The following is a 72,089-nucleotide window of genomic DNA, read 5'->3' as shown; positions in this document are numbered from 1 at the left end:
ACAAGATGGAGATTTCAAAAAGGGGTCAAATGAAACTGAATTTCTTCAAATAATCATAATATTAAAGATATTGCATTTGAAAAAACTTTATTAATAAAAATCTATTTCAGAAGAATTAATAGTACATGTATATATGTCCAGTCATTTTAAAATTTTGTTTTCAGTTAATTTGAATCCTCAAATTTTTGGAAGAATAATATTCAATATGACCCCAGAGAAAGAAAAAATAATATAGAAATGTTTGAACTCCAAACATCACTACTAGCTTTTGTATTCCTTGAAAATCAGCTTATATGTGGATTACTAACAAGAACAAATGCTTCTGAAACTGATCATCCTTAATAGACTTTCATTAATTTAATAGAGATAGAATTATCTCTCTGAGCCTTCAGGAAAAGTAAATGAGAGGGAAAACATAAGCAGATGTACCTGAGATAAAAGTGGAATGCAAGACTACAGCAAAGGAATAGTGAATAGTGTGAATTTAAAAGGAACAGCAACAACAACTATTCCCTGAGTCTTACATTTTTTGCATTTTAGCACTGTAGCACTGGCCTCCTGTTGTTCATCGATTTTCTTTGCTCGAGAGGGCCCAGTAATGTCTCCATTGTGAGACTTGTTGATACTGTGTTTGGCATATCAAACAAATCACGTCATGGGTAGCTTATATCAAATACATCACATTATTTACTAAATTTAAATCATAAATAAAAATAAGTGTGCCATCTTAAAACTTTCTTCAGGCTTTATTTTATTCTACCTGCCAATACTAAAACTTTTTTGCTTATTCCTTATATAATTTTAAAAAATGAAATAAAATCCTTAATTCTTATTGACATGACTAAAAAATATATATGAATATAATCCATTTTTTCTTAATAATTAATATAACAATGAATTTCTAAGTAAGCAATATCTTATTAACCACCCTATGATTTTAATGTAGGTTTTCTAAAAATAACTTTGGTAAAGGTAAAGGTAAAGGCCCTCCCGTTGATCGTCGATTTGCTTGAGCGGGCCCAGTAACGTCTCCATTGGAGACTTTGTTGTTACTGTGTCTGGCATATCAAATACTCTCGGTAGCTTGCTGGGCTCTCCGAGAGGGGCGGAGGAATCGAACTCGGGTCGGCCATGTTGACCGCTTGTAAGGCGAACGCCCTACCCACTGTGCTATCGCTCCAGCCCAGAGGTAGGGCGTTTGCCTTGCATGCAGTCGACCTGGCCGACGCAAGTTCAATTCCTTTGCCCCTCTCAGAGAGCCCGGCAAACTACTGAGAGTATCTTGCCCACACAGCAAAGCCTGGCAAGCTACCCGTGACATATTTGATATGCCAAACACAGTAACAACAAATTGGAGGAGACATTACTGGGCCTGTTCAAGCAAATCAATTAACAACAGGAGGACAGTGCTACAGTGATATTTGAAAATACTCTCCATGGAAGCTTAGTAGTGTACCCTGATTTATTTGCTTATTAATTTGCTCATTTGCTTTGTTTATATAATTTTATAAATATCTATAATTTGCTCATAAATTGAAAAAATCATTACTGCTTCAAATTTTGAATAGTTATACACATTCACATGCAGGTTATAATGCAGACATCTTTTCAAATTAGTTGAGTTTATATATGCAATTGCTTGCTCATAAAATTATAGCAAGTTTAGTTTTGTGAGAAACTGTCAAATTGGTTCTGGAGCAATAGTACATCAAAAAGAATATTTGCCTTCCATGTGGCTGACCTGGATTCAATCCCCAGCACTCCATATGTTACCCTAAGCCTACCAGGAGCAATCCATGTGTGCAGAGTCAGGGATAAGCCCTGAGCACAGTCAGTGTGACCAAACAATAGAAAAATAAAGAAAGGAATGGAAGGGAGGAAGGGAAGGAGGGAGGGAGGGAGGGAGGGAGGGAGGACAGGAAGGAGCAAGGGAGGGAGAAAGGAACTGTCAAATATTCTATCATTGTGGCAATATTATTTTGTGGTCCCTATCTTGTTTTTGCTTCTTAGTATCTTTTGTATTATATGATTATTCATTTTTATTATCTATATTTGTTTATTTTGTAGGGTTGGAGCCATAGCACAGTGGGTAGGGCATTTGCCTTGCACATGGCCAACCTGGCCAACCCAGGTTTGATTCCTCCGCCTCTCTCGGAGAGCCCGGCAAGCTACCGAGAGTATCTCGCCCGCATGGCAAAGCCTGGCAAGCTACCCATAATGTATTTGATATGCCAAACACAGTAACAAATGTCACAATGGAGATGTTACTGGGCCCTTTAGAGCAAATTGATGAAAAACGGGAGGACAGTGACAGTGACAGTTTATTTTGTAGACATTGTTGAGATGTATAATATTGTATCATTATTTAGAGTGTGAGATTGGAGCAACACTGAGTATAGCTGAGTGTTGCTCCAATCTCACACTCTAACTAACTAGGTATTTTCTGGCTCAGGGGTCATTGTTGGTGGGGCTCAAAGAACTACATGTGGTGCTGAGGATCAAATTCCAGGTTGGCCTCAGATAAGACTAATGTCCTACTCACTGTACTACTATACTACAGTACTACTATTCCAGTCTCAGTATTTCATTAATATTCATCTTTCCTTCTGTATATGTTAGTAGTGATAACCCCTCTTTTTTTACTGGTAATATAAGTTTTCATCTTTTATTTTTATTTGTTAGCCTAGCCCTATATTTGTTGCACACACACATCTATATAATATATATATAATCAAATCCTTGTTCAGCTTTTCTCTACTTTTTGTTTTCAATTTTTTGTTATTGCTATGTTTTTATAATTTTTTTGTGATTAAATTGATCTTAATTACAATTTATTAATTGATACTATAAATGATTGATTTATGAACTCTAATTTTGCAGGAATTTCATTTCATACTATAAATTTCCCTTTTAACATTGCTTTTCCTGAATACACAAATCTTGTTTTATTTTCTTTTTTATTGAACTTAGCATATACCATACTGTCTCTTAAGACTTCCTTTTTGATCCATGTGTTACTTACAAGTATGTTATTTCCCATACTTGAAAAACTTTATTTTTCTAATGTATTTCTAGTTTATGTTCACTGTGGTTGAGGTATACTTGATATGCTCTTACCTTTCTTATTAATATATTAAGGCACTATTTATACAATCTATAATGTGGTCTATATTCATAAATATTCCATACAAGTTTGAGAAGAATGTTTTCTCCTTTTTTTTCATTGTCTATTTTGTAAATGTCAATTGGATTAAGTTGATTTATAGTGCTGTCCAGGGAATTTATATTCTCATTCATTTTCTGCCTGCTTGATCTATCAATTACTGAAAGATGAGTACTGCATTCATCAACTATAATTATGGATTTGTGTATTTCTCCATGAAATTCTATCAATTTTCCTCACATATTTTAACATGGTATTTTAGGCATATATGTTATACCTTCTTGGGGAAACTGACCCTTTTGTAATTATGCAATAGCTTTCTTTATGCCTGATAATGTTTTTCCCTGAAAGTTGTTTTGTTAAAAACCAATATAGCTATTTCAGATTTTTAAATTTGCTTTCTATACTTTTCCCATTCTATGATCTTATTAACCGTCTAGTTAATCTGTTTTTATATTTAAAATTGAGTTATTATATAAAACAGTTACTTTATTTATTTTTTCCTCTGGGGTTATTCCTAACTCTGTGATTAGGAATTATTCTCAGTAGTGCTCAGGGAACCATATCAGATGATGGTGATCAAACCTGGGTGGGCCGTATGCAAGGAAAACACCCTCTTTTCTGTACTACTGTACCACAAAAGTAGTTTTTGTTTTCCTATATGATATACATTTATCCTTAATTTTGTATTTAATCCATTCTCATTTATACTGATCATACATAAGATTTAATTAATATTTACTTTGTAGTATTTTTACTTACTGCCTTTTTTGTTTCATTTCCCCTATTTTCTATCCTTCTGGTTTCAACTGAATTTTTTGTGACTATATTGTATAAACTTAAGTCTATTTTTTAGTTATTTTTAAAAATAGTGACTGTATAGAATTAAAAAGGCACATTTTACTCTAACTCCACTTTCAAACAGTGTGATACTTTTCTGTGTGTATTATATATAACATGTATTCTCAGTGCCTTATATCTGCCACGTCTTTAATATAGACATATTTTATGATAATTCAATACATTGATGTTTTCATTGTAGTGATTTTTCTTTATCTTAAAAATTTGTGTTTGGGGGGGCCATACCCAGTGATGTTGAGGAATTACCCTTGACTGTGCACTCAGAAATTTGTTCTGACTGTGCCCAGAGGACCATATAGAATACCAGGAGACCAGGCAGACCATGTACAAGGAAAGTGCCCTACCCAGTTTACTATAGTTACAGTTCCTAGTGATTTTATTTTAATATAATTATCTTAAGAACAAATGAAAACTATGACTTTGGACCACGATAACATAGGAGACGATTAAATTTCTCTTGTCAAACAAACTAAACACGTGAATATACAATTGCAGAGAGAATAATTCTCTTACATAAAAAGAGAATCTAGATAAGTAACTTTCACATACTGAGCAATTTAGAAAATAAAGTGAATAGGAAAGACTAGGGACCACACTTGCTGAAAAGCTCTGGCCCAAAAACAGATAAAAGCAGACTCCTTGCTCTTATTTTCTTACTGAGTAGCAAAAGGTTGGAGATTGAACACCTAGCAACCCAAATCTTAATTATGCCACCTGAAGGACATCCCCTCAAACAAATATGTGAATGAATAAGATTTGAAGTCACAAGTGCCACAGGAAAGTACCTACGGAAGCAGGGTTTTTTTTTGTTTTTGTTTTTGTTTTTTGTAAAGCTAGCTGAGTCATTGCTATGCTTTCCTATTGATTTGGTAAAAAACTATAGTCCAGTCTTCTACTGACAGAGGTTGACTACATATTTTATTTTATTTATTTTTGCTTTTTGGGTCACTCCTGGTGTTACAGCACAGGGGTTACTCCTGGCTCATGCACTCAGGAATTACTCCTGGTGGTGCTCGGGGAACCACATGGGAAGCTGGGAATCGAACCGGGGTTGGCCACATGCAAGGCAAATGCCCTACCCGCTGTGCTATCATTCCAGCCCTATGACTACATATTTTAGAAACCATTGTCTCACAGTCCAGATGAAGACTATCAGCACATCATGCTTTAAGAGATTCATGAAGTCAGTTACCTTTTTAAGGCACTTGACTGCATCTAGGCACAACTGCTCTCTTTCTGTGAACAACTACTCATAACAAGGCCAAAAAAGAGATCTCTTTGCTTTGCAGTAAGTACTTGTAGTGTCAAGTCTCCATTACTGATGCTCCCAAATACTCATTTCTTAGTAGCTACTGCAGGAAGTGCAGACAATGTCTGCACTGAACTGAAACACTCGTGAGCATCTGTGGTGTCAAGGTGACCTCCTGCAAATTTCTCAGATGATTACTACAGTGGAAAAAGAGAGTACTTCATTTATCTTTTAGCAAATTCTGCCATAACAGCAAACATCCTTTTTAACAATGTGCTTTTTTTTCTTTCCCTTCCTTATGTTTATTTTTCAAGCTGTGTATTTGTTGGTGTGTGTGTGTATATGTGTCTGTCGGTCTATGTGTGTGTGTGTGTATTTGTGTGTGTGTGTTGGCAGTGGGTTGTGGAGGTGGGAGAGGGGGTAGCACAGGGGGCTCTAAAGTGATGTTCAAAAGACAGGGGTCAATAGCAATTGGTCTTAGGTTCATTACAAGGGTCAGGGGATGAACTGTGGTTCATCTAGTTCTCTGAATACTTCAGCCAACCATGCAGCACTCTAGGCCGTCTAGATGAGCCCTAACTGCTGTACTACCTTCCCAGGTTTCAGCTTTTTCTTTCTCTTGAAATTCAAGCACAGTAGAAGGTTTTTTGGGTATTTTATTTGTTTGTTTTTGTGTTTTTAAAAGATTATTACCACATATCTGGTTTCTAATTGCTGGCCTCCTCATTTCTTTAAAGAGCTGCTCCTGATAGCTGCAGTGATAGAATCAGGTCTCAAACTCTCCTTTGGAGGAGCAAATGCCCAGGTCTTGTGCCTCAGTTTTCAATGACTTCAGATCTTTTAGTGCGCCTAAAGTGACATATCTAAATTAGAACGAATACCATTATTCAGATGTCATTGTGTGACCTAAAGGAGTTAAGGAAATATCATTGATTTAATGGTATATGATAAATTCAATGGCACTTGTCCATGCTTGTAAGAAATAGGATATGGATAATTCATAAAGATAGTCAAAAAACTCAAAATTAAAAAAATGGGTTGCATATTGGCACTTGTAATTTATTAAATATGGCCAAGTCTTTGAAAGAACAAAATATTAATCAGGCAGTACATGAAGTTTCTATATATGGACATAATTATGATTCATTAAATGAAAAGCAAAACTAGCATTATGTATTAGTAACATGTACCGGTGTTAGCATAATTTTGTCAATAAGAAAGCTTAATATGATAATTTGAAAATGAACATAAATGTTGATTGGTTTATTGGTTTATTGTTAATTAAAGGGAAAGTCAAGTTTGTTCAAGAATGAGTGTCTCATTACAAAGGATTTCTTTTGATGAAATGTTTGTGGTAAAGAATGAATAGCATAGAACAGTGATTCTATAATTTGACGATCACTTTGGTTATATACAGTAAAGTGTGTGCAGGGAAGACATAGCAGCCTAAAAGAGTTAAATAGGATTATCAGAGAGGTTGAAATCTGGCTTAGCAAGAGAACATAAATTTAAACAATCACTTGACATCCTTTTAATTGTCGATTTGCTCGAGTGGGCGCCAGTAACGTCTCCATTTGTCCCTATCGCGTGCTAGTGTAGCCCAGTGGCGTCTGTTCATTCTAGGAACACGAAGAGCCTCAAACCAATCATTCATGGTCTTGATGAAGAAGTCTGACCATCTGGTAGGTGGGCAGCCACGCGGTCTTTTGACATCCCGTGAAATCCAGTCGGTAGTGGCTCTAGTCCAGCGGTTGTCTCTAAATCTCATTAAGTGACCAGCCCATCAGATTTTTGACACCTTGGCAAATGAGACAGTGTCCTTGATTCTTGATCGTCGAAGAAGGTCGGAACTCCGGATTCGTTCTCTCATTTGAGTGAAACGTGATATTCCAAGCATAGCTCTTTCAATTCCTCTTTGGGAGACATGAATAGCGTTCTCTCCTGTTTGCGTAGGGCCTAGGACTCTGAGGAGTATGGTAATGCAGGAAGAACAGTGGAATCAAAGAGATGTGCCCAGAGCCAGAGGTTCTTCGTCCTTTGAGCTATTTCTTCGATGCTCTTGAAGGCGTTCCAGACCACTCTTTTCCTCCTGCGCAGCTTGGGTGCCAGGTCATTCATCATGTTGACTTCTCGACTTAGGTACACATAACTGTCGCGTTCAAGATGGTCGTTCCATTGAGAGCGAATGGAGCATAAGGAACGAGGCTGTTTCTCAGAAACATTGTCTTTGTGAGATTCAGCTGTAGTCCGGCCTTTCCACACTCACGGTCGAAGTCGGCCAGCATTTGTGCCGCTTGGCTAATGTTTGGTGTTATTAAAACAATGTCATCAGCAAAGCAGAGGTAGTGTAGCTGCCGACCATCTATCTTCACTCCCATTCCTTCCCATTCCAATCGTCACATGATGTTCTCGAGGGTGGCACTGAAGAATTTTGGTGAAATGGTATTACCCTGCCGAACCACTCTCTCGATATCAATGATTACTTCTTTGTAAAATGGTGAGATCCTGGTGGTGAATCCGTAATACAGCTCACGGAGAATATCCTGATGTATTGAGTTTGAATGCCCTGATTGGCTAGAGCTTCAGTGAACGCTTCTGTCTCAACAGAATCAAAGGCCTTCTTTAAATCAATGAACATTAGACAGAGTGGCATCTTGAACTCCTGAGAAACCTTGATGACCTTGGTTATCGTGTGGGTATGGTTGATGGTGCTGAATCCTCTGTGGAACCCGGCTTGCTCACATGATTGTCCTTCATCTAGTGTTCTGCTAATCCTATCCAGGATGACTCGAGTGACCAACTTGTAGATGACAGACAATAGGCAGATTGGAAGATAGTTGCCAATGTCGTGGATGTCTCTCTTCTTGTACAGTATTACAGTCCTGCTGGTTTTCCATTGGGACAGAACCTTGCATTCAGACAGGTAGCGTATGAAGATCCAAGCCAGCATACTGATGAGTACTGATGGCAGGTTCTTCAGGTATTCAGGTCTGACCTTGTCTGGGCCGGGTGATGTTCGTTTCTTTAGTGACGATATAGTGTGTTGAATTTCGGAAGGGAGAACATTGGGAAGACATATCCAGCCTGAGGAATTTGGTATGTGGGCAGGTGGACATGGCTATTGAAGAGATTTGAGTAGAAGTAATGGATAATCTTCTCCATTACCGTTCTGGACGATGTGGTAGATCCATCAGGACGTCACATGGCAGTCATCTTGGTCTTGTAATTGGGGAAGGACAGGCGGGCGTTACGAATACTTTTCTCGGCTTCTGCCACATCTACCAGCACTTCTGCTCTTCTCTCTTTAAGGTTTTCCTTGATCGCATCTCTGCACTGCTGTGTGAGCTCGGATGTTCTCTTGTGGTTGCCTGAGGCATGCACCAAACCATGTTGGAGAATAAGCTCAAGAGTTTTCGAAGACAGGCTTTTTTTGTGGCTATCTCTCTCTTGGCGTTCCTCGTACAATCATGGAGGTGCTGAACCAGTTGATCTTATTCCTCCTCAATGTTGTCAACAATGGCATCTTGCCATGTTGCCACAATAGTGCCAAAGAGCTCCTAGTTGGTGGTCATTCAGGGAGTTCTCTTCTTAAACTTTGCAGCCCTTTCTCCTCGCTCTGTGAAGTAGAATTTTGCATGAAAGAGATGGTGGTCCAATCCTGTTTGGAATTTTGGGACAACAGCGACATCGGTCAGGCAAAACCGTTGATTGAATATGATGTGGTCTATTTCTTGTGGAACCGTCCACCAGGAGACTCCCATGTCCAACATGTAGATTCGGCCGTCTGGAACCTTGAGTTACCATGGATGGTCTTGGTCGACATGATGAATTCAGAGAGTCTCTCACCCTGTTCGTTCCATTCTAGGCCATGGGTCCCGATGTGAAGTTCTTTGGCTGATCTTATTGGTCCTATCTTGGCATTAAAATCACCCACAGTGATCTTGTAGAAGGTGTGGTCTTCTTTATAGAACTTCTCCAGCTCCATGTAGAACTTCTCAATTTCTCCTTCGTCATAATTGGATGTTGTTGCATAGAAAACGAAGATAGAAACTTCAGGCAGTGAGCCACATCTATTCAAATGTAAATGTCAGATTTGGGTTGTTAGGCATTCGAATGAATCAAAGCTCATGGCCAAGTTTGTGTTGACAAGGACACCCATGCCTCTGACACCTCTTTTAGCGCATGTTCTGAGGAACAATTCTTCTCCAGTGTCAAAAACAGCGTGATGAGATTGGTGCCTTAGTTGAAAGGAAATAAAACTACCCTATAAGTTGTAGTTGCTAAAATAAAGAGTATGCCTATAGGATAACAGTTTTGTCCTTCCTGCATAGCCTCAGGTAGTTTAGGTTTATTGGGTTGCTCCCATTCCTCTGTGTTTATTTGTAAACTTTGTGTTCTGTTGACTTGTAAATATTGTTTTTCTCTTCTCCCTAAGTCCTTTGCATAGTTTATTCAGAGCAATGTCCTTTTTGTATGGACACAAGAAGACAGTATATGGTATGCTTTTATAAAATGACTCTCAGTGTTATTTTCCTCTTGGGCATCTGTTCTCTCGAGCTGAGCCTCAGATGCCCTTACTTCCTAGCACCCCCAAAGGCAGAGTCCTGAAGAGGGACTGGATGGAACCAGGGCAAGTGGCGAGCTATGTGTTACCCTGACATCGAGATGGGCCTGGCCAAAGTGCCTAATGCTTAACTCTAAATTAAGAGCTTAATCATGGACAAATGCTGTCATGATCCAAAAAGTAATAACTAGACTTGAACCCTGCTAGGTTTAGGAATGATTAATCTGGCATGGGGCTGGAGTGATAGCACAGCGGGTAAGGCATTTGCCTTGCACGTACCCAACATGACCTACCTGAGTTCAATTCCTCCGCCCCTCTCCGAGAGCCTGGCAAGCTACAGAGAGTATCTCGCCTGCATGGCAGAGCCTGGAAAGCTACCCATGAGGTATTAGTATGCCAAACACAGTAACAACAAGTCTCACAATGGAGACGTTACTGGGCCCGCTTGAGCAAATCGATGAACAACAGGAGGACCGTCACCGTGACCAATCTGGCCTGAGTGCTGTAGTCTGAGCCTCTCTCATGATGTTCCTAAGAGAGCTGTCCTAGGAACCTCAATATATCTCTTACTGTGTCCATACAAAAATAATTAGTATTAAGATGTCGATGGAGTTATTGAACTGAGGAAAGGAGAAAAACACCTTGAGACTGCCCTTGGGCAGTCAGGAAGGGCTTTGGAATACCTCTAGGTGATGTTTCCTCCCTTGAGCCTAGCAGTCAGGAAGGGCTTTCTTATGTTGATTTGGCTACCTGATTGGGTGCAGTGTCAAGCCCAGAGTGCTGAGGAGTTGAAGAGCTGGAGAGAGTTGAAGATCTGAGAGAGAATGCAGGGCAGCTAGAGAGAATGACTAGCAAACAGGACAGAGAGAGAATGATGTAGGAGAAGAATACATAAGCAGGCAAGAGGAAAGAGAGAGCCTAGGCTGTGATATGGAGGACAGAGAAATTAGTGGGAGAGACAGAAGGAGACAGGAAAGAGTTGCAGTGTGAGACTAGAATGGGAGGCTCAGAGAGACTGGGGCAGGCGCATGGGGAGAATGGAATAAACGGCATCTGATCGATCAACTGGATTGGCTCTAGTTTCCTTCATTGTCTGCCTCATGACCTGGGCCTCCCCAACTGGGCCAAAGACCCGGGGCCCAACCGGAAAGCAGGCGGCAAGGGGGAGAGCTGCCCGGGGCCTCTCCCTGACTTCCTCCAGAGAATTATATATATGTCTACTTTCAAGTTTAAGAAATCATGTACATTCTATTTCTCGAATATGAGCCTATAATCTGAAAGCTGAAAATATGTTCCATCACGGGGCTATACACATAGTAAAGAGGTTAAGGCACTTGCCCTGCATGCAGCAAACACTATCCCTGGCATCATATGTTTCGTGAGGATCACCAGTAGTGATGTGTAAGTACAGAGCCAGGCATAAGTCCCAAATATCACTAGGTATAGTCCCAAAACAAGCAAACAAATCATAATGCTTTAAGAACAACAACAAAAATGAAAAATAAAGCTAATGGGATTTAACATTTTAGAAGCAATGGTACTTAATAATTACTGAAAGCACTGAAGGAAAAGAGGTATGCAAATTACTTAGCACAGCTTATAGATAAATAAAAGTACTTTTATCATTCCCTGGAAAGCCTGAGATTATTAGACACTTGGGTTGAAAAAGAGGCTGTTTTGCCACAATGAGATATCATTTCACACCACAGAGACTGGCCCGTATCCACAAGAACAAAAGCAACTGGTGCTGGAGCGGATGTGGTGAGAAAGGGACACTCCTTCACTGTTGGTGGGAATGCCGACTGATTCAGCCCTTTTGGAAAACAGAATGGACAATTCTCAAAAAATTAGAAATTGAGCTCCCATTTGATCCAGCAATACCACTCATGGGAATATATCCCAGAGAGGCAAAAAAGTATAGTCGAAGTGACATCTGCAATTGTCTGTTTATTGCAGCACTCTTTACAATAGCCAGAATCTGGAAAAAAACTGAGTGCCCGAGCACAAATGACTGGTTAAAGAAATTTTGGTACATTTACACAATGGAGTACTATGTAGCTGTTAGAAAAGATGAAGTCACGAAATTTACATACAAGTGGTACTACATGGAAAGTATCATGTTAAGCGAAATGACTCAGAAAGAAAGGGATAGACATAGAAAGATTGTGTTCATCTGGGGAACATAAAGTAACAAAATAGGAGACTAACAGCCAAGAATGGCCCAGATTAGTACCAGGAATTTTACCCCATGACTTGGAGGCCAACCACACATACTAGGGGAAAAGGGAGCTCAGATAAAGAAGGGAACACCAAATAAAGGTGTTGGGAGGATCCTCCCAGGATGGGAGAAGAATGCGGAAAGTAGACTATAGACTAAACATGATTGTCACCCATTGCCTCTTTTGCAAACCACAACGCCGAATAAGAGAGAGAGAACAAAAGGGAATGACCTGCCATAGAGGCAGGGTGGGATGGGGGGTATGGGGGGTGAGAGGGATACTGGGATCTGTGGTGGTGGGAAATGGGCACCAGTGGAGGGATGGGTATTTGATCATTGTATAATTGAAACCCAAGCACAAAAATGTGTAAGTCTGCAACTGTACCTCATGATGTCTCACTATTAAAAAAATTTTTATAAAAAAATAATAAAATAAAATGAAATAAGGCTGTTTTGGATTGGGACTCCAGAAAAATGACTATAAAACTCTGAGTTTGCATGCAGGAATGTTATTGAACAGTATTTTAGTATCAGCTCCTTTATAAAGGTAACTGGACTGACTAATGCACTAACTATAACTGTATATAGTTGCAAAATTCCATGGAAAGTTCTAAAACTACAATGTCATTTCTGGTAGATATCAAAGCAATTTATCTTTGCTCAATATCTGTGCCCCTACATTGAGAAATCACCAGACACTCAAGCAATGAATGTGAAATATTAGTGAAGTACCTGAGGGCTCAAAAGTGACTTTGCTTTGAGTCTTCCCAGAAACATGTCAAGGATCTAGGAACTGAATGCATCTCCACACTAAAGGGAAGGTTCAACAAACTAAACACACTATCAAAAGTCTGAACATATTATATTGCTAAGGAAACAATGGAGATGAAAAGAAGTGGTAATTAATTTTCCTAAGCTTATTAGGTAAGAAAAAGGTTTATATAGGGGGCATTTTTTGAGTTAATTGAGAGCAGAGGTACTGGAAAACAAAATTGTAAATGTATTTTTTAAAGGAGGCTTAATTCTCAAAGATGTCCAAGTGTTGACACACTGTCACCAGTTTCCCATCAAAGGCTTCAAAACTATTTAAGTCAGAATAATTTGTCTCATTTTACTAGACATATATATATATACATATATATATCAAGAATAGATTTGAGGTTGTATCTATCTATATACATTTATACATACCTAGGTATGTTAAGAACTATTTCTACTTTAGCTTGGAATGTTTCTTATTAGAAAACAGTTGGTAAATACTTAAATATTATAATGGATCATATGTGAATAAATCAGATGATAATATACCTAAAGCATTAGAATGTCATCAGATCACGAAAATATTGCAGTCTTGGGATAATATGTTTAAATTTAACTTGGAACTTTATCTCTAAAATGCAACACATTAATTCAGATTAAACTATATTTGCAAATGTTATCTTTAAATTTCCATGATTAGCATAAAAGATATAATATTACTGAAGGAAAACATTTTGAAAATGATCTGACTTATTTGAGTCCTACAACATACCATTTAATTTAAATAGCTGCTGTGTAAACATTATGTTGTTCAAGATATCTTTAGCCATTTCAGTACTTTTCCCATCAATCTTTAATTCATTTTATTAATTTATTTCACCCATATTAGGACCTTACATTTCTCAACAAACCTCTTTCAGAAAGGTTTTCGTTTGAGAAACTTAATTATCTTTACATGCTAGAGTTTTGCAGGGGAAGGAAAATGGAATGTTAGACATTAGACCCAATGAAATGAGCCACAAGAAAAGTGTCTCACTTAAACTATAAGGAAATTACTCTTTTACCTGTTTGTAATCATTCATTTTACCTTCTACATAAGCCAGCTTAGTATTCACTATGTTCAAAGGACCACGACATTGGTTATATCATAGATTTGAAGAGAACAGTTATAATATTAAAAGTGATATTCTCTAGTGGCATCATAATTTACCCTATAAGTTGGGAGTTCCTCTGGTCCATTTACTACCAGCAATTCCCTTCCTTCAACCTTCTCATTGTTATGTATGTAACATAAGCTGCTATATTCATTATAACTACTTAATATTTTTCCCAAGTTATCTTTTCTTCTTATTCTTCTTTGCAGCATTTTATTCTAGAAATCTGACCTTAGGTCAGGAATGAAAACTTATAAGCTGACGAAACAGTACAGCAGTCAGGACAGTTGCCTTACATGCAGCCGACCTGGGTTCATACCCATAGCACCCCATATGGTCCCTCAAGTCCTCCAAGTGTGATTCCTGAGTGCAGAGCCAGTAGTAAGCTCTGAAACTGCCAAATGTGCCTCAAAATCAAAACACACATTAAATGGGAATAGATGAACAAGAGCAAGAATAAGTTCTCATAAATGCAAACACAATGAAATCAATAGAAGACAGTAAATGATTATTATAATTATATGATATTATCTTGGATTATGGGCTGGAGCAATAGCACAGCAGGTAGGATGTTTGCCTTGCAAGCGGCCAACATAGCCGGCCAGAGTTCAATTCCTCTGCCCCTCTCGAAGAGCCTGGCAAGCTACTGAGAGTATCTTGCCCACATGGCAAAGCCTGGCAAGCTACCTGCGATGTATTCGATATGCCAAACAGTAACAATTGTCACAATGGAGATGTTACTGGGCCCGCTCGAACAAATTGATGAACAACAGAAGAACAGTGACAGTGATCTTGGATTATATCTAGGCATAAACAAGTTATAGCCAAAAGAAATTGAAGTTATTTTGAACTAAAAACTGGATTTTCTAAGATCACAAAAATAACGTTGAAATTAACAGCAGAATGGACTTTGAATAATAAAACATTGCAAATCAACACAATTTGAAGTCTGTATAATATAAACAAAAATAACTGTGAGAAAATTTTAAGTCTTGGAAAGATGTAGTAAATGATTCCCCACATTAAAAAGAAATCAGATATCTGGAAAGTATCTAATAGCCAAAACTTTCCCATCTGATATGAAAATTATGGCACCATATAGTCACATAACTTCACTTAATCACTTAACTTCCCGTTAGTCGTCGATTTGCTCGAGCGGGCGCCAGTAACGTCTCCATTTGTCCCTGTCGCGTGCTAGTGTAGCCCAATGGCATCTGTTCGCTCCGGGAACATGAAGGGCCTCAAACCGATCATTCATGATCTTGATGAAGAAGTCTGACCATCTGGTAGGTGGGCGGCCACGCGGTCTCTTGACATCCCGTGGAATCCAATCAGTAACAGCTCTAGTCCAACGGTCGTCTTTAAATCTCATTACGTGACCAGCCCATCTGATTTTCGACACCTTGGCAAATGAGACAGCGTCCCTGATCCTTGATCCTCGATGGATGTCAGAACTCCGGATTCGTTTTCTCATTTGAGTGAAACGTGATATTCCAAGCATAGCTCTTTCTATTCTTCTTTGGGAGACCTGAATGGCGTTCTCATCTTGTTTGCGTAGGGCCCAGGTCTCTGAGGCATATGTTAATGCAGGAAGAGCAGTGGAATCAAAGAGATGTGCCCGGAGCCGGAGGTTCTTCGTCACCTGAAGAACCTGCCATCAGTACTCATCAATACACTGGCTCGGCTCTTCACTCGCTACCTGTCTGAATGCAAGGTTCCGTCCCAATGGAAAACCAGCAGGACCGTACTACTGTTCAAGAAGGGAGACATCCATGACATTGGCAACTATCGCCCGATCTGCCTATTGTCTGTCATCTACAAGTTGTTCACTCGAGTCATCCTGAATAAGATTGGCAGAACATTAGATGAAGGACAACCATGCGAGCAAGCAGGGTTCCACAAAGGATTCAGCACCATCGACCATATCCACACGATAACCAAGCTCATTGAGGTTTCTCGGGAGTTCAAGATGCCGCTCTGCTTAATGTTCATTGATTTAAAGAAGGCCTTTGATTCTGTTGAGACGGAAGCGGTCATTGAAGCCCTAGCCAATCAGGGCATTCAAGCCCAATACATCAGGATCCTCCGTGAGCTCTATTGCGGATTCACTACCAGGATCTCACCATTCTACAAAGAAGTGATCATTGATGTCAAGAGAGGGGTGCGGCAGGGTGATACCATTTCACTGAAACTCTTCAGTGCCACCCTCGAGAACATCATGCGACGACTGGAATGGGAAAGAATGGGAGTGAAGATAGATGGTCGGCAATTACACCACCTCCGCTTTGCTGATGACATTGTTTTAATAACACCAAACATCAGCCAAGTAGCACAAATGCTGGCCGACTTTGACCGTGAGTGTGGAAAGGTAGGACTACAGCTGAATCTTACGAAGACAATGTTTATGAGAAACAGCCTTGTTCCTGACGCCCCATTCGCTCTCAATGGAACGACCATCTCCGAATGCAACAGCTATGTCTACCTAGGTCGAGAGGTCAACATGACAAATGACCTGGCACCCGAGCTGCGCAGGAGGAAGAGAGCGGCTTGGAACGCCTTCAAGAACGTCGAAGAAATAGCTAAGAGGACGATATAGTCACATACTCAAGATAATACAATCATAAAAAATAACAAAATTAAGCAAAAATATATTTAAAAAATCAAATAATTAAAATAGCTTGGATAAAGAACCAGAAAGGAACATGTGGACACAGAATTCATAACTGAGTTCGAAAATCGTACAACATTATAAAGTTCACGGGTAAAAAAACATAAAGCCTCAACAAACCAATCACAAATATAGAAAAATTTAACAGTAACAAAAAGTATTCTCTATCAATAAAATCCCAGTATCACCTGGTTTCACAAGTTGTCAAAGACTTTCAAAGTTCTAATACCATTTTTTTTTGCAAAATACTCTTAAACACATTCTATCAGGTGAGTATTTATCTGATCTCCTCTCCTCCTTTGGTACAGACAGTACCAAAAAATCTACAGACTGATATCTATGATAAACAGAGACACAAAAAATCGCAAGTATTCAAATCCAATAATACAAATAATCTTTCGTTATGTTCAGAAGAGATCCATCATGAGGCTGCAAGGATGATATAACACATACCAATCAAAGTATGTATTATACCACATCAACAAATAAATACAAAATCACTGTCACTGTCACTGTCCTTCCGTTGTTAATCGATTTGCTCGAGCAGGCCCAGTAACTGTCTCCATTGTGAGACTTTGTTGTTATTACTGTGTTTGGCATATCAAACACATCACGGGTAGCTTGCCAGGCTTTGCCCTGCTGGCAAGATACTCTCGGTAGCTTGCTGGGCCCTCCAAGAGGGGCAGAGGAACCGAATTCCGGTCGGCCATGTTGGCTGCATGCAAGGCAAACTCCCTACCCGCTGTGCTATCACTCCAGCCCAAATACAAAATCATATGGTCATCTATCAACATGCTGAGAATGGTGTTTTCCTGGAATGAGGCTTTTACTGAAAGCCCAAGTCATTTTATTCATATATATTCCCATCCTTTTATCATTGTTGAATCTAATCTTTCATAAAGAGAAAAACCTACTACAGGTGGGGGAAGGACATAAGAGGAAATCTATTTTCCATCAAATAAACTGAATGTTGTAACTTGAAGCTATTATTAAAGCTATTTTCTAAAGTAATTTAACCTAGAGTCCTTGGATGAACTTTATATTTGATTCATGAACTTAAAAGCTTTTGTAGATATCTATGAATACTTACAAAAGTTTTTATGTTATATGTCCTCCCCTGGAGTGTCAAAACATAATATTTCTAATGAACTTTATCAAAGATTTTACTTTATAATCCAAAAATTTGCTTTTTTTTCTTTTAATAAATGTAAGGAAATGAAATAGTCTATGGCTCACCTGACACATAAGATGTCTTCTTCATTTTCTTCTAACAAAATATACTTTCTCTTTATTTTCTAATTCATGTTTTGTTTTATTCTTTTGAAGACCTAATTACACATTCCCACAAATTTCATTTTTCCTGGTTCCCTCACAGCAATATTATGATTTCACATGGTATCCTTTGGCAGAATCAATCACACATGTTTGTTTCCAACCCCGATGGTTCTCAAAAGTTTCACTTTTTATATTTTCATCTCTCTAAACATACACTTTCCTAAAAAAATTACATCTAAACTATTAAAAACTTTAAATAGTTCTTCTAGCAGCTACTTATTTCTATGGCATTACATTTTAATGTCAAGCTACCAAGAGTATCTCGCCTGCACAGCAAAACCAGGCAAGCTTCCCATGACGTATTCGATACGCCAAACACAGTAACAGCAAGTCTCACAATGGAGATGTTACTGGACCCACTCGAGCAAATCGATGAACAACAGGAGGAAAGTGCTAGTGCTACATAGTGCTACCTTCTAATAGTATGATTGATTGGAAACTCTTTATAGTTTTATGATTCACAATACTGATGATTACAAAATTGATAATGCAGGATATCATGCAGATAAAAATTACAAAACTACTCCCTCAACCTATGTCATCTTCCCCCACCATGTACCATAGTCCAACTCCCTATTGTCCCCTCATCCTCCCTATAGTGATAAGCTTCTTACTAAAGATGAGTTCTCAGTTTCGGTTTTCTTTGAGTACTTATTTTTTAAATTTATTTTTATTAAAACCCTTTGGTTTACAAACTTGTTCATAATCCAGTTGTTTCAGGTGTTAGATATTCGAACACCAATCTCACCATCAGTGTGTCTTTCCTTCCACCAATTTCCCAGTTTCCCATTCACTGACTGCCCCAGGCTGCCACTTGCAGGCATAATCAAACTTGCTTCGTACTGTTGGTTACAACATAAAGGAAAAATGAACTATCAATTAGTAGATCTTCTTAGATCAAAGAGTCCATTTGTGTTAACTTTTGTATCTTTCAATGATACTGCAAAAGTCATTGAGGATCTACTGTGCTGGTTAGTACTAGTTGTATCATCTATATTATCGTTTGGGCTCATTGAACTTGATCTTTTCTGGAACTTTCCAATCAGTATGCTGTAATCCTGCTAGACTGATGGTGCTTTGAAAATTTGAACTTTTCAAGAGCTATAGATCTAGAATAATTCAAGGGCTTGACAGTGAGATGAGATTCAATTGTAGAGATGGGCCATTTCTATGTCAGAGGGTGTTGGCAATAGCTGTGGGCTTCTGGACCTTTAGGCAGAAAGAGCAATCTGCTCACCTTAAATCTGAGAAGATCCCAGAGCTGTCAGCCTGGACTAGTCTACCCAGGAAGTATCAGCAGTTCTCATGTTCTCTTGGAGCTGTCTGAGTACATGTTTTTCTTAACTATGTTACTTTATAAACCACGTTTGAGATAAGGTTGTTTTGTATCTGACTAATTTTACTCAGCTTGATACTCTCCAGATCCATCCATGTAGTTGAAAATTGCATGATTTCATCTCTTATCATAACTGAGTAGTATTCCATTGCATACATGTACCACTATTTCTTTATCTAGTACTGGGAAAAATCAGCCTCAAATCTGAATTCTTTTCATTTACCTCTCAGTCCTATCATTTTTCAGAATTTCTCCTGAACTATCCTTTGACTGGTAGCATTTCAGACTCTAGTTTTTCACTATTCTCTTTTCAAATTATTCTATACAAAAGCAAAGTTGGTTTACAAAATGTTTGTATGTTTATGTTCATTTCCCAACTCCTATATTTTGTTAAGCCATTGCTTAGTCAGAAATATCCTCACTCCCTACACAAAGATGTTTGATATTCTCTGAATAACTACATGTCTTTATTTCTCCTCTAAGTGCCACATATTTCTCAATTTAACTACTCTGCATATGGCTTCAACTTTTCAGCCCTATAGCTTTGCTTAGAAACAGTTTAATGACATTTATTCTATAAACAATTCTGTAATTTCCCTATTAGGTGAACCCCCAAAATTTCCTTTTTTTCTATTCTTGCCAACTCCCAGGAAACTTTCCCCTAACTCACTTTGCTCAAAGATAAAATTTGAAGGTAGATGCCTCTTAATTTGATTCCTCTATTAGTTTCATACATAGTTAGGTCAATGAATTTCTAATGAAATGTTTCTTTTATTTACACTGATTGGTTAAAGGATTTGAATCACCCTTAAAAATGCTCTTCTCAGAGATATAGTGGGTAAGGGGCATGCCTGTACAGAGCTAACCTGGGTTAGGATCCAACACCATATATTGGTCACCTGAGCACTGCCATGAGTCATTTTTAAGCAAGCCAGGAGTTAGCTCTGAACACTAAAGGTGTCCTTTCTCAAAGAAATGCTCTTCTCTTGTGATAAAATTAACTATAAAATATATTTCAACTTATATTAGCAACTTTCAGAGTCATATATAAATACCAGTACCAAAAGTACTGCCTGCTCTGTGCAGAGATTAGTGAGAAGCACATATCCACTAATTCTTTGAAAGCTATGTAAATGGAGAATTGTCATTAGCCTAGTAATTTGGTTAAATGAGGACTGTGCCAAATGATTTCAAATTTATAAGGTAACAGCTTAAGCAGTTTTATGGAAAATTGCTTCCAAAATTACACCCTTAGAAATAGCAGGTTTTAATCACATTCTGTAAGGATGCACATATTTTGCAAGAGCCAATTCCTTTTGTAATTGGGTACAATGGATAATGTAACATTTTAACACATAAAAATGTTTCATTTATAAAATATATTAATATTCTAATAAATAATCTATTATAGTGTATATTTTTTAAAGTAAAATGATTGCAGTTTCTACCAATTTATAAACAGATGTAAAATTTTAAAATTCTGACTACTTTTCAATACAGATTAAGAGAAAATTAGCCCATGGAAACAATACTAGGATCTTTAGTCATATTTATCAAATGTCTCATCTTTCATGGGAAAAAAATCAAGTTAATAACTTTCATTTGTTAAGCTCAAAACGAAAAAAAAAATCAGAGATTTTACTTTACAAAATAACTCAAAACAATGGCATGAAACAGGATGAAATATTACTTTTGCTTTGTTTTTTAATTTTTATTTCTCTGTCACTTTTTGAGATAATACTAATAGAGGTACTATAGTTGACAATAATATTAAAGTTACTATTTTGTAGTTGCATAACGCAACACCAATCTCTCCACCAGCGTTTTCAGATCTGCCCACCATTATCCCATGGTCCCATACTTTTACCCCCAAGTCTTTTATTCTGACTTCTGTTAATTATATCTCAGAATTTGTTTCCACTGAGGATTTTCAAATCTTTTTGTTCCTTTCTACTTCACACATGAGCAAGATCAGATTTATTTTTTTTACTTTCTGCTATTCTTCACTTAATGTATATTGTTTTCTATTATTTATTTTCTTTTATTTTTTTCCTGGTTGGCGGCTACACCTGGCTGTGCTCATAAACTTTAGATTTATTTTCTTCTGTCATGTATACTGTTTTTTTCTATATTAAAGTCTTAAAGTGAAAATAAAGCACCAAGTTTCAGTATATCCCATATTAATTCACAATATGAAGAAATATAAACTATTGTAAGACTTAAATGCACAAATAAGTGTCATTATTTAGCTAAGTACTTTGCATGTAATATGTGCTCAGTAAATTCTAGAACTGAATTCAAATCTGGATGATTATACCCACAAGGGCTGGAGCGATAGCACAGCAGTAGGGTGTTTGTCTTGCGCACAGCCAGCCCTGCCAAGCCAGGTTTGATTCCTCCGCCCCTCTCGGAGAGCCCAGCAAGCTACCGAGAGTATCTCGCCTGCGTGGCAAAGCCTGCCAAGCTACTCATGATGTATTGAATATGCCAAACACAGTAACAGCAAGTCTCAAAATGGAGATTTACTGGGCATGCTCGAACAATGTGGGGGACAGTGTTTTTATACCCACAAATATTTTTTCCTTGGGAAAAAAAAACTAATGAAACAACACCTGCTTCCTATCTTTCTCAGTTAGCATTTAGTATAGTGGATGTTTAATAAGATACTAATAAATTGGTTTTATAAACTCTTTTCAGCAAAGTAATTTGTGGATTTTAAGGTAATCTTTTAGGCAAAATATTACAGAGACTCTCATTTTGTTTTGTTTTGTTTTCTTTTGGAGCCATATCCAGCAATGCTCATGAGTAACTCCTGGGTCTGCCAAAGAAATCACTACTTGGTGGTGCTCCAGGGACCATATGGGATCCCCAGGATGAAACTTGGGTTGGCATATGCAAGAGAAGTGCCTTAACCACTGCACTGGTCTCTTAGGTCCCTACATTGTAACAGCATAGTCTTATGTTGTAAAGTCATATTTAGTCTATTAATATTTTCTTTTTTATAAATTCTTTTTTTGTAACTGTTACTGTTTTTAGTCCTTCTTCATTTTGGTAGCCTGGTTTGGCCCTGAGATTTTAGCAGCCTCTCCTTGCTCATCCTACTCAACACTGCTATTGGGGGCTTTTTCAGGGTCAGGGGAATGAGGCTCATTTTGGAAGATCCCCTGATATGACAATATTGAAAAAGAAAAGAAAGGAGAGGCTGCTAAAATATCAGGGCCAAACTCGGCTGCCAAAATGTAGAAGGACTAAAATAACTGCACTTTTAGCACACGTACACTGGCATGGGAAGCATTCATTGAGGACCTGATGGTGCAAGTGCAGAAGATCAATTACGACGTCATTAGATTGACCGAGGCAAGAGGCATTGATCACATCACACCATTTTTGACACTGAAGAAGAACTGTTTCACAGAACATGTGACAGTAGATGTGTCAGTGGTGTTGATATCCTTGTCAATATGAACTTGGCCATGAGCATTGATTCATTTGAATGCCTAACAACGTGAATCAGACACGTATGTTTGAATAGATGTGGCTCATTGCCTGCAGCTTCTGTCTTCGTACCCTCTGCACCAACATCCAACTATGATGAAGAAGAAATTGAGCAGTTCTACATGGAGCTAGAGAAGTTCTATAAAGAAGACCACACCTTCCACAAGGTCATTGTCAGTGATTTTAAGACCAAGATAGGACCAAAAAGATCACCCGAAGAACTCCACATCGGTACCCATGGCCTAGGATGGAACGAAGAGGGTGAGAAACTGTCTGAGTTAATCCTGTTGACCAAGATTATCCATGATAATTTACAGTTCCAGAAGACTGAATCTAAGTGTTGGACATTGGAGTCTCCCAGTGGACAGTTCCACGATGAAAGTGACACATCATATTCAATTGACGGTTTTGCCTGACCAATGTCACTGTTGTCCCAAAATTCCAAATCGGACCAGACCACTGTCTCCTTCATATGAAATTCTACTTCATTGAACAGGGAGAAAGGGCTGCAAAATTTAAAAGAGAACTCCCCAAATGTCCACCAACTGGGAGCTCTTTGGCACTATTGCAACAATATGGGAAGATGCCATTTTCCTATAGATAAAGATGTTGACAACATCAACAAAGAATACGATTGACTGGTTCAGCACCTCTATGATTGTGTGAGGAACTGAGAGAGAGAGAGATAGAGAGAGAGAGAAAGAGAGAGAGAGAGCCACAAAAAAGGCAACTCTCTTCAGAAAATCTTGAGTTCATTAGCCAACGTGGTTTGGCACAAGCCTCAGGCAATCACAAGCTAACATTGGAAATCTCAAAGTGGTGCAGAAAAGCTATAAAAGAAGACCTCAAAGAGAGAGGAGCAGCAGTATTGGCCAGTGTGACAGAAGCTGGAAAAAGTATTTGTAACGCTTACCTGTCCTCCGCCAACTATAAAACCAAGGAGACTGCCCTCCGATGTTTTGATGGATCTATCACATCTTCCAGAAAGGCAATGGAGAAGATTATCCATGACTTCTATTCAGATCTCTTCGATAGCCATGTCCACCTCCCCACATACCAAATTCCGCAGGATGAATATGTTGTTCCTAATGTTCTCCATTCTGAAATCTGACATGCCATTTGTTCAGTAGAGCAGTGTACAGCACCCAGTCCAGACAAGGTCAGACCCGAATATCTGAAAAATCTGCTGCCATTACTCATTAATACACTGGCTTGGCTCTTCATCACATTACCTGTCTGAATGCAAGGTTCCATCCCATTGGAAAACCATAAGGAACATTCTGTTGTACAAGAAGGGAGACATCCACAATATCAGCAACTACAGCCCCATCTGCCTGTCGCCCGTCATCTACAAGTTATTCACTCAAGTTATTCACAATAGGATTGGCAGAACACTAGATGAAGGAAACCCATGGAAGCAAGCCACGTTCCACAAAGGAATCAGCATGATTCACGATATCCACACAATAACCAAGCTCATTGACATTTCCCAGAGTTTAAGATGCTGCTCTGTCTAATGTTCATTGATTTAAAGAAGACCTTTGATTCTGTTGAGACTGAAGTGGTCATAGAAGCCCTAACCAAGCAGAGCTTTCAAATTCACTACATCAGGATCCTCTGAGCTGTATTATGGATTCACCACTAGAATCTCATCATTCTACAAAGAAGTGATCATCAACGTAAAGAGAGCATTTTGACAGGGTGATCCCATTTCACTGAAATTCTTCAGTGCCACTCTCTAGAATGTCATGCAACAACTGAAATGGGAAGGAATGGGAGTTAAGATAGACAGTTTGCAACTATACCACATCCGCTTGGCTGATAACATAGTTCTAATAACACCAAACATTAACTAAGTGGCACAAATGCTGGCCAACTTCAACCGTGTGGAAAGGTTGGACTACAGCTGAATCGCACCAAGACAATGTTCATGAGAAACAGACTAGTCTCTGACATTCCATTTGCTCTCAATGGAATAAACAGCTCCGAATACAACAGTTATGTGTACCTAACTCAGCATGAGTTAGAGAACTCAACATGATGAATAACCTGGCACCTGAGCTGTGCAGGAGGAAGAGTACATTGTGGAATGCCTTAAAGAGTGTCAAAGAAATAGGTAAGAGGACAAATAACCCTGGCTCTGGGCACATCTTTCGACTCCATTGTTCTTCCTGCATTAACATACGCCTCAGAGACCCCGACTCTATGAAAACAGGATAAGGATACTATTCATGTCTCTCAAAGATCAATCAAAAGAGCTATGCTCAGAATATCATGTTTCACCCAAGTGAGAGAAGGAATCTGGGTTCTGACCTCTGTCAAAGATCGAGAAATAGGGATGCTGTCTCATTGCCAAAGCATTAAAAATCAGATGGGCTGGACACATAATTCGATTCAGAAAAGCCTGCTGGAGTAGAGCTGTTACCGACTCTATTCCACGGGATGTTAAAAGGATGCATGGCCGCCCACCTAAGAGATGGTCAGACTTCATCCAGACCCTGAATGAATGATTTAAATCTTCATGTTTCTGAAGTGAGCAGATGCCAGTGGGCTGGAGTGAGTCAATGCCAGTGGGCTAAGCTACCACATGGCAAGGACAAATGGAGACGTTATTGGCACCAGCTTGAGAAAATCGATGAGCATTGGAATGACAACTGATACAAGTGATAAATTCTTTTTTATTGGTGGGGAGACATATTCAGCTGTGCCGGGGGCTTTGTCCTGGCTCTGTACCCAGAAATCACATGTGTTAGTCCTCGATGGATCATATGTGATGCCTGGGATTAAATCCAGGTTCACTAGATAGACAATTCCTTACCTGCTATACTTGTCTCTGACTCTACTAGCCTTTACTGTCTAATTATGCATCATAATTTGTATTAAGTAAAGTTTAGGGTTGGGACAGGGTTTTTCTTAAACTTGTTTACCATGAGAATCACAGTAATATGTCCTTAAAAGATCAAATACATAACTCTCTCATGGGTTTCTATTTTGTTCAGCATAGCTATTGATAGTTGGAAGTGTATCAGAGAGATGTACAATCACACTGAGACACTGACAGTCCTTTGATATTTGTTTAAGTCACTTTGTTAAGTCAATCCTAATATTTTAGGATCCACTTAAGAAAATCACTATATGAGTCCATCTGTAGTGAGACATTTTTCTCTGCTACTGTATCACTAGCTTCTGACAGTTCTTCAATATTGGTAAGTCAAAGAGTTTGTTTTCTCAAAAAGTTAAGACTTCATCTTTTCTAACAGCTACATAGTACTCCATTGTGTAAATGTACCAAAGTTTCTTTAACCAGTCATCTGTTCTTGGGCACTCAGGTTTTTTCCAGATTCTGGCTATTGTAAAGAGTGCTACAAGTGGTACTACATGGAAAGTATCATGTTAAGCGAAATGAGTCAGAAAGAGCGGGATAGACACAGAAAGATTGCATTCATCTGGGGAACATAAAGCAACAAAAAGTGAGAGTGACACACAGGAATGGCTGAGATTAGTACCAGGAATTTTGCTCCATGAATGGAAGGCCAGCCACAGGCTCTAGGTGAAAAGGAAGCTCAGATAGAGAAGAGATTACCAAATGAAGGGTGTTGTGAGGGCCCTCCCAGGGTGGGAGAAGCATGCTAAAAGTAGTCGATAGACCAAACATGATTGCCACTCAAAGCCTCTCTTGCAAAACACAGTACCCAAAAGAAGAGAAAGAGAACAAGGGGGAATACCCTGCCACAGAGGCAGGATGGGACGGGGGGGGGGGGATGAGGGGGGGGGATGCTGGGACCCATGGGGATGGATGACGGGCACTGGTGGAGGTATGGGGACTTGATCATTGTATAACTGAAACCCAAGCACAAAATTTGTAAGCCTATAATTGTACCTCATGGTTTTTCACTAATAAAAAAAAAAAAAAAAAAAAAAATCATTCCAATTGGTCTAAGAAAAAAAAAAAAAAAGTTAAGACTTTTGTATCTGTATACTATCAATGGTTTACAAATGATTTCAAGTTATAAAGATATGTGTACATATAATATGCATCACAGTTATATAATTTCTGTCACAGTACCTGCAATTTTACTATCATTTTTATAATTATTGGCTATTTAGATGCTGGAGCGATAGCACAGCGGGTAGGGCGTTCGCCTTACAAGCGGCCAACATGGCTGACCCGAGTTCGATTCCTCCGCCCCTCTCGGAGAGCCCGGCAAGCTGCCGAGAGTATTGGATATGCCAGACACAGTAACAACAAAGTCTCCAATGGAGATGTTACTGGGCCCGCTCGAGCAAATTTAGATAATAATTTATCTAAATTTTTATCATTTAAATAGAAACCTTGATAACTTTATATTTCCTTTGACCAAGTCAATAAATTAACTAAAGGTCTGGATTTGAACTTTCTTGGATGATTAAAACTCTATTGTCTGCCTCAATGAGTATGAAGATGAACTGCTTCCAGGACACTCCCAGAAATAACTCAGTGTACTGGTCAGAGCAATGAGCTCAGCATACTATATGAGACTCTCTGTTGCTTCAACGAAAGGCAGAGTTACAAAGCGACAGAGTCACATTCTTTCTGAAGACTGTGAATTCCATGACCAAGTGGCTGAGGTGGGCTTCTCGTCACAACTCTCAGCAGGCACTCTGTGACTCAGGGCACCCAGTCTTGGATTCCCATAATTAAATTAGGTCATAAAATTAAAAAAAACTCTATTGTCTATATTTTATACATTTATATTACAATTAAATATATTTAAGAATAATTTTACAACAATAAAATTCAAGTATAAGGATATCTTTAACCCATTTTCCTGGCCCTGACATTTATTTTCCTGAATGGAATTAATGGCTTTTAGGGCTGGAGCGATAGCACAGCGGGTAGGGCGTTCACCTTACAAGTGGCCAACATGGCCGATGCAAGTTCAATTCCTCCGCCCCTCTCAGAGAGCCCGGCAAGCTACGGAGAGTATTCGATATGCCAAACACAGTAACAACAAAGTCTCCAGTGGAGGCGTTACTGGGCCCGCTCGAGCAAATCGACGATCAACGGGAGGGCCTTAAAGACACTCAGAGAGTTTCCTTGCTTCTCTAGCAAATTATGAAACAAGAAGGAAAAAAAATGCACTGACTTTAAAGAAGGAAGATGGCCCTACTCAGAAGTCTCCAAATCTCTTGTCATTTACGAGCTACAAAGTTTTGTTACAAGAGCTGAATAGGACGAAGACAATATTCATTAATGATTAAGTAAACAATCCATCAATTTTACACAAGCAGGGACATTAAAAAACATCCACTTAGACCTTCATTCTACTTCATCAAGACTATGCAAGAGTATTTTTTTTAAACTGTAGTTAGGATTTGTACACAATGAAATTGATAGTATTACATTTTAGATTTGAAAATTGTTGTGTTTTATTTTCAATTTGAGGGACTTTATTATTTTTTTTCCTTACCTATTTACTCCCTCAGGCTAAAATTTCTGGTACTATATTGAATAGTCATGATTAGAACCTATACACCACTGTTTATTTAATTATTTTTGGTATTTGGGCCATGTCAAACACTAGTGTTCAGTGCTTATAATGACTCTCCACTCAGGAATCACTCCTGGCAGTGCTTTGGGGTTCATTTGAAGTGATGGGATTTGAACCTATGCCTGTCACATGCAAGGCAAATGCCTTATCCACTGTACTATTGCTCTCACCCCAGCACTGTTTTGTTTCTGATCTTAAAGATATTAAACAAGCATATTTACTACTGTTTTATTCAGAATTATAGGGAAAAATATTTAAACTTTCATCATCAATTATGATATTATGTATGGGTTTGCTATATATGTGGTTTTTTATTATGTTAAGGATAAGTAGTTTCTGTTTCTTATGCCATGATTTTGTGCAGAGAAAATCATAAAGATACCACCAGGAAATAGTTAGATCATTTTATTAAATTAAATGTAAATTCAGTAACACTTCATGACAGAAAATCAATATGCAAAAATGAGTTGCATTTCTACAGATTAACAATGAACTATTTGAAAAGAAAATCAAGCAATTCTATGTGGGACACCATAAAGAATAGAATATCTAGAAAGGAATTTAATTTAGTTAATTATAAATAACATTGAAAAAGAAATTACAGAGGAAGTAAATGAAAGTAACTTTAAAGTTATCCTATGTTTATGGAATAGAAGTTAATATTGACACAAAGTGTAGGCATTCAATAAATATTAAGTGGTAGTTAGTCACTCTGACATCTATTCTAATTCCCATTTCTCCCACTTCTAAGGTTTGTGACAATAAACCTTTAGAGCAAGTATAAGTAAAGTAAAGTAAAGGCCCTCCCGTTGATCATCGATTTGCTTGAGCGGGCCCAGTAACGTCTCCATTGGAGACTTTGTTGTTACTGTGTCTGGCATATCGAATACTCTCGGTAGCTTGCTGGGCTCTCCAAGAGGGGCGGAGGAATCGAACTCTGGTCGGCCATGTTGGCTGCGTGCAAGGCAAACGCCCTACCCACTGTGCTATCGCTCCAGCCCTAGAGCAAGTATACTAATAGATTATTTGCTTAGGTTCTCTAAGATTAAGTGTGTGAAAATGAGAGTTTTAGATAAAACATACTACTAAAAGCTAATTTTCTTGGCTGGTGTGCAAGTTTTTCTTAAAGGAGACCCAGATTCAATCTTCGGTATTACATGCCCCCCCCCCCCCAGATCAACACCAGCAGAGATGGATTCCAAATCCAACACCAATGGATGTTGCCCCAAGACAAAAACAAAAATATTAATGTTCTTAATTTTGATAATGACCCTCCAAATATATTTAAAAGATCAATTTATATTCTAATTGAAAGATGTACACATTGATCACAAAGAGTTCTCATGAGTTTGCAGAAATTCTCCGAGTTACATCCTGCCATGCTTGAATTACATTATATGTAAAATACCACCAAATTTATAACAAATGTCCGATATGCTCTTCTTCTAAATTATTAATTTTATTTGGTTCTTATTTTCAAGCAACAGAAATTACACTTATGCTTTGAACATGAAAATCATTGATCAAAAAATGCAGAAGTTCCCACATTTTGTTTGCTTATTTGTTTTGCTTTGTTTTTAAGTTTGCTGAATAAAACTTGAGACATGGTCAAGGAAGGAAAGAAAGTCTAAGTTCTAACTAGCTGCCAGATTCATACCTCTAGTAATTTCAGCCTGTTACAAATCATTAAATGTCATTGTACCACAGTCACAGATACAATGAACTAAAAGGCATTGCCATTGCTGTCAAAGTGGATTCCACACAGCATCTGCATGTTTGCATCCCCCATTATTATTTGAACTTTATGATAGTGTGTTTGTTGGACAAAGTCTAAGTCACATCCCCTTTCCTTAGTTGTAAAGGAAGTGAAGCAAATGCACACTTTTAGCTTTTAATATCCATGACAGAAAGAAGGCTCTGCTGGATGGAAAAACACCTAATAAGCAGGAGGCTGAACCCTGTAACTATTTTTTTAACTATTTAAATTCTTACCAAAACACCCATGTCCCCCAAATAGTGATTTTTACAGATAAAGTGAAAAATGGCTAAACATTGTTTTCTAAATTATTGTTTTATGTCCTTGTTGTGGGGTCATGCTTGGCTATGCTCAGGGTTTAGTCTTGCCTCTGTGTGGAAAGGTCACTCCTGGAAGGATTTGGGCGACTGTATGTGGAGCAAGAGACTGAACCCGGGAAACAATGTGCACGACAAGTGCCTAACCCACTGCATAATCTTTCCTACCCTAAGTTTTCTAAACTCTTTATTTGCAATTTGTTGGAGCTACTTTTACTCAAGGTGAATGAGAAATTATATAGATAGCAGAAACTTTAGATTCATCATAATGAAACTGTTTAATTTGTTATCACATAACAGAAGCCACATGGAAAGGGAAAGTGATGGTATATAGTGAAAGGAAAATCACTGGATTTGACAGTTGTAAGAATTCAGAGGCTAGCACAAAATTGAGTGATTTTCTTTTGAATCAGTCTAAGTCCTTTATATACTTAAAGAGGCAATTACTTTAAGAAACTCCAAATCCCCACTTTCCATCCTACAAACATTCAAGATAAGAACTTCCATCCTTTACTCTCATTATGCCTATAAATTTGCTCTAATATTTCAAATTCTGTTTTTTTCTTTTTTATTACTATTATTTTAAGTCTCATCCAGAAATGCTCAGGGTTGTGCACTGAGGATTTACTCAGGGGACCATGAAGACGCCATGGATTGAACCTGGGTTGGCTGTATACAAGACAAATGCCTGATCTGATGAACTATCACTCTGGACCTTCTTTCGCCTTCTATATCCCTTTATCTCCATATCATAGTACATTCCTACTGGCAACTATTGCTGCTTGAATCATATTAGATCATTGACAAATATCTGTTATATTTTATCATTTGCAGATGTATTTAATGATTCAAACTATCAGTGAGTACAGAAAGGTTTAAAAAGTAGCATTTTGCAAAGTTCCAGTAGCACTGTAGCACTATCCTCCCGTTGTTCATTGATTTGCTCGAGGGGGCACCAGTAACATCTCACATCGAATTGTGAAACCTGTTGTTACTGTTTTTTTGCATATAGAATATGTTACTGGGTAGCTGGAACGATAGCACAGTGGGTAGGGTGCTTGCCTTGCACGTAGCTGACCTGGACAAACTCTGGTTCGATTCTTCCACCCCTCTCAGAGAGTCCGGAAAGCTACCTAGAGTATTGCACCCACAGGGCAACGCCTGACAAGCTAACTGTGAAGTATTTGATATGCAAAAAACAGTAACGAGTCTCACAATGGAGACATTACTGGTGCCCTCTCGAGCAAATCAATGAGCAATGGGAGGACAGTGCTATACAGTGCAAAGCTCCTAATGGAGATAATTTTAATAAACAGCATCTATTTTCTTGAAGATAAGATCTTTTTGAAAAAAATAAAATAAGTTGACTCAGACTTATAATAGAAATAGGTATATTCTGTTCCTTCCCTGGGAATAGCAAAGAGAGAACATATTATTGATTGCCTTCTTAATAATAACTATGCTTATTGCATATTTATGATGTGTGCATGTTATGCCTGGTAGTTATGTTTTTATTTCTTTTTCACAAATATCTTGACATGAGGTATTATTTTCATTCAAGAAATAAATGAACTGAGGCAAATTCATAGTAACATCAATGTTAAATTAGTCCTGATAAGCAAACGTAGCAAATAATTCCTCACTACAAAGACTTGATATATTTTCAATTTACCTTTGTGTTCAGCAAATTGCAGTTGTATTCAAGAGAAATAGGTATTTTCTAATAATCACTTTTGTTGTTTTACTTATTGATGTTACTTGAGAAATTATCCATTCTATTAACTACTTTTCAATTATCATCCATTTAGTATACACTTAAAATCCATCTATAATCTTTTATTGAATCACTTAAGTAATGTGCAGTCATTGGACAACCATATTTAGCACTGTTTCATGAATGAACCTAAGATTCCTTCAGTGCTTCTTTCTCTGAGGGATATAAATTTTACCACTTCCATTTTCATAAATCAGAACAGTACACTAATTTTTGGGAGTCTGGATTTCTGCAATAAAATGGAACTCATTCCTTTTTTAAAAAATTATTGGGGGCACTAATACATTGCTTATTTTACAACTCCCCATTTTCACGAACAATTTTTTATAATATTAATTTTTATAATAGTAATGGTTTATATGATGTCCTTTAAGACTTCTATTTATATGCCTTTATCACATACCATTGATTAACTAGATAGGGCAAGTTAAAATGTGGAGTAAACTAGGTAATGTTAAGTAATGATGAGGCAAATGAACATATAAATTTTAATATTTCTTACTACCTGGTTTGCTATGTTCTTCAACCTGGAGATTTAGTATCCATAGGAAAAGAAATAGCACTTTGAATCTTTTTGTATCCAATATGGTCCTCTCTAATGCATAATTTAAAAATAATGATTTCTACAATATATATTTAGTGTCAATTTCCATTTTAAGTGGTATACAATTCTTCAGTGCTTTTGGCATTTTAAAGTAACAGGATTCTTCATAGTTTAGATCGTTACATTTATCACAGGATATCATGACTGGGACCTAGATTTTGAATACCAGTAAAAGTCTGAAACAGTTGAGCAATAGAAACCACCTGTATTTCCACCAATGTAATTTAAGGTATCGGCACTACTCCCTATAAATAAAAATGAGTATAAATACATGCATAAATAATTTATATGCACATATGTGTATGTGCAGATCTATATCTGTCACTATATCTATATTTCTATCCTTAAATCTCCAAAATATATGGCATAATGAGAAGGGAGAAAAAAAATAAATAAGAGGAAATGCAAGTGAAACACTACCGGTAACACTGAAAGAACAAAAGAACAAAAAAGAATGCTTTAATATGAAAAATGATTACCATACTGGAAAGAGCCACATGGGTTATTGTGCAAAGGTTAGAAAAAGTCAGTTAAAATTGGATTCAGTGAGAAGAGGGAGTGTATGGCCAGTAGAGTGTTTGCTTTGCACAAGCTGAATCAGATTTGATATCTGACACAACACACCCTTCTCTGAGCACTACCAGAAGTGACCCATGAGTACAGAACCAGGAGTAAGCCATGAATAGCACCAGGTGTTACCCAAACAGCAAAAACAGGAAGGGGGGCAGTATATCTCCAATGAGCTGAGTGCACGCTTTGCATGTTCGATCCCCAGCACCACATGGTTCCTTGAGCACCAAGAGCAGTAATCCGGAGCTCAGACCTAGGAATAAACCCTGAACATTTCTGATGTGGCTCAAATTCCACCCTTTGAAGCCCTCCATAAGTAAATAAAACATTATATTGTATCTCACTACTTAAAAGAGTTAGCATGATAAACATTTTTTAAAATACCTTGAGGAAAAAATGTAAATCAGGAAAACATAAATCTTTTTGAAACTTATCTAACCTTAAAAGATGTAACAACACTTGTGTCCTATTCTAGACATTGAGGCAAACACTACCGAAGAGAGTATTTGTAAAACATTGATTTAGGTGATGAGAAAATTGACTCATTATATTTGAGGAACTTACAGTGAATTAAGCACAAATGTTCAAGTAAATACAATGGCAGTGATTTCCTACAGAGAAAAGGTAAAATTATTTTGAAATGCATGCAAGTGAGTGGGAATCATTAATAGGAAAAGGTCTAAAGAGATTTATTACTAAAGTGCATATACATGATTTAAACAGATCTTTAAGTTCTTTCTCAAAGTTTGCACCATTTTCTCTCAACAAGTATGTAGCACTAATTTAAGAAACAGAATACTCACTAGGTTTTTGTGCTCGTCACTGCAATTATAAGCCATATTTGGTCAAGTTCGCAATCCCAAACTTGACTGTAAGAGCCTTAAAAGGAAGAGGTAAGACAGTATTCATAATTGATAAGATCAAAATTATAATTGCAATAATACTAAAATAAGAGAGGTTCCCTAAATAGTGAGGGAAGACTTTTGGAGGGGACTTTGTTTATCGGAGCATAGGTGGGCAGTATCAGAAGGGAGACTCAGAAGAAGAACACAATTGTAGTTCTTTTTATTACTGCAAAATAGCTATTCCTGCTAAAATAGTAGCACAGACTCTGCAATGCTTCCTAGACTTGCTCACCTCTATTTATTTTAATCTTCTGTTGGGAAATAAAGGTGAAGGAGGAAGAAGGGCATTTGGGTCCAAAGAAATTTTTAAAAGGAAAACAAACTGAAAGGCTCCAGGTCATGCAATGTAATAATGGAGCAGGGAGTTAAAAATGTATCAGTCAAAGCTTATACTTCCTAAACCCAACATAGCATTTTTTCCATTCTATTCAGTTTCTCTCTAGAAAAAATAGTGGACACCCTCCAAACTTTTCCTTGCCTTTTAAAAACTTCACTGATTTAAGATAACCTCTTTGCCTAGTGAGTAGATACTGTGTGGTTAGAAATTGTGCCTATGTTTTGCAAGCCTTACTTGAAAGAAATTTCCTGTTAATAGGTTTAACTGGAGGCAATTGAACCACAAGAATGTGTCTTTACTCCTTATAGCCTGACCCAATAAATACAGAAACAGGAAGGGTGTTTGGGTGGCATAATATACAGCATCCACAATATTTTACAGGGGAATGAATCTTTTATGAACTGACTAGCCAGCTTTATTAACTGAACTACAATGGCTATTAAAAATTAGTATTTTTGTGTTTCTACAAAAATGTTCCAATATGTCAACACTGCTATATAAAAGGGCATGCTTGCTCTGTATTTTTTATTATACAAGTTAAAATTGAGATCAAACAGAAAACTATAAATTATATTAAAACAAGATAATGAGGACACCTGGTATCAAAGGTATTTTCTTAGGCCTACCTTGATTTTTTTTGGCAGGGAAACCCAGTTTTTCTCAGAACATACTCCTGGCTCTGTTTTCAGGGTACATCCAGGGTGGGGCTGGGGAAACCATGTGCAGGCACTGGGGATAGAATTTAGGTTTCAAGGCAAGAACCCTCTCCACCTGCTGTACTATGTCTATCACCCAAACCTTGAACTTCTAAACCAAGTTCATAAAATACATGAAGTTCATGTATTTTATGAGCTGGATATAGTAATTATTAGGGGCTGTGCATGGATGATTATGCATGCTTTAAGAAATAAAATTCAGTAATCCTAATTCCAAATTTATTCTGGGCTGAGTGATCTATCCAGTAACTTGATTCTGAAGTTAAATGAAAGGAAACAGCAATCAGCAACAACAATGAAACTGTGGCACAAATAGTTCTTAGTTTCAGTAAAAGAACATCATCTCCCCAATCTTTTGGTAAAATTGTACAGGCTTTCACAGGAGATAATGTTCTTTACAGTTGGAACAGCTTCTCCAAACATATTTCAACTCTACTAGTTATTATACACTTGCATGTCTTCGAGCAACTTTACTTTTGCCTGGAAGATAACAGATAAATGGGAGGTATTCAGGAATGTCCCCAATTCTCACTTGAGAAAATTGTTTGTGACAATATAGTGTTACTTGCCAATAGAATTAGTAGGCATAGATTTTCCTTATAAAGCATAGTGTAAATCCAAGCATAAAACAGTATTTAATAGAAACAATGTAAGTTCATAGAAATTATCATTATGTGTCATTTATAAATGAAAGATGATAGAAATAATAAAATATTAAAATTAAATATTCTTAAGATAATAGCTGAAACAGAGCTACCCTATACATGTATTATTGGATTTGATTTCTTATATTAGGGATTATGTATTAAATTTAAGGATTTCTTATATTAAAGTAAAGCAATATCATCTAGGTACTACAAACAACTTGTGTTCTCAAGATAGTTTTTATAATGCCTTCCTTTTTGTTAAATTATATTGTTTTTGTATTTGCAGGTTTTTAAGAAAATAGGTTCATTAGAATTCTACCATGGAATAGACTTTATATAATAATAAAAAAAGGTTTATGGTCTATAATATTATGGTTTCTTTTTATCATTGATCACCTACCAAGTGCATTCCATTTAGGCAATTGAAAAAGATAATAAGATAGTCATTAAAAAACAATACAGTTATGTAGATTACTTTAGCAACAATGTTGAAATGCTGAGCTATCTGAGATTAATGGTATATTTACCATTTTATGCTTAAATTTCAGCTCTAGTTGTTTGCTATACATAGGATATTCTGATTATTGCAGTAAAATGAACAAACTTTTAAATATACTTCATATATGCCATGAACAGTTCATGGCATGCAGAATACGGAGAGTAGAAAGAAATATTTTCACTGTCTGAATGCTTATTGTTTTATGCTTCAAATTCAAAGAACAACTATTGGAAGTGAATTGGTCATATGCAGCACTCTTGTGCTTTTCCCCACACCCACTCAACTTGCTTGTCATTTCAGCACAGTGGCAGTGCAGCCTATCTTAGATATATTTCTCTCCCATAACTTTATGCAGATTACAGTAGTCTTCCTTGGAAATTCAGAGCTGTTACAGGCAATGCAGAGGGCAATAGGTATAAGTCTATTTTTCTCTTTTCCTTTTTTATATCTTTGTCTACTTTAGCGGATATGCAAAATAAGCTTACAGTAACTTATAAAAACTTACCATCCACAAGTCCACCAATATATTATCTTCATATTTTATATTCTTTAACTTGTCTTCCATAGGATTTCTATGGTATACATATTTAGGATTTCTATTACTATTTTATTTAGCCCTTTAAATGAGTTTATGTCCTTAACTTTACTCCTAATATCAAGGTTTTAGTATGCTTTATTTCCTGATATTTAATTTACCTTAACACTCATAAATATTTTCTCACCAGAATATTACCCAATACTAAGTCCCTACCACCTAAGGCCAGGATGGGAGTTAGAAATACAGTGCTTCCTCTTGTATGTGAACCAGATAATCAGTCTCTAAGCAGCGTTCAAGATCATTAATAATGAGAGGCTATTGCACTAGAACTGTTAGCAAAACAGCAAACACAAATGAGAACGGAAATATATCAAACCAACTAGTTCTAGACAATTTCAGAGGAAGGTAATGTTCGCATAAAGCTCAACCAATTAATGCAGGCGCCAGATAATCAGAGGAAGGCCATATCTGACTTAACCAAAAGCATCAGGAATGTAGACAATCTCTTTGGAAACTGGTTTTCCCTAATAGAGGGTCTCAGGACCCGTTTTGAGTTCGTGGAAGTTCTCTCCTGCCTCTTGTCCCTCATTATCCAGATCAGTTGGAGATCCATTGAAGCCCTGGAAGAGTGCGACACAACTTCTTAGATAACACTTTTGACAGAATTCCAGGAGCTTAAGAATCAGGGAGGTGACTCAGATTTGAAGATCTTTAAGTATGCAAGTGGCATCTTGAGAATAACGAGTGGATTATGTGCAGTTAAGCCTGATTCCTGTACCTGTGTTGTCAAGGGAATTCTGAGTCCTGTGAAGAGAAACCTGGTTTCTGTACCCATTTTTGTGCATCACAATATCACCCTACCATATCTGTATACAATGTCTTTGTTAAGTGTAATCCAACAGGCTTCTCACCCCTACTGCAATATCTTCTAGCACAGATCATTTCCCTGCCTGGGGCTGTGACTTGCACAAATAGAAGTTAATCCCCAGGCCTTTAAAGGTGACTTCCCTGGACCAGTACTTGTGCTAAGTAAATTTGATTTTTAAATCTTATTCTGCCAAGTGTGTAAATTTTTCTCTTCCTTTTGCTCAGCTATTCTGCAACATAATTTATACTCTCTCTGTTTCTCTCCCATCCCTCTCTCCCCCTCCCTCTTCTACAAATAATAAAATTCTAAGTTTATATCAACAAATTATCTATATACATATATGTATATAATCACCAATATTTAACTTATACTTTCATTTTTTATACAGATATATCATCTGGAAAATAGAAAAACCTATTGTGCAAGCAATAACTGATATTCATGTTTTCCATGTGCTTTCATTAAAAAGGACATACTCATCAATCTCACAATAAAGAGAATTTTTTCTCATATCATGCCAATTTTATGCAACAAGGATGAATACAAAGCCAAATGAAACTTGGAAATAGTAATCCACATAGAAAAATACTGAATCATTACCAATGTGGCTTAAAGGTTGCTAATTCATTATTAATTTAGTCATCAATCATTTAGTTCTTATGCTAGAAATTGGTAAGCAACAGGTATATAAGAAGGATCCTTTAAACTACCATTTATTCTCATTATTTATCTCTTTTAATTGAGAGGGCCACAACCCTACAATGCTTGGGGGTTACTCCTCGCTCTGCACTGAGGAATTAATCCTAGAAGTTCTTAAGGGAACATATGGGATGCCGGGCATTGAACCTGTATTTGCCTCATGCAAGGCAAACACCCTTTCAGCAGTACTATCTCTCCAGCTCCTCTTTTATTTCTTATCTTTTTCTTTCCCCTCCCTCACTCCTCCATGTTATTCTCTTCTACAAATAATGTAGTTTTGCAATTGATACCAAAGAATAAAGGCAGGATATATGTGTGTCAGTTATTTTGACTGTTATCTCCAATTCAACCATTACTCGTTATTCTAAAACACTTTATGTATATCACAGGGAGAAAATTACTGTCCAATAATCTTGGATTAAAATATGATTGTCTGACACACTCAAGTACTATTTTCTCAGTCTCATTTATTCTCAAATGTATTTCTTAAACATCATTTATTTTCTTAAATATGAAATGTATTTTCTTGAATGTTCATATATCATATGGACTTCTGGAAATAGGCCTAGAATTATTTTCCATATTATAAAAACAAATGTGGATGAAATAGTTATAATATTGAATATATGGGTGAACTCTGAACATACACAATAATTTGAAAGCAAATGAATTGCATAAAATATCTCCAGCCCAGAAAGTGTATTCTAAGGTCACATAGTCAAGATATTCCCTCAAATAGTAATTGTTAAATTTAAAGTTGGGAGGAAGATAAAGAGAAGTCACCTTCATTTTTTAAAAAATTTTTATTAGTGAAACACCATGAAGTACAGTTGTAGACTTACAAATTTTTGTGCTTGGGTTTTGATTATACAATGATCAAATACCCATCCTTCCACCAGTTCCCATCTCCAATGGAGACGTTACTGGGCCTGCTCAAGCAAATCGATGAACAACGGGAGGACGGTGATGGTGACGGTGATGGATCCCAGTATCCCTCCCACTCCCATCCCTCCCCATCCACTCTGCCTCTGTGGCAGGACATTCCCTTTTGCTCTCTCTCTCTCCTTTTGGGTGTTGTGGTCTGCAAAAGAGGCATCGAGTGGCAATCATGTTCAGTCCATAGTCTACTTTCAACATGCATCTCCAATCTTGGGAGGATCCTCCAAACACCCTTTATTTGGTGCTCCCTTCTCTATCTGAGCTGCACTTTCCCCTAGCATGCCCAGATGGCCTCTAAGCCATGGAGTAATCCTCCTGGTACTGATCTCGGCTATTCTTGTGTATTAAACTCCTGTTTTGTTACTTTAGTCCCCCAGATAAATGCAGTCTTTTTGTGTCTATCCCTATCTTTCTGACTCATTTCGCTTAGCATGATACTTTCCATGTAGTACCATTTGTATGTAAATTTCATGACTTCATCTTTTCTAACAGCTACATAGTACTCCATTGTGTCGATATACCAAAGTTTCTTTAACCAGTCATCTGTTCTCGGGCACTCAGGTTTTTTCCAGATTCTGGCTATTGTTAAAGAGTGCTGCAATGAACAAACAATCGCAGATGTCACTTAGACTATACTTTTTTTGCCTCTCTGGGATATATTGCCAGGAGTGGTATTGCTGGATCAAATGGGAAATCAATTTCTAATTTTTTGAGAATCGTTTATACTGTTTTCCAAAAAGGCTGAACCAGTCGGCATTCCCATCTTCTATCCTGAAAAATTTATCATCACTTAGAACATATAAGAGATTAGCTATTTTAATTAGAAAGGACAATGTTTATCTTTTTTTGGTTTAGTTTTGTTTTAGATCTATGTGTTTTTTTATCATATTTTTTTATTAGTGAAACACCATGAAGTACATTTATAGACTTATAAATTTTTGTTCTTGGGTTTCAGTTATACAATGATCAAGTACCCATCCCTCCACCAGTGCCCATCCTCCCCCACCACGGGTCCTAGCATCCCTCCCACCCACCCCCACCCCCCATCCCACCCTGCTGCGTGGCAGGGCATTCCCCCTTGTTCTCTCTCTCTTCTTTTGGGTACTGTGTTTTGCCAGAGAGGCAATTGAGTGGCAATCATGTTTGGTCTATAGACTACTTTTAGCACGTCTCTCCCACCCTGGGAGGGTCTTCACAACACCCTTTATTTGTTGCTCTCTTCTCTATCTGAGCTTCCTTTTCACCTAGCACATGTGGCTGGCCTTCAAGTCATGGAGCAAAATTCCTGGTACTAATCTCAGACATTCCTGGGTGTTAGTCTCCCGTTTTGTTGCTTTATGTTCCCCAGATGAATGCAATCTTTCTGTGTCTATCCCACTCTTTCTGACTCATTTCGCTTAACATGATACTTTCCATGTAGTACCACTTGTATGTAAATTTCATAACTTCATCTTTTCTAACAGCTACATAGTACTCCATTGTGTAAATGTACCAAAGTTTCTTTAATCAGTCATCTGTTCTCGGGCACTCAGGTTTTTTCCAGATTCTGGCTATTGTAAAGAGTGCTGCAATGAACAAACAATTGCAGATGTCACTTCGACTATACCTTTTTGCCTCTCTGGGATATATTCCCAGGAGTAGTATAGCTGGGTCAAATGGCAGATCAAATTCTAATTTTTTGAGAATCGTCCATACTGTTTTCCAAAAGGGTTGGACCAGCCTGCATACCCACCAGCAGTGAAGGAGGGTCCCTTTCTCGCCACATCCGCTCCAGCACCTGTTGCTTTGTTCTTGTGGATGTGGGCCAGTCTCTGTGGTGTGAAATGATATCTCATTGTTGTTTTGATCTGCATCTCTCTGATGATTAGTGATGTAGAGCATTTTCTCATGTGCCTTTTTGCCATTCGGATTTCTTCTTTGCGAAAGTTTCTGTTCATCTCCTCGCCCCATTTTTTGATGGGGTTGGGTGATTTCTTCTTGTGTAGTTTAACCAGTACCTTGTATATCCTCGATATCAACCCCTTGTCATATGTGTATTTGGTGAATATTCTTTCCCATTCTGTAGGCTGTCTTTGTATTTTGGTCACTGTTTCTTTTGAGGTGCAGAAGCTTCTTAGTTTAAGATAGTCCCATTTGTCTATCTCTGTTTTCACTTGCTCGGCCAGTGGCGTGACATCTTTGAAGATACCATTAACTTCAATATCGTGGAGAGTTTTGCCAACTTTGTCTTCAATAAACATTATGGATTCCGGTCTGATGTTGAGGTCATAATTCCAATTCGATCTTACTTTTGTGCATGGCATTAGGCAGAGATCTGAGCCCACTTTTTTGCATGTAGCCGTCCAGTTTTGCCAGCACAATTTATTAAAGAGGCTTTCCCTGCTCCATTTCACTTTTCTTGCCCCCTTATCGAAGATTAGATGATTATATGTTTAGGAGGAGATGTCAGTATATTCAACTCTGTTCCATTGATCTGCAACTCTGCCTTTGTTCCAGTACCATGCTGTTTTGATTATTACTGCTTTGTAGTAGAGCTTGAAGTTAGGTAGGTTGATTCCTCCCATTTTCTTTTTCCCAAGAATTGCTTTAGCTATTCGTGGGGGCTTATTGTTCCATATAAATTTCAGGAGTGTTTGCTCCATTTCCTTGAAGAATGTTGTGGGTATCCTTATAGGGATTGCATTGAATTTGTACAGTGCCTTGGGAAGTATTGCCATTTTCACAATGTTGATTCTCCCCATCCATGAACAGGGGATATTTTTCCATTTCCTCGTGTCCTCTTTTATTTCCCGAAGTAGCATTTTGTAGTTTTCTTTGTACAGATCCTTTACTTCCTTAGTTAAGGCGATTCCTAGGTACTTGATTATCCGGGGCACAAGGGACAATGTTTATCTTTAACTCAGTAAGACAACATTTAAATTGATAGTGTTCATAATATTAATGTACATCCTCAATGACACTATGAAATGGATATAACTATTGGTTGGCACCTTGAAACTGTATTATCGGATAAAGGAGACACAAAAAGCATGAAGAATGCTTAATTGTCCTCTTAACAGTGTTCAACTAAGTTTTATCTAAGTCATATTGATCAATAAATCAAAAAGATTTTGCAAACTTTTAAATTACCTGCCAAGTTTTTGGCAGTATTGTTATAAGCCTTCTTAATAAGATCACTTGACATTATATTGAAGTGCTTTTAATACATCTTTAATTGCTCTTGATTACTATATTTAGGAGAAAAGTATTACAGATGGACAAATCTCATAAACACCTTATTTGACCAAGGTACCGCACTTCTACTAAGCTGTGTAAAAGTTCACTGATTCAAATTAGTTATTATTAAAAAAGGGAATAGCTGTAGCATGTGTCTAAAAAAATCATGTAGCAATCTCTTAGTCACTCTTTTTTTCGGAAGTAATTCAATGAATCATCACTAGGCAAATATGTGATTTCTTATTTAAAAAAGGCTTTGTGAAGCACAAAATGAGAGGTTTCACTTTCAAAAACTTTAAGACCTCTGAAAACATCTCATTTATAAAAGTTTGGATGCTAAGCTAAATTAAAACTAAGGAAAAAACCCCAAAATTTGGTCATATTTAAAAGAGAAATCCGGGGTAAGAAATCAGGGCACTTGTAAGCACAAGGTTCTGAGGTAAATTACTAGTTTGCATAGTCCTCCAAGCATTGCTGGGTATGGCCTGATAACCACCAGCACTGCTGGACAAGAGGAATTCCACTGTACCACATGTCCTAACATTGAATAGCCCAGCTCTATTTGCTCTCTATCATCAAAAGTAACCTCACAGTTCTCAGAACACTGCATGGGAGCTTCACACTCCACTCAACTCTTTTTTTAATGCAACAAAACAATGAATCAACAGTAAACATGTTTAACCAATCTTTTATCAAAATTAATAAGGAAGACAAAAGTTTGAACCTAGGTTTAAAACAATTAATTTTTAATTCAAAGCTCTAAGCTTTCCTTCTAGAAAATACATTTTTTCAAATAATAACTACTTGGGGACCAACAAGAGTCATTTGAACCATAAACAATTCAGCATTATTGAATGAAATTTTTGGTTAAACTTTCATAAAATAACAGAAAGTCTTAAATAGAACTTCAGTAAACACAGAGAATGTGCTCAGTAAGTTGAAGCATGCAGTGTTCATTTAATTTGACTGTTCTGTTTTAAACATGTGCATCTATATAGCTAAAATCACTATTGATTTCAAAAGAATATTTTTTAAAAAGTTATTCATATTTCTTCAGAAATTTTCTTCTTTTATAATTATTCCAGGTTGGAAATAGTTTTCTTACCATTGAGGTACAGGTGTCCTGTTGATATTTGTGCTCATTGGGTTTTGAAGTTTCCTGAACTGATGCAATGGAAAGTTGTTTTTGAAGGTCATGCAACACTTCTCCGAGGATTAGTTTCTTTTCTTGACTATGAAATAAGAAGTACCTCATTTTCCTTGTTATTTAGCTATGCAAGGGCCATCTCTTCTGGATGACCTGACATAGATCAAGGCAACACCATCCATAATGAAAATCAATGGCACCAAGTCACTAAACAATTACTCCATCTTCTTTAAAAATGCACAAGTCTTAAAAAAATAAAGATTTAGAGACTGATTAATTTGCCATTTGTCTGGGAGACTGCACCAGCTGCATTATTTAAGAAACACCTAGTCTTTATTCCTTCAAAATTTGAAACAACATCAGAGAGTTGAGAATCACCTGTCCCCATGAAATCATTTTATGGTAACAGATAAGGCATACATAATTATTCTTGGGCTATATTATTCAAAAATATCTTTTTTATTCATTGTCAGTGTTTAAGCACTTTTTAAATGCAAAATAAGCACTCACCTACTGATCTACAACTAGTCTCTCAGAACCTTCCTTACATTCAAGACCATGATGTATTACAAGCTACCTGCATATACAAAATAGATAAAGAGCATGACTCAAACAATAGCTGTGCTTTTGTTTACTCAAAGAAACATTCACAGGAATATTTATTTTCCGAACATGTCTTCTGAGAGGAAGAAAACATCGGTGCTTAATCCATCATGTTCTCATTTTGATTTATTCTTTTTGGTCTCTTCTCCTTTTAAATTTATATGTTGATGGTTTTATTATAAAATTAATAAAATAACTTTTTTCTTCACCCTCTCTATACCATCCCTCACAGAAACTCCCACTGATTATTTCTACTCTTGTAGACAGAATAGAATTGATATCATAATGAGTATTTTCCCTTTCCTCTTCCTACTGATTTGCTCGAGCGGACCCAGTAACATCTCCATTGGAGACTTTGTTGTTACTGTGTCTAGCATATCGAATACTCTCGGTAGCTTGCCGGGCTCTCCAAGAGGGGCGGAGGAATCGAACTCAGGTCGGCCATGTTGGCTGCGTGCAAGGCAGACGCCCTACCCGCTGTGCTATCGCTCCAGCCCCCTACTGATTTAATTCTAAAAATTTAGTCAAGATTTTTTAAAATTTCTTTTAAATTTATACATGTTTACTTTAGTAAGTCAGTTATTTTTGAGAATAAATTGTTAGAATCTTTAACTTTTTTCTGTACAAAATATTACAATTAGTGAGTAGTTAATATTGGTTTTAAAGAAACATCTTTTTGGGTAACAGGAAACTTTTGATAGAAATGTCTTTAAGACTAAAGGGATAGAAATAGAGAGAGAGTAAAAGAGAATAATGTTAACACACTTTCTCGGAATTTCCCTAGAAAGTTGAAAAAAGGGGCTTCAGAAAGATAAACAGAAAATACTGGAAGTCATTCACATATGTCATCTTAGATTTCCTGAGTATTGCTATGCTTTATATTGTCTATTTATATTTGTTTATATTCCACTCAACTATTAGCAAAGTGTTCTCAGTGAGTAAATCTTGTCTTTCAATATATATTGCTCAATTTGTAATAAATAATTGTTCGTGCCTCAACTGAAATGAAGCTGTTATTTTCCTCAATATTATTTAGGATAAACCTTAAGTGAAGGGAAAATAAAGTTGGTATTCTGATAGTCATGCTTCTCTACTGCTGATGCAAATAAGCAGTTCAGTATGGACTATACTGTTGATACAAATAAGTAGATCTTTCAGGGACTGGGGAGAGAAACATTTTGATAATTAAAAACTGAGACAAATTAATTGTTGATTGAGAAATTTATAAATGAGTGCATTGCTGTATCTTATAACACTGTCAAGTCAAGCATTTGTTCTTTAAAATCAGTGATGCATTATAAAAGAAAACACATATTGCATGCTAAAGTGATTAAATGCAAACAATCTATTGTCCCTCAAATATGTATTCATTATATATTTATATAAGTTTATGGATCCTAAAGACAGATGAATATTCCTTTTGAAAAGATACTTACATATATATGTATATATAAAGCTCTCTCAAAGCATCACAGGGGAATTTAATCAATGGAACAAGTGGACCTGAAGCACATTTACTGTGTCTTTTTAGAGTAAATTCCTTAAATGGCCTTCCCTTTCTTTTTCCCAATATCTTCTGTATTTAACTAAGCTAGGGAAACATAAATTATTTTGCTTAGCTATTTTTTTGTTTTCATAGTAATAGGAGGTGTGTTTGTTATTAATAAATATGTTTATTTTTCTCTTATTTATTTGAATGACCGCATATTTGTTTGAATGACCTCCAAGGAGCCCAGAGGGCTACAAGATTATTTCTTTAGTGCTCAATATATTTAAAAATTAAATTTTAATTTTTTAATCAAAAATAAAGAGTTTGGAGTTGGAGAGATAGTAGAACCTTTCATGAAGTTGATCTGGGTTGAATCCCAGGTATCACATATGAGTAATTTGTGATTATTATAAGCAAAAATGTTAAAGCAGAGTTAACAACACTTCTCCAGTTTGGGTAGGGAGTTTGACTTGCACGTGACCAACCCAGGTTTGATTCCACCATCCCTCTTCGATAGCCCAACAAGCTACCAAGAATATCCTGCCCGCACGGCAGAGTCTGGCAAGCTCCCCATGGCATACTCGATATGCCAAAAACAGTAACAACAAGTCTCACAATGGAGACGTTACTGCTGCATGCTCGAGCAAATTGATGAACAATGGGAGGACAGTGCAGTGCTAAGAACACTTCTATGTGACCTGAAAATTTTACTTTTATTGCACTAACATGTCATACATAACTTTTAATGTGATTTTTGACCTAGTCGAGAGTTTTATTGGCTACATTATATAAGATTTTTCCTTCTTTTTTTTTTTTGTTCAGAGGGATTCACACCTGTGATACTAAAGAGTTACTCATGGCTCAGCACTCAAGACTGATTTCTGGCAGTGCTTGAGGGACCACATGAGATTCTGAGGATGGAACCCAAGTCATCAATGTACAAGGCAAATGTACAAGGCAATGTACAAGGCAAATGTACATCAATGTACAAGACAGTTGCTGTGTTATTGCTCAGGCCCCTAGATGAGATTTTTATATTCTTGATTTATTTTACATTTCACTGTCACTGTCACTGTCCTCCCGTTGTTCATCGATTTGCTTGAGCGGGCCCAGTAACGTCTCCATTGGAGACTTTGTTGTTACTGTGTTTGGCATATCGAATACATCACGGGTAGCTTGCCAGGCTCTGCTGTGCGGGCGAGATACTCTCGGTAGCTTGCCGGGCTCTCCGAGAGGGGCGAGGAATCGAACTCGGTTGGCCATGTTGGCTGCGTGCAAGGCAAATGCCTTACCACTGTGCTATAGCTCAATTTTACATTTATCATAAATAAAACAGAAAATGTACATTTGGAATAATATCTTCTGCTTCACATGTGATTTTATTAATTCAATATGGCTATAAATTAATGTTACAATATTTTTAGATGAAGCACATGTACATTGAGTAGCTGGATGCTCTTAAGACATTAAAACTTATATATACTTACTTTGATTTTTTTATAAGTAAAATAGTTTAGATATATATGTATAGATGTGCTACCTTAAAAAGATAGTATATCAAACATTCCTAATAAACTTGAAGACAAATATTCTATGATAGAATGTAAAATCTTAACACGCCGAAAGTTGTGTGGGCTCACTGGATGGCTCTTTCTCACTGCCTGCGTTCGGTGCTCTTGAGCCGCTGTGTGTGTGTGGCCTGGATCGGAACGTCTGTTGGCCAAGGATAGACAGAAGAAGAAATGAGGGCCAGGCTGGTCTATATCAATAGTGGTTTATTCCAATCCTCTTCACTCCTGTCTTTCTCTGCCTCCTTCTTTCCTGGGCCCCAATCTTGGAACCTCTCCTTCTGGCTCTGACTCTGGATCTCTGGAGCCCGAGCTCTCTCGCTTCTGACCCCCTTTCCGAGCTTACGTCTTAGTTTATATAGCAGTCACATAAGGCGGTGACATGAAGGTGGGTTGAATACTGACGAAACAACAAAGAGACGTAAGACCAGTCCTCCAGATTAACTCAAGGATAAAATCTCACCTACAGAGATTACTTCAGATTACTAGGAGATCTGCTCAAGGGTGGGATCCCAACAAGGGTGTGTTCTTCCCTCCATTAGTAATCTACTTAAATAGTTGTAATAAATCTACTTCTAATATTTCTAGCAATGTCATTCTATATGAGCACAGTAAGAGATATAAATTTAGTTTGGTTCTTCCTGAGAACATCTCACTATACATTTCGCAGTCCTCAGGCCAGGTTAATCTTCCTAGCTCCAGCAGGGTCCTAGTCTCATCGTTACTTACTTTTGGATCATGACAGCATTTTGCGGGGGGCCCGCAAACCACTCTCTGACCCGCGGAGGTGGCCCTAGGATCCGTAGGTGCAGGGAAGGACCGACCGAGTGAACACAAGACACAAGAGACAGAGTACAGTTTAGAAACAGAAAAAGGGACAGCACTTTATTGAGGGATACAGGCTGTTTATATAGGGTCTGGGCAGCTCAGTTAGGAGCAGAAGCAGTATAACCATATATGGTAAGGTCAGCAACAAGAGCTTTACCTAACATTCAAGGTAGACATTTGTACATCAAAGGGTCTTGTGGCAGAAGGTGCATCCTGAGCTTTACATTTGTATATCAAAGGACCTTATGGCAGTAGGTGTATCCTGAGCTTTACATTTGTATATCAAAGGGTCTTAGGGAGTAGATGCATACTGGAGGTTACTATAGATAAGGCCAGCTAAGCTAACTGTCAGCCTGATGTTGCTTGCTATAGATCAGGCATCCACTGAGATCAGGAAGTCCTGGGAGACTGTCACCAATGTCTGTCCCAAGCAGTTCCTAGCATGGGAACCACGGTCAGGGTCTAGGAGAGGGCTCTTGGCTTCCCACAGCATTTGTCCATGATCATGCCCTCAACTTATAGTTGAGTATCGTGGCTCTTTGGCCTGGCCCATTTCGATGCCAGGGTAGCTCACCGCTTGCCCTGGGTCCATTCAGTCCCTCGTCGGGACCCTGCTTTTGGGGTGCTAGGACCTAAGGGCAACTGAGTCAAGAAATCAGATGCCGAGGAGTAAATATTATTCGAAATCAATCAACTCCCAAGTTACAAAGCATAATATGAACTGTCTTCCTGTGTCCACACAGAAAGGACATTGCTTACAATTCAAGTTCAGTGTCCTTAGATGGGTGTGACCTGACAAACCTAAGCTACCTGAGGAAGGACAAACGAGTGTTATCCTACAATAGAGAGATATCATAGGAGAAAGAAAGGTATCCTGGACTAATAATACCAACATTTGAATATTAGTTTAAATGCTAAAAATTATGGTTAGTGACTGGAGAGATAATACAGTGGGTAAGACACATGCCTTGCATGCATCTCACCTGGGTTAGATCCCTGGAACCCCTTTTTGTCTCCCAACCTGACCAGGAGTATTTCTGGAGTAGAGTCAGGAGGTAGCCCTGAGCACAGTCTGATGTGGGTGAGCCCACCCCAAAATAGGAGAAAGTAATTAGGGTTAATTATATATATATATTTAATTTGTGAGGGTGAAATCTGGGTGAAACCTGATTGTGCTAGAGCGTACTCACCTCTCTGTACCCAGGGACACTCATGGCTATGCTCAAGAACTATATGTACTAGAAATCAAACCAGGCTCCTTGGACTGCAAGGTAAGCCCCGTAACAGCTGTACTTTCTGTCTCTGTTTCTTTCTATCTCTGTCTGTCTGTCTTTGTCTCTGTCTCTGTCTCTCTGTCTCTCTCTCTGGCCTTAATTATATTTTTGAATCAATTTATACCTTAAAAATGAAACTTTTACATTATATTTTTGAATCAATTTATACCTTAAAAATGAAACTTTTACATTATATTTTTGAATCAATTTATACTTTAAAAATAAAACTTTAAAATTAGGGTAGTGTTTTCCAAAATACATGTCTTAGATATCCTAACTTGTATTGAATGACTTCAGGAAAATCAGTTGTATCAAAGAGGAGAAAAATATAGAGATCCTGGTATCTTCATTTCAGCCAAAAGACTTATATTTCTTCTATGTATTGTAATTCTTGTTGCTTACGTCATTAATACTATTAAATTATATCATCCCCAAGGTGTGCTTCTTAGCTGTCAGTTCTGTAAAATATTTATAGGTTAAGAGAGAATGCTAGTCATATCTTGAATAAAACTATAAATGCATAATGTTAATGATTACAGATATAATATTAACAACTTCAATTACCAAGCACTAAGCACCTGCTATGTGCCACTAATTTTAAATCTTTGCAATCCTATTACAAAGGGAGGAAATGCCATGTCTATTTCTAGAAGGATGAAGTGGGAACTTAGAAAAATAAAGCATTCTTACCCTGGTTCATAAAGGCCAAGTGTAGAGCAGGGTTAACAATGAGGACTGTATATTAGTTTAAACTATTCTAGTGCACAATTTTTTTTTTGTCTGCGGAAAGAGAAAACTAGCAAAAAGTTTGGCAGTCTTGTAAAAAAGTGAAAGTGACTATATTAAACAATATGAAAATGAGGATTGAAATTCAAATCCTCATGATCTTAGTTAACCTATATCATTTTTCCTTTGCACCACATTTTCAAGAGAGTATGGGGAATATGCAAAAAATACTGGAAAAGGGTTATGAAGCAAATTCGGTTGTAGAAACTATCATTAAACCTGACTAACTTCAGAATTTGGATACAATTTAAATATTATGCCACTTTAAAGCAATACTTTCCTAGAACTGTCACTGTCACGGTCCTCCCGTTCATGGATTTGCTAGAGCAGGGTCAGTAATGTCTGCATTATGACAATTGTTACTGTGTTTAGCATATTCAATATGCCATGGGTAACTTGCCAGGCTCTGCCGTGCAGGTGAGATACTCTCAGTAGCTTGCCAGGCTCTCTGAGAGGAGCGGAGGAATCGAACCTGGGTTTGGTCAGGTTAGCCGCATGCAAGGCAAATGCCCTACCTGCTGTGCTATAGCTCCAGCCCTAGAACAACAACAACCAAAAGATATAGTTCCAAACAAAACTTACAGTTTCAAAGGACACGCAACTCAATAACTCTTACAGTATTTTGTTGAGCAATACTTCTAAAATTTTATTTGGATCAATAATTTAATAAATTTTGAAGATTTTAAAAATATTTAACATATATTTCACTCTCAACTGCAATGATTTTTGACATTCTAAATTTTTCAATTATACACTTTATATTATTGGCATTAAATATTACATATAATTCATCCTTGCTTTTTCATTTTTACCACTATGTGCCATTTATCTGTGAATGGTACCATGTCTTTTGTAACTAGGTCAGTTATTTTTTAGCTTTAAATGTAAAAGCACACCATACAAGTTTATAGTTAAATGCTTACCTGAGCTAGAATTTTCACATATGCTTCTCACCACTAACATTAATTTGTTTTCTAGTTATTTTTTTTCCTGAGGGGTAGGTTTAGGTTTGGGGGCCACTTCCAGGTGGTGTTCAGGGGCTATTCCTGGGTCTGTGCTTAGGTGTCATGCCTGCTGGTACCAAGAGGGCCCAATATAATGCCAGTAATATAACTAGGGTGAGACACATGCAAAACAAGCTACTTATATTCCATACTATTTCTGACCCTGTTTTCCAGTTTTGTCTGGTTTCCTTTGTTTGGGGCAGGGAGCATATCAGTGGTGCTCAGGACTTACTCCTGACTAACTTAGGAATCAATTGATGGTTGTCGGAGGACCATACGGGGGAACTCAGGTCATCTACAGACAATTAAGAAACATTAGAAATGGGAAATTTTAAGTCATTTATTCACTCTCCTTTTTGAATATTTTTTTCAAATTACTGGAGTGTGTAAAGCACATGATACTAAACATTAAATAGATGAAACAGATTGAAGAACAAAACTAATCAAAGAACTGACTAGTGGAAACCTAACAGAAACCTGAACCCAGTAACCAAAACTGCTCCCCTTTCTAGAGAAGTAGTTACTCAAAGGTACTCTGAAGCTTATAATAGATCAATAAGCATTATTGCCAGATAAATGATTCTCTGTCATTGCTGTATTTATATCTTAAATGTTAAAAATAAAGATGTGACTATTTTTAGAAGCTAATTTTTTTACCATGAATTTATTTTTATTCCATGATATGTTGGTGGAACCAAAAATATTCTGTTTATACAACAGGATGAGAGTCAGACTGCTGCTTTTCAGCTCTGGGTATCTGTGTCCTCTGCTTGATCATATGTGTTGGCAGATGCTTCAGTGCTACCCAGATGGAAGTCACCTAACATCTTGTGAATCTTTTATCACTGTCACTGACATCTGATAAATGTAGAACTGTCATTTGATGCCAATAACAGAATTTCTACAGAAACTATTAAATACTCTGGGAATGAATATTGTGATGACAATTTTTTGTTACTCTTCTGGAGCAAATGGTATTCATTTCATGACAAAATTATAAACTATACAAAATATTAAAATGGCTCACAAACTATAGTAAGCCATATACAAGCACTAATCTTTTTGAAAGTAAACATCTAGAATAATTATGCAAATGTTCAACACAAAACATTGTAAGAGAATAAATTTGTTGATGCTTTCTTAAAATAAATAGGTTTCTCTAAAAAAGTTATTTTACTTTAAATAATTTTCTCATGTATTTTTTGCAAATATATTTTTTTCTGCATTGATTTAAAAATAAAAAAATAGGGCTGGGGAGATGGTACAGAAAGTAGGGCCCTTGTGTTGCATCCACTGACATGGGTTTGATCCCGGTAGTCCCATATGGTGTCCCAAGCACTCCTATCCTGAGTGCAATATCTAGGGATAACCCTGAGAATTCCTGAGTGTGGTACTAAAATAAACATACAAACAAAAAACCCTATAAATTTGTTTCTGAATATAATCATATGTTATAAAATTGAGCTGAACATTTTATAAACTGGTATGATTTTTAAGTTTGAATTCATTACAGTTACATTATACTATATAATACAATATACAGTATTTTGTAAAGCTGTAATTTATGCATAGTTTTTTTACTGTGAGTAAATGTTTTTGCTAATAAAAGCATTTATGTTTGTACTGCCTGTATTTTGATTATTTAATATAATGTGCCCTTGAGCTCCAGAGGAGGGATCATCCCCAATTAATGTTAAATAATTGTTCAAGATGACAATAAGATTGCCTATAAGCATAACTTTTTAATGAAACACAACCAATCCAAATGATATTCTCTATCAGTCTTCTAATATCCTACTTAATGAATCTCAGACAAAATCATCCCAAACCTAGGAATCAATAACTACTAACCATCTAGATAGTCCATAGTCCCCTGGAATAATTCAAGCTATTCTAAACTCTATAACTTGCATATTCTGTCTACTGTATACTTATCCTTACCTAATTCTTTCTATGAAAATGACAATAACTGCCACTGACCCATGCTTTTTCCTCACTCCTCTGACTCCTTTCCAACTTGTTATTTCACCATGTGCATGTGAGTAGCAATGAATGCCCCTTCCAACCTGATATTTCACCATGTGCATGTGAGAAGCAATGAATGCCCCTTCCTCTTGGGAATTATGAACACTGAACTATTGTTTCCTTGCAAGTACAGTATTAATAACAACTCCCATCACTATGGATGAAGTACCTGCTGTAGGTCATGCATTTTCAACTTATGTAACCTCAGGTATATTTTAAAAGACAAATGAAATCTTTATTTCAATATATAACAAGTCACCCTGAGTTCTAGGAATAAAACTAATCCATAATAGGCATTTCATAATAATAAAATTTTTCTTGGAGGATAGAATATTTAGGTTCTAACCTTGACTATAAAATTTATTTGGTCTTTAAATGTTTGACAATATGCTTAATCATATCTTTTATTTATTAAAAAATAGTTTTGGGTAGTTCCAAGAAAACTTGTTTTATTTGCAAATTGACCAACACAAATTACTCTAAAATGTAGACTTGTATTCCAACTTAAAGTAATCAAATAATTTGAAATTGAAGAATTTTCTGTCCTTGATTTTTAATTATAAATATTTTATTGGTTTAATTTTTATAGAGAAATACTTTAATAAAAATGAAAGTATTATATAAATAAAACTAACTCAGATTGAACCTGTTACCCTAATGTTAATGACTGGTAATAAATGACCAACACTATTTTCAATAAACAATTGAATATTCTAGGTGTAATAATCACAGTTTTGATCAGTCTCTCTATAAAAGTCTCTCTGTAATAGCAATTACCCAGAGTAATATTGATTAGGAAATTTGAAAATAGGGGCCAGAAAGAGATAATACAGTGGGGAGGGTTTGTATTTCCATGCAGTCGACCCAGGCTCTATCCTTGGCACCCCATATTGTTCCCCAGCCCACCAGGAGTGATTTCTGAATACAGTGTAGATCCTGACTATCATAAGGTGTGACCCTCAAAACCAGGAAGAATAATGATAAGTTTGAAAATAATACAATATTTAGTTGAAATGATATCTGGACTTGTATGCTCATTGCAACACTGTTCACAACAGCCAGAATCTGGAAAAAACCTGAGTGCCTCAGAACAGATGACTGGCTAAAGAAATCTGGTATATCTACACAATGGAATACTATGCTGCTGCTAAAAAGATGAAGTCATGAAACTTGCATATAGATGGATCAATAGGCAAAGTATCATGTTCAGTGAAGTGAGTCAGAAAGAGAGGGACTGACAGAAAACTTGCACTCATTTGTGGAATATAAAGTAACAGAATGGGATACTAACACCCAAAATTATTAAAGATAAGTACTGGGAGGTTTACTCCACAGATTAGAAGCTGGACTTACATACTGGGGGGGAAAGGAAGCTCAGTTAGAGACGGAATCACCAAATAAATGGTGCTAGGAGGATCCGCTCAGGAGACGCACTCTGAAAGTGAACTATAGACCGAATGTGATGGTCACCATATAACTCTATTGCAAACCACAACACCCCAAAGGGGAGAGAGAGCAAAAGGGAATGCCCTGCCACAGAGGCAGGGTGAGGGGATTGGGGACGGGGTGGGGATGATGGGAGGGATGCTGGGACCATTGGTGGTGGAAAATGGTTACTGGTGGGGGGAAGAATACTCAACCATTGTATGACTGAAATGCAAGCACGAACGTTTATAAGTCTGTAATTGCTGATTCAATAACAAAAAAATAATACAATATTAAATTTTCCACTTAAATCCCCATAACTCATTCAGGCATGTTTCATCTGAACACAAAATGTATTTAATAAAAAATTCTTGGACAAGGGGATGGTCAAAGGGCTAAAGTACATGCTTTGTATGTAGAAGACACAGATTCTATGCTTACCACATGGTCTGACAAATATTGCCAAGAGTACCTACAAAAAAATTTAAGTTCTTTAAGGAAATAGTATTCTCACAGTGCTGAAGTATTACCCTAGAGATTATTCATGCTGCGAAAAGAAGTTAGCCTTTAAAAATGGGAAAACCTACAAGATAACAGTCCTAACAAGTAATCTAATTTGACATAACTAATGTGACAAACTGTCATATATGTTACCTAATGCAATGAAATTTTAAAGATACTTCTGTAAGAAATATTTTGACAAAAGCTTACTTTGGACAAAGTCAAGTCTTTAAAACTATTTTAATGTTTGAAGACAGAACAATAATACAGGGGTGTTTGTTCTGCACGAACCAGGTTAAATCTAACTGGTACTACATGTGGTTTCCCCAAGGAGTGATCTCTGATCTTAGAGCCAGGAATAAGCACTGAGTACACCAAGTGTGGCAGAGCAAGAAAAAAATATTTACAAAAAATATAGTAGAGTTATGTGTTACAAAACATTATATGAAATCAGACCAATCCAGACTATGGGAGATCTTAACAGTCTGTCATTGGAAATACAAAGGAAGAAAGTTAAGTTTAAAGAAAAATATTTAAGTAGATATGATAAGGATTCTACTTTCCTCTTAACTTTGTATTTTTTTTTATTTGTTTGCTTTGGTCACTCCTGGCTTTGCACTCAAGGAATTACTTCTGACACTGCTCAGGGGGATCATATGAGGTGACAGGAATTCAACACTGGTTGCCTGGGCACAAAGAGCCCTAAATACTGTACTGTTACTAAAGCCCCTTTTCTTTCAACTTTGCTATGAATCTCAAACTGTCCTTAAAAATTAAATTTGTTGCTCCTATAGATGCCATCAATTTGCCTCACCTACCTTGTGGTAAGAGATAACAATTTTCACAAATTTTCTCTTACTGAAGCATTTTTTGATCATTCCTTTAGCAACTTTGCTGTGATAAGCATTACAAAACCAACTATTTTGCATCTATTATGGGAGTAGGCTTGTGTGGTGTTTGAAAAAATGCAGACAAGTGTGATGAGACCAATGTTGAAACATCAAAAACCCACAACATCTGTATTGTGAACAACTTTGTTACCACTCTATTTAAATAAAGTAAATGAATAAATAAAATTTGTTAAAATTGCAGCATGTGGATCTTGATGAAACTTTGATTCATACAAATAAAAACAAATTAAAAATTTGAATATTGGATATTATGTTATTTTATGTACTTGTTAGCTTCTTAGTTGTGACAATCATATGTAACCAATTATCTAGAAGAAAATGATATCTCTTGGCATATCTATATTAAAATATATAAAAGGAAAATGTAATTGTAGCAAAGCTTATTTTAAATAGTTCAGCAATAAAGGTAATTATTATATGCTTTCATATGTATATGTGTGAACTTTTTCCACCATTATGAAAATCCACCCTTACCGAAGTGAAACCACCAAGTGATTTCTACATATTTGAGGATCTTGGTGTTCTTACCATTCAGTAAATATTCCACTAATTTTCTACTATTTTTTGATTATTTCAAAGAAGACAGAGTTTGAGAACTGTGGGGACAATTGGATAATCTTAGAAGAAGCTTCAAAGTCTAAAACCAAAATTGCCCTCTCGCCTTGTAGTCTGCAAAATATCTAATTAATCTGTGATGAAATAAAAGTCACCAATATGAATTTATGCAATCTAAAAATCTTTAGACCGGGTCAGTTTAATCTTACTACAAGCAAGTACTGCTACACTAGATTTTTTTTATCTGCATTAATAGCCTGCTCAAGGATCTGACATTATTATATTTGAACTGTCCTTTATAAAAGTGCTTATGTTTACATTCTTTAGCTGTACAGAAAACTCTTCAAATTTATAATATTTTCTATGGATTAGAATAGTAATGGTAGCTGTATCAAATAATTGTGAGTTTTTTTGCTAAATCTTACTAAGACTAACTAAGGTTCTATAGCCAAGCTTGCATTTTTTGCTTTCTTTTGTTTTATTTTCCTTAACTCTGAATACTACAAGTTTTAGATCATTTGTCATTTTTACCAATTAAAACAATGAGCTTTTCCAAATTAAAAGGGTTGCTAGCCCTTTAAGTACATATTTAATAATTCATGCATGAAATAGGACTTTTCTTTCCCTGGCTAGAATGAACAAAATTTCCTCAGAGATTGCTTTAGTATTCTATCTAGATAATGCTTTAGGATTACTATCTAAATCATAGTAGAATAACCACATTAGAATTACAATGCTACATCATTTTAATGCACAGACTTACAGTAAAATGTTACTACTGAAGTAATACAATAAAATCAGAGGGCTCCACTACTAGAAATGTGTGAGAAAGCCCTTGAACATTGCCAAAATATATTTTGTTAGGGAGAGGAGGAAAATTTGTGGTTTTATAACCATAAATACCCATGATTGTCCTAAAGGTAAATTGAAATAATTTACAACTGAAGAGAAAAAACAGCCTCACATTATATCTGTGTTAATGGAATTGCAAGTAATGAAAAAATTGGTGGATGATAAAAGCAAGCCATCTTGGTCTACTAAAAGTGACATGCATTTACTTGAATTTAGATCATTTACACTTGGGTTAAAGATTCAGCACTTCACATTTGTTTGTAGAATAGCAGTAGATAAAAAATGGTCTAGAACTTGGAGTTAGAAATTCAAATTGTATTTCCTGTTCCACAAGTTTCTATCAGTGTAATAATGGGCTACTGCACATTAAATGCTATTCCATGGTGACATAGATGGTGAAGGTGAAGACAATAGAAGTTAAATAATATCATAGGAAGACAGAATTAAATAAAGTGTATGTAATTCTCCAAACAGTGGGTTTTTAGTATTTGTTTAAATTATGTTAGGGCACAACATTCTTTGCCTATTTAAAGCAATTCCCTTAAGAGAATGATGTAAAAATTGTACATTATTATTTTAGAATTTTTTGTTAATATGCAAATACATTCTTGATTTAAAAAAATTCTCAATGACTGATGATAGTCTGAAAATGAAGTCATATTTGTCTGCACATTTTATAATTTTTCTCATCAGAACTATTTGTTTTTAGTTTCCATTTTTTTAGCATTACTCAAAACTTCCTCTATTTTCTACAGAATGAGCCACTTCTCCTCAATATCTTAACTCTGGGTCATCCATGTTCTCCCCCAAGTCTAGAACATACTTCCTCTCCCTGAACATACTTCTTCAAATTACCTATCCTCAAGCTAATATCTACTTGTCTTTCAGTTCTCTATCAGAAGACTAATTTTGTATCTCCCTATCTCATCCCTCAAGTCTACTTTGGTTCCAGAACTATGCATCATCATAGATTTTTCTTTATCATTCCTAAAGGAATTTACTGCCTCTTGGATACAATATTATGTAGATTATTGTTTTTTCTCCACCACTAGATTGAAAGATCTAAGTTCTTAGTTTAACAAAATTTAGTTTAATTAAGATCATAATACCACTAATGCTAGCAGAGAGATCAGATAAAATAAAAAAACAGATATTTGTTCAATAAATTGTAGAGATATGCCAACACTGGAACTCTATTGCATTAAATCTGATCAAGAATTGAGAAATTATAATATACAGTATACTAGTACAACTAAAGGGTGATTAGAGGCCGCCCTAAAAGTCTCTATCCCTCTCAAAGAGACCAACAAGCTACCAAGAGTATCCTGCCTGCATAGCAGAGCCTGGAAAGCTATCTGTGGCATATTTGATATTTCAAAAACAGTAAATACAATGGGTCTCATTCTCCTAACCATGTAAGAGCCCCCAATACAGCAGCGTTAAGAAGGATGAGCAAGGAGAGGCTAATAAAATCTCAGGGTCTGCCAAAAAGAAGGACTGAAATGACTGTGTTTTCAATGCACATACGCTGGCAGCAGAAGCATCCATCTAGGACCTGATAGTGCAAGCTCAGATCAAGTCCACATCATTGGTCTGACCGAGACGAGAAGGCATTGATCACATCACAACATTTTCACACTGGAGAAGAACTGTTCCTCAGAACATGTGACAAAACAGAGGTCAGTGGTGTCAGTGTCCTTGTCAGCACAAACTTGGACATGAACATTGATTTATTGGAATACCTAACAACCCAAATCAGACAATTACATTTGAATAGATGTGGCTCACTGCTGGCAGTTTCTATCTAAGTTGTCTATGCACCAACATCCAATTATGATGAAGAAGAAAGTGACAAGGTCTACATGGAGCTGGAGAAGTTCTATAAAGTAGATCACACCTTCTATAAGATCATTGTTGGTTATTTTAATGACAAGATGGACCTAAAAGGTCATCTGAAGAACTCCACATCGGCAAAAATGGCCTAGAATGGAATGAACAGTGTCAGAGATTGTCTGAGTTCATCATGACGACCAAGAGCATACATGGTAACTCACAGTTCCAGAGGCCGAATCTAAACGTTGGATGGACATGGGAGTCTCCCAGTGAACAGTTCTACAATGAAATTGACCACATCATATTCAATTGAAAGTTTTGTCTGACCAAAGTTGCTGTTGTCCTCAAATTCCAAATGTGATTGGACCACTGCCTCCTTTGTGCAAAATTCTACTTCACAGAGCAGGGAGAAAGGGCTGCAAAGTTTAAGAAGAGAACTCCCAGAATGACCATCAACTGGGAGCTCTTTGGCACTATTGCAGCAACATGGGAAGATGCTGTCATTGACAATATTGATGAAGAATACCATCTACTGGTTCAGCACCTCCATGATTGTGCAAGGAACGCATAGAGAGAGAGAAAGCCACAAAAAGACACCTATCTTAAGAAACTCTCAAGCTCATTCATCAATGTGGCATGGCTCAAGACTTGGGCAAACACAAGCTAATGTACTCTGTACTCACACAGCAGTACAGAGAAGCTACGGAGGATGACCTCAAAAAGAGAACTGTAGCAGTGCCGGCCGATGGGGCAGAAGCCAGGAAAAGCATTCCCAACCCCACCTGTCATTCGCCAACTACAAGATCAAGATGAAGAGATTATCCATGACTTCTCCTCAGATCTCTTTGATATCCAGGTACACCTGTCCACATACAAAATTCTGCAGGATGAATATGTCATTCTCAACATTCTCCCTTCCAAAATCCAACAAGCCATTTCATCAGTAAAGAAGCAATAGTACCCAGCCCATACAAGGTCAAACCCAAACACCTGAAGAATCTGCCATCTGTACCCATCAATACACTGTCTTGGCTCTTCACACTCTACCTGTTTGAATGTAACGTTCAGTCCCAATGGAAAACCATCAGGACCATTCTACTGTACAAGAACAGACACATCTACGACATTGACAAACATAGCCCCATCTGCCTGTTGTCCGTAGTCTACAAGCTGTTTATTGGAGTCATCCTGATTAGGATTGGCAAAACACTAGATGAAGGACAACCATGGGAGCAATCTGGATTTCAAAAAGGATTCAGCATGCTCGACCATATCCACCTGGTAACTAAGGTCATTGAGGTTTCTTAGGAGTTCAAGATGCTGCTCTGTCTAATGTTCATCGATTTAAAGAATGCCTTTGATACTGTTGTGACTGAAGCAGTCATCAAAGCCCTAGCCAAACAGGGCATTCAAACTCAATACATCAGGATCCTCTGTGAGCTGTATTACAGATTTACTATCAGAATCTCACTATTCTACAAGGAAGTGATCATCCATGTCAAGAGAGAGGTTCGCCAGGTGGATACCATTTCACCAAAACCCTTCACTGCCACCCTTGAGAACGTCATGCGGTGACTGAAATGGGAAGGAATAGAAGTGAAGGTGGATGTTCGGCAACTACACCATCTCCGCTTAGCTGATGACATCATTCTAGTAACACCAAACATTAGCCAAGCGGCAAAATGCTGGCTGACTTCGACCATAAGTGTGGAAAGGTCAGACTGCAGAGGAATCTCACCGAGATAATGTTCATGAGAAACAGACTCGTTCATGATGTTCCCTTTCCTCTCAATGGAATGACCATCTCTGTATGCAGCAGTTATGTGTATCTAGCTTGAGAACTCAACATGACAAATGACCTGGCACCTGAGTTGTGGAGGAGGAAGTGGTGTGAATGAAGGAGTGGCGTGGAATGCCTTTCAGAGCGTCAAAGAAATAGCAAGAATATGACAAACCTCTGGCTCTGGGCACATATCTTCAACTCCATCATTCTTTGCATTAATATATGCCTCAGAGATGTGGGCCCTACAAAATCAAGATCAGAATGGTATTTGGGTCTCCCAAAGAGCAATCAAAAGAGCTGTGCTTGAAGTATCATGTTTCACTCAATTGAGAGAAGGAATCCGGAGTTCTGACCTCTGTCAACAATCAAGAATCAGAAATGTTGTCTTGTTTGCCAAGGTATCGAAAATCAGATGGGCTGGACACGTACTGTGATTTGGAGATGACCACTGGACTAGAGCCATTACTGACTGGATTCTATGTGGTGTCAAAAGATCGCATAGCCGCCCACCTATGGGATGATGAGACATCTTAGTCAAGACCCTGAATGAACTGTTTGACGTTCTTCATGTTCCTGGAGTGACCAGAAGCCATTGGGATACACTAGCACACCACAGGGATGAATGGAGACATTACTGGAGCCCATTCAAGCAAATCAACGAGTAACGTGATGTCAAGCGATCAAGTGATCATGTATACTAGTATGGTTCATGGTTGTGAATCACTTTGTCTCCATCATCCTTTTAAATTTTATTCAGAAAAAAATTTTCTCTGTTCTTGGTTGAAGACTACTGCAAATGCATGATTTCTCCAATAACTTTTAAATAATATAAAGGTTTATGATTACTTGTTAAATCAGATAATTAAATGTCCAGATGAAATTGTCTAAACTTTTAATACATTTAAAAGATTAGTTTGGTATGAACTACCTTTAAAATTTTTACTTTATCCTATTTTATTGATTTTTACTATTTTTGTTGAAGTGCTGAGGTTTATAATATTATTGATTATATTTTTTTTGGCTGGAGCAATAGCACAGCAGTTAGGGCGTTTGCCTTGCACGAGGCCTAGGTGGGTTTGATTCCTCTGCCCCTCTTGGAGAGCCTGGAAAGCTACTGGGAGTATCTCACCCACATGTCAGAGTCTGGCAAGCTCCCTGTGGCATATTCGATATGCCAAAAACAGTAACAACAAGTCTCACAGCGGAGACGTTACTGGTGTCGGCTCGAGCAAATAGATGAACAATGGTAGTGCAGTGTTACAGTGCTATATTTTTATGCATACATCTTCCCAATACTACAACCATTAAAACAGAGCCCTCATCTCTTCATCAGTGCCCCAAGGGCTCCTCCCAGTATCCCCTGCTTCCCATGTAAGATCAATTCTATAGACACAATCTTCAGTTCTGATAACTTTGGTCATTTGTTATGCTCTTACTAAGCTCTTTATGATGTCATATCTGAGGAAGATTTAAAAAAATTATTGTGGAGTTGGTGACACATATATAAACACACTTAGGATTAAAACAAAGCTACTGAAATTCCATAAAGTTTTAGATTAATGAAAATTGATGATTTTTTCAAAAATTTATATCTTTCTCTTATTTAGTCATAAAATTTTTAAATAGTATCTATTTCAATTCTAATACATTTTAAGTTAACATAAGAATTATAGACAATTTAGTCAGAGTAAAGAGAGAATGATAAAAATTTAAAGTAAAATCTCAGAAGGCCTATAAAATATATTTTATCATAAAAAGGGAATATTAGCTTGATGTTAGAAATTATTATATAAAAGATACTGCTTAAGTATCTGCACTAATAGGAAAATATTGTAATAAACTTTTCTATTGATTTAATAAAATCAACTGAATGCATAGAACATTCAATATAAAAATATTAATTATGTATTGAAATAGTATAAAATCCCATGCCAGTTAGAAATGAACATACTTGTATTAATTTAGTGAGGGCAGCCATAATTATCCAGTGAATGCCTTCTGTATTCAATGGCAACATCCCAAGAATTTTGTCATGCCTTTAGCTCTTTTTACACTTCTTACAAAACTGAGATAATGAATATCCTAAACTGTTGCCTGTCTGTGAAGCTCTATATTGTTCTTTAAGATCTGAATTATAATCATTCAGATTTGATTCTCACTCTTAGAAGACTAGTGTTGTGCAAGAATGTAAGGAAAAGTACTTATTCTGTTGAACAATTTCAACTGTACTTCCTATGGGACATATGACAAAATTTCCTAAAGCTTGTCATGGCTTCATAAATCTCAGACATGAGTTTTTTCTGATTTTCATATAAATCATTTAGAGAGTCTATCCTATCTACCCAAATTCTGGTTCTCAGAAAGCATTCTCCTTTGACTTCAATGTTATGAAATGCGTGATAAGGTCTCCCTCCCACTATCAATCAGCTCCTCCCTCTATTTCTCCCATCCTTTCTGTTTCAAAAATTAAAAATTTTCTTTACATATGAATTGGTAATTTAACTTCTTGGCATCTACCCCAAGATTGCAAGATTTTTTTTTTTGCTTTTTGGGTCACACAAGGTGATGCTCAGGGATTATTCTTGGCTTTGCACTCACGAATCACTCCTGGCGGTGCTCAGGAATATGGGGTGCTGGGAATCAAACCCGGGTCAGCCACGTGTAAGGCAAACCTCCTACCTGCTGTGCTATTTCTGCAGCCCCGCAAGAATAACTTTTTTAAAAAAACAATTTTCACACCTATGATCATTCCTAGGCTAGATGGGAACAACTCAAGTACCCAATAACAGGTATGTGAATAAAGAAACCCTGGAATACTCAGCTGCAGTGACGTTGCTGGCACCCGCTCGAGCAAATCTATGAACAACTAGATGACAGTGACAGTGACAATTACCAACTTTCATTCTGAATGCTTAACTTCAACAATATCACATAAACAGAACAGGAAAACAAATCCTAGTTTGTTTAATCTATGAAAACAGTATAAAATACTATAATTTTCCTGAAAACTACAAATTTATGCAGGTCTCTTTATCTTCAATTTTTGTTGACAAATTTACGTACTTGTTGCCTGATTATTCTTAGACACAGTTTATGTAAAACGTACCCCAAGACAGATGTTTCTTGCCATACAAGATGTTTCAAGCTATCCCAAGAATTTACATTGTCATTGAAAAAACCAACTCAAAAAGGTTATAAATAGCACTTAATGCAGCAGATTGCAAATCTTTAAATATCTATAGTTCAGGCTGTTTTATTAATATCTTCTCTCTTCCTAAGCAACATATTTCTACCAACCTCAGGATACAAATTTTAGTATTTTTAATTGTTCAAGATCCTTATTTTCATCATTTTTTATTCATCGTTTCTTCACTGAAGGTTTCTGTTGAGTATTTTATTCTCATCAGTCAAGTATAAACACTATTGCTTCTATGCTCACAGTACACAAGGAATGCAGGCACACTTAATGTCACAAACATTTTCAATTGGTGTGCCAGTGATTAGAGACAGAGAGCCCCTCTCATCCCTCTGTTCTTTTGTTTCTCATTACGTAATGGAGAAAACAGATTGATTTGTTGTCTGACAATTTGTCATTCTCCACAGCTCACTGATGTCAATCAGAACGGGGGGGCATTGATCAGAACAACCTGGCCCTTGTCATTAAATGTGGATGCATATTTAACAAAAAGTTGATCTGAGAAACCACCAAAAGAGGAGAAAACAGGGCACCTCTGAAAGTCATGTGAGGTGCCGTACTAACTACTGGAAGAGAGAAACATATTTTGTATAATCCATCTTTGTGTTTCGTTTGGATGAACAAAGGAAGGAAAATGGAGTATATAAAGAAGGAAAAGTGGAAAATAAATAAGCATGCTTGACAACTGTGAACAAAATGAATTTTATAATGACATTCAGACTACTATATAAAGAATGCCTTCTATATACTTCAATTATAAAATTATATCTTTTAATATTGATCATAATGGCCCCCCAAAACTTCAGAGTAAAAATAAATCCAGAAAATTTAAATTATGTCTTTTCAAAATATTGAGAGGCTATCACAGAAAAAATTATCTAAATATGTCTGTGATATACATATATACATGTATATGTAGCTGTGCATTACTTAGACATCAGATCACAGTATATTAGTGATCAGATTTTATTTATTTATTTATTTATTTATTTACTTTTGCTTTTTGGGTCTCACCCTGCGATGCTCAGGGGTTGCTTCTGACTCATGCACTCATAAATTATTCCTGGAGATGCTCGGGGGAACATATGGGATGCTGGGAATCGAACCTGGGTTGGCCGCGTGCAAGGCAAATGCCCTACCTGCTTTGCTATCACTCCACCCCTGATAAAATTTTAATATTTAAGAATACAACATTGAAATTCCAACACTGCTTTAAAGCCATTTATCTTAAACTATTTTTGAAAATATTATTTAAATGATTGAACTTATTTTTATGGTTTTCTAGTAGTAAAACTTTTTTTGTTGATTTTCTTAGTTTAGTGTCAGTATAGATATAAACTAGAAGAAATGAACCTGCAATTGAATTGGTGATTATTTAAACTGTGTTTCATCTGGATCATCTCTATTAATTATAAAATTTATTGCTAAACTAAAAATAGAAAAATGTGTAAGTAGAATACATTTTGCAATGATATAGTATTAGTGCTAGCACAGTGGTATGGTGTTTGCTTTGCATGCAGCCAGCCCGGTCCAGCCAGGTTCGATTCCTCAGCCCCTCTCGGAGAGCCTGGCAAGCTACCGAGATATATTCAATATGCCAAACACAGTAACAAGAAGTCTCACAATGGAGACGTTACTGGGCCCGCTCAAGCAAATCGATGAACAATGGGAGGACAGTTTGTTTGTTTAAAGTATTAGTTATATGTAGTTTAGGTTTTATTTAATAATACACTTGAAAAAAATAATATTTGTTTCTATCTCCAGTCATGTCATTCATTTACTCATTCATCTGCCCATCAATTCAATAATATTTACCTACTTATCAAGTTTTGGACAATGGTCTGGGATCCGAATGCACAGTGGTAAATAAAAATAACAAGATCTCTTAGAATTAATGTACTTTTAAGCCTACAATTCTAAATACAAAACAAGTCAAACATATTTTGGGAAATGTGATAAAGTTAAAAGTAAAAGGATCATGATAAGAAAAAAAGCACCTGGAGGAGGGGTTCTTTTAAGTAGCAAATCAGGAACAACTATTTTGCATTTTAAGTAGAAAACTCAAAAGTAAGAAACATTCAGGTTATAAGATGTAAGAGCATTTCAAGTAGAGAAATCTCCACGAATGAATAATTCAAAGCCTGGTCAGAATTTAGTGAATTAAAAAAGTTTTCCGATATAATGGGAAGAAATAGGGGAAAAGACTTATATTATCATTTATGTCTGATGTAAATCAATGGCGATTGTTTCCAAATGTTAATAACAATACACATAGCATACATATAGTCCCAGTGGTTATATTTAAAAGCATAACTCTTACCTACAAAAAACTGAAAAAAATTATGTTTGTACACTTACTAAAAACTTCATGTCTGTGGGTAAAATAAATGAATATCAAGTAGAATATATTATAAAATGCAATAAAATTGCACCAAAAATAATTATTTTGACATCGTTTGTTAATCCAGTAATTAGGGGAAATAAAAATTTTCAACTATAATTAAATTAAAAATGTATTATAACTCATAACAAAATTAAATTGACATATATTATTTTCATTTATAAGTTATGTACAGGCTGGAGCGATAGCACAGCGGGTAGGGGGTTTGCCTTGCACGCAGCCAACATGGCCGACCGGAGTTCGATTCCTCCGCCCCTCTCGGAGAGCCCGGCAAGCTACCGAGAGTATCTCGCCCGCACGGCAGAGCCTGGCAAGCTCCCCGTGACATATTCCAAACACAATAACAAGACTCACAATGTTACTGGACCCGCACGAGCAAGTCAATGAACAACTGAAGGACAGTGAACTTATGTATATATTTCATGAATGTACTTTGTAAGGTCAATAAAATATCTCACACTAACTTTTAGTAGGAATGGACAAAATGTTTGTAGACAAATATATATACCTAAAATACAACTTTATCTACAATAGGAAAAATATTGAATGCCTGTCATTCAAAAAGAGATGACAAAATAAACTATAATACATATGCTTTTTCTTAAGAAAGATAGAATATTTTAGAGAATATAGAGAGAAATACTATATCTATCATACATTTTGTTAAAATTAAAAAATGCATAAAATACTTAAAAGATCATTTTTTATTAATCAGGGAGAGAGTGAAGTTAAAATTTTTAATTCCTAGTAATTGATTTTACTTTAATTTTGTTAAATAAAATATAGGATGAAACTCAACAAATAATAAGGAATAAAGTCTGAGAAACAAGAAAATCTTTAAGTAGCATGTATGCAGCTTTAAATATGACTTTACTAAGGTTATAGTTCCATCTTTTTAAATTTAATTTGTTTTGCTGTTTTTCATTTTTGCAGATCCTGCATATTTGGATTTTATGGATGCATCACAAATAAAAATGCTTCTGAATCACAATCTGTTTTGCCTAAGTATGGAGTTCTGAATTCAAGCAGTGTGTCTCATTAAAATTTATACCAAATTACAGTTGGCAATCAGTACATTGCATGTAAAGGAAGAACCCTGGCCCTCATATATACAGAAATTTGTAAGAATATTTTTTTAAAATGAATAGAAATAAATGCCAAGGATTCCAGTATAATTGAATTACATTAATTAAATTCCACCAATAATGTCTTTCAATGATTGGGTAAATAGAATGCCATATAATCTAAATATAGCAAATATATTTACATACAGTAATATTAATCACTTTTTTGCATATTTCATTGTGTGGCAGTAATTATGCTAAGCAACTACATAGCATCATTTTTATTTTTTTGACAATGTCCTGATAAAACATGTAGAGAAACTTTGTTGCTTGCTTCCTTGTTTTGAAAAGTTTTCAGAATAAAACTGAGGGGTTGTTTTTGGTTTTGTTTTTTTTTTTTTTTTAGTGGCAGGTCACATCCAGCAATGCTCAGAGGTTATTCCTGGCTCTGCACTCAGGAATCACTCCTGGTAGTGCTCAGGGAACTATATGAAATACTGGGAATTGAACCTGGGTTGGCCGTGTGCAAGGCAAATGCTCTCCACGCTGTGCTATCTCTCCAGCCCTATAACTGAGTTATTTTAAAGCTTAACATATAAATGAAAATTCACAAAACCTTATGTGTAACTAATTACTTTGTTTGACATATAAGCAGTTTCTTTTTTATGCAATTTATAGGTTTATTATTATCAATTGTACATTTCAATTCTTGATGTCTCTAAATCCATTATCTCTATTTTTTTATTTTATATTTTTTCCCGTATGTGTCTCACTTTTTTTGTTTGCTTGCTTTTGTTTAGGTACCACGCCTGGCAGTGCTCAGGGCTTACTCATGGCTCTGATCTCACTCAGAGATCACTCCTGGCAGGGCATGTGTATGAAACCTGAAATGACCATATACAAGGCAAATGCCTTTCGTGCTGTACTGCATCTCTGACCCCTGTATGTCTCACTTTCAACTAAAAATAAATATGTTCAAATTATACAAATTTTCCCCAAAACATAAATTTTATAAAGTTTCAGAATAAAAATAACTCCACATTCATTTGCACAGGTAAGGTATTTGAGTATCATCCTTTACTCCTTCTCTCTCTAATATTATACACTATCAATTATCAAGATTTGTTAATATTACTTCATGACTAGACTGAGAATCTGTCTCACAAGTCTTTTTGTCCACTTATTTAACTATTTTCCTGGACAGTGTTTCAGGAAACATTGGTTTTTGTTTTGTTTTTCCTTGGAAACCTACTTATTCTTTGATTTCAGGAGTTCTTTCCTCTCCCTGATATTACAGTTTACAGTTTAACCTTACATTTCTCACACTATTTTCAGTACATCCATATTGTTTCATGTCATTTACCCTTACTGCAAATTTAATTTTTACTAATATAAATCACAGTGGGCTGGAGTGATAGCACTGTGGGTAGGGCGTTTGCCTTTCACACAGCTGACCCGGGTTCCATTCCTCCACACCTTTTGGAGAGCCTGGCAAGCTACCGGGAGTATCTTGCCCGCATGGCAAAGCTTGGCAAGCTACCTACCTGTGACGTATTTGATATACCAAAAACACTAACAACAAGTCTCACAATTTGTTGTGAGATGTTACTGGTGCCCGCTCAAGCAAATCGATGAACAACGGAAAGACAGTGCTATTGTGCTGTATATATAGACACATTCGACTATGAACTTCTTATTTTTGGAAGGCTTTTGTTTTGAGGGATAAACACCTGACGGTACTAAGCGGTTACTCCTGACTCTGCATTAAGTAGTCCCTCCTGGCTAGTTTAGGAGACCATATGGAATGCTAGTGATCGAACCCAGGTTGACTGCATGCAAGGCAAATGCCCTACCTGTTGTACTATCTCTCTCTCAAGATTGTGACTTATAGTCACTTCTTGACAGTAGACTTATAGACTTCAAGATAGATGTCTTGGCCAACTATGTTGCTCAAATGATAGACTAATTAGTGGTGTGAAGTCCCCAGTTTGACTTTGAGTTTGATACTTCAGGAGGACTGCATGCCCTCCCTGCTCCCACTCTGTGTATTGCCAAGTGTAGCCCTGATAGACCTTGGGTACTGGAGCAATGGAAGCTATCACCAATGTACACAGTACACAGTACACTTGCCAGAATACTGAATAGTCAGTTCTGTGTCACCAGAGTAAGCGTCACTGTGACTGACCTCGAGGCCATTGCCTCTATGACCCTGTGGCCACCCTACCAATATAGCTGGGTATGGACCTATTGAAAAACAAAAAGAAAAGAAAATAGATCTCGAGTCTGAGAAGTTTTCCCTGATCTTCCATAAAATCTTAGAGGTTTTTTGTTTTTATTTTTGAACCACACCAGACTATGCTCAGGAGCAGTTCCTGGCTCTGTGGTCATGAATTATTATGGTGGAAGTTTTCTAAGGACCATGTGGGATACTGATGAGTGAACCTGGTTTGGCCACATGCAAGTGGTTTATTTATTTAATTTTTATTAGTGAAGCACCATGAGGTACAGTTGTAGACTTAACAAATTTTTGTGCTTGAGTTTCAATTATACAATGATCAAATACCCATCCTTCCACTAGTGCCTGTTTTCCACCACCACAGATCTCAGTACAAGTGATTTATTTTTATCATCTCAATTTTTATATCTTTTATTAACTCAATACAAAATTTAATAGGTGAAATGTTGTGGATACCACCTTGCTATAGTTAGTATAGGACCTGGACTAATTTTTCTCGATACATGTCGATTCCACTAAAGCTTGCCATATCCATATATATGGTCTATAGGCCAAATTGATCAACTACCAACTGTGATAGTATAGGTGACACAGTCTAGATTAAGCTAAAATAAAGGATATATAACACAATTTTCTAGACTATTTGGCTAGTTTGATTAGTATTCTAAGATAAATGCAACACTGGATAAATGTCTCAGCATACTAATGCCCCAACTGCAATAAAAATTAGCAATGAAATAAGTCATCTATATGATAGTTTCATTATTATCAAACAAATTAAGACAAAAATTTGATTGCTCTTTGTCATTCTTTAATTAACCATGAAGTTTTTAGGTTTGATTTATTATAATACCATTGCATCTTTCACATTTCAATAAATATTCAACAATAGTCCCTATAAAACTTGATTAATTTGCACAGAATTATGTCCTATAAAACTCTTTAAGCTTCACTTTCTTAGATGTGCTAATCCTTCATTCTGGTTTACTACCTGGACTGCATGGCAAAATTCAGACATCATTTCCACTCTTGATTTCAGCTTACCTAGCTATTTGAATATTTTCAAGTAGTTGGGAACTTTATATTTGGAATTATAAACTATTCATATGTGTGGTAATACTTATTACACCTTATTATAGTCCCGCAGAAAGTTTTCCTCCATGTCCATGAACCCTTTAGGTTATGGAAAAGTATTTTATCATTCTTTTATACACATTTAGATTCAATAAAATTTTTAATGTGCTGATAGTATCAATAAAACCATTTTCAACTATAAGCAATTACTGTTCTCAAACTATTGTTACCTTCATTACAAAATAGACTATAAAGAATGAATCAATATGCATGATCTGAATATTCCTATCTGCTGAAAAATCAACATGTAATCAAACATTTGAAATGGAAAGAATATTTAAAACACAATGTACTTAGCAAGATAGTGCTAAATGAATCCAAAAAAAGTGTTGAGCAATATCATCTGAGTATCATGGCAGTTTTTTTAAATTATTATTTCACTACATATATATTAGTTAAAATTCAAAGGGAGAACCTAATTTGGAAGATAAGACTTTAATGTCTTTAAAAAATACACGACTGTCTTGTAATAGGCAATGCTCATGTGTATTGTTTTAGGTCAATTTATAGATAACACACTTAAAAATAATCCAAAAGTGCACATGAAAGCTAGGATTATTACAAAGTGATTTATAGTAGAAATAGCATGCTCATAATTTATTCTCCCAAGCATTTCTACCACTGAATAAAATTATGGGGAAATTACAAAATTAGGTGTTATTGTAGAAAAGTGTTTTTGCTTAACATGGATGACTTCAAAATGTTTTCCACTTTTAAAAATTTTATCAGATTTATATTTTAATTTAGAAAAAAACA

This window comes from Sorex fumeus, unplaced genomic scaffold (assembly GCF_029834395.1).
Source record: "Sorex fumeus unplaced genomic scaffold, SorFum_2.1 ptg000034l, whole genome shotgun sequence".
Lineage (NCBI taxonomy): Eukaryota > Metazoa > Chordata > Mammalia > Eulipotyphla > Soricidae > Sorex > Sorex fumeus.
Note: the sequence above shows the minus strand (reverse complement) of the source record.